Source organism: Phalacrocorax aristotelis, chromosome 1 (genome assembly GCF_949628215.1).
Source record: "Phalacrocorax aristotelis chromosome 1, bGulAri2.1, whole genome shotgun sequence".
Taxonomy (NCBI): domain Eukaryota; kingdom Metazoa; phylum Chordata; class Aves; order Suliformes; family Phalacrocoracidae; genus Phalacrocorax; species Phalacrocorax aristotelis.
The window spans coordinates 47,457,883-47,529,971 of record NC_134276.1 but is presented as its reverse complement, the minus strand read 5'-3'; the positions used below and the strand labels follow the sequence as shown (position 1 = coordinate 47,529,971).

The 72,089-nt window shown below is 39.5% G+C and overlaps 1 protein-coding gene across 5 annotated transcripts; it reads left to right on the top strand.

Annotated features, from left to right (window-relative positions):
• Window positions 1-41,733: 41,733 nt before the first annotated feature.
• EDNRB (endothelin receptor type B) lies at window positions 41,734-71,783 on the top strand. Of its 5 annotated transcripts, none has more exons than XM_075089317.1 (9): window positions 41,734-42,022; window positions 42,188-42,721; window positions 51,310-51,422; window positions 51,585-51,789; window positions 52,131-52,280; window positions 53,223-53,356; window positions 53,943-54,051; window positions 55,422-55,566; window positions 70,318-71,783. In XM_075089317.1, exons 2-8 carry the CDS (start codon window positions 42,242-42,244, stop codon window positions 55,551-55,553), a joined length of 1,323 nt encoding a protein of 440 aa, XP_074945418.1. In that variant the 5' UTR covers window positions 41,734-42,022; window positions 42,188-42,241; the 3' UTR covers window positions 55,554-55,566; window positions 70,318-71,783. The 5 variants fall into 5 exon arrangements, with proteins under 5 accessions (XP_074945418.1, XP_074945401.1, XP_074945410.1 ...); XM_075089300.1 differs by lacking the exon at window positions 70,318-71,783 and adding an exon at window positions 59,728-61,868; XM_075089309.1 differs by lacking the exon at window positions 70,318-71,783 and adding an exon at window positions 57,925-58,923.
• The last annotated feature ends 306 nt before the right edge of the window (window positions 71,784-72,089 follow it).

Below are 72,089 nucleotides of genomic sequence, written 5' to 3'. Positions count from 1 at the left end.
GAAAGAAAAATCACAGAATCACAGAATCCCAGGTTGGAAGGGACCTCAGGGATCATCTAGTCCAACCTTTCTAGGAAGAGCAGAGTCTAAACAAGATGGCCCAGCACCCTGTCCAGACGACTCTTGAAGGTGTCCAACGTGGCCGAGTCAACCACTTCCCTGGGGAGATTATTCCGATGGTTGACTGTCCTCAATGTGAAAAATTTCCCTCTGGTGTCCAATCAGAATCTCCCCAAGAGCAATTTGTGTTCATTCCCCCTTGTCCTCTCCACGTGACTCCGTGTAAAAAGGGAGTCTCCATCTTCTTTGTAGCTACCCCTTAAGTACTGGTACACGGTGATGAGATCCCCTCTGAGCCTCCTTTTCTCAAGGCTGAAAATGAATCCAAAGTTGTCTGCACTTTAACACAGGCACCCCTTTTTTGACCAGATTATAAGTGGGTTAAGTCCCATCTCATACTCAAGTCAAGATATCTGTTATTTATGTCAGTGGAGCTAAGACCCTGAATGCCTAATTTACACGTTCACATAATTTCTGAAATAGACCTGGATTTTCTGTGACTTAAATTTTCTTCTTTTATATTGAATTTGATACAAGGTTTAGGGTCTTCTAATCACCCACATGAACAACTTTATGTAAGAAGTAGAACAGATGTATATTTTGTGGAAATAAAGTTTGGTTTCTATTTGAAAAGATTTTTTTTTCACAGAAAGAAGCTATTTTCAGAAACCAGAAGAAGACACATTTGTCAGAAATTCCCTCTCCCTTTTCTGATATATGACAAATGAATAAATATTTTTAATTGCATTGTCTTTCTGCCTTATAAATGTATTAATTCATGAAGCCTCACAATTTATGCATAGCTTTATGAAATGCTACTGAATATTAAGCATCATTTATTGCATGGTTTAATCTTATAAAAGCATAAAGAATTAACGGCACACTGTTTCATTTTGAATCCAGACCACAAGATATATTTTCTGCTGAAATATAATTTTGAAGAGGACATTTGAAGTGTAATTTCTTATGAAACTCCACCTAAACTAACATTAAGAGAGTAAGACTGAGAGATGTGCCTTTATAAGGAGAGTACCAAAAATCTATATACAAATGAATAAAACTGAAATTAGCAGCTAAAGGAAACCAAAGTTACTGGGCTTCAGTCAAGTGGGTAACTGCTCCTCCAAGAGTGGATTCTGTTCAAGGGGGAGCTGGAGAGTACTCGAGGATTCCCTAAGCAGCTTAAGATTCACGGATAAGTTAAACAATCAAGTCAAAAGCTGATCATGTCACTTGTCAAAGCCTTTATCTGACAAGATAGTGATGCTTTGTTAGTAGTTCATTTTTAGAAGAAGCTTAGACTCCCCCAACTCTTGAACCAGAAAGAGATGGCACAATAAAAGCTCACATTGCCTCAACTGCACTGCCTGTTTAGGTAGTGTAGAATAAGGATTGGTTAGTTCATGTAGCTGGACCATATACCTTTGCATTATAGCCAAGAAAAATCTAGTAGCCTTAAGAACTAAATCAAGACACACTATTAAGACAGGTTTCTCTGGAAGCTATATAATCTGCAGCTGAAAATCCAGGACCGAAACCCTGTCATAACTAAGCAAAGAAACACACGTTCAGATTTGGTCTCCTGAAGAGGATTTTGGTGAAACATTATGCAGACAGTGGCTATAAGGAATATCAGAATTTCAGTGTTGGAATTCTTTCAAATGGCTTAACATTTCCATACTCTTCAGTTTGTCACAGATAAAACTGCATGTGGAATCCATCCTACTCAGTTTCGGTAATATTTAACTGAAATCGCAGGTGCATAGCTTCAGAGAATTATCCAGTTAACCTAACAGGGCTGTCCAAATTTCCTACAAAAATCAATGGAGATTTTGAAGTAAATCTGAAAATCAGCAGAAAGGAAAGCTGTCTTCCCAATAGAAGCATTTCTCTCTCTCCATTGAATACAGATGCCTCCAGATGATGAAATTGCCCTCGCTTCACTTAAACCTCTGCTTCTTTCAAAGAGAGCAGTAATATTCAAGGTAGGTACCTTTCTCATTCTCCTCAGATAACAGCAGCCCACCAGAGGAAAGTAATTTCTGCTTTTTGGCAGTCTGGTGAGTGTGGCTGGAACTCTCCCTGGGGACAGGAGACAGATGAAGATTAAGCCTGTACATTCCCCATGTTCAAAGCCAGTGCCCAAACCACCAAGGAACAAAGAACCATGGATAATTTCCTTTTTATTAAAGAGGACATTTCCTCCTCTTCTTTCAGCATTAAGCTACCAAACAATGAGGCATATTTACCAAGGTGACATAATCCAACTTCTAAAAGGGTCACCTGCTGTACCCTATGGCCTGTTAGTCAGGACATTCTCCACCATTTTAGCCATGATGATTCAATACCCTGATCAGACTAAATCAAGTCAAAGATTATCTAATTCCTTTATTACTGTTCAGATTTCTTATCTATTACACATCATTTCCAAAAACCAGTACTAGTGTTTTAGAACATTTTTAGAATTCAGGTACCTGTGTACCTCATCCTGGCTCCCAGTCCATTTCTTGGCTGGGTTTAGAGGGCATACCTCAAGAATTTTTAAGCAGTCATCATTGACTTCTTAGCTTAATAGGGAGGCACCTAATGAAAGCTGCCATATAAAGAGTTAAGCAGTCTTTGAAACTGTTGACTATAGCTGTGATGGGTATCAGGCTCCTGTGTACTCCAGCTGTACTTAAGCCATTTAGATACCATCTACAGATGTTTTGCATTCAGGTGGCTTTCATACTTTGAGGTATTTCGTCGTTGCTTTTTTTTTTTCCTATGAAACATCTGGCCTTTGAAAAGACGTTATTATCCAATTTTGGAAATAAACTGTTAAAATGCAAGATAACTTTATCCACAGCAAAAATACATGCAAACTAGTAACAAACACTACATATCTGTCAAGTTTGTGTACTGCTATCCCACAGTGTTTTGCTAGCTAGCTAAATCTGGTTATGTAAGTATCCTCTGTGATTCCGGGACCTTCATGAATGGAAGTCTATTAAATTTAACAGGTTCTTAAATATTTAAATTTTAAGTAAATGTTTAAATCCTGGTGGCTCATCAGGATCCATCCTTTCATCTAAGACTTGTCAAAGTCTTAATAATTGACTCCACACTTGTTTATACAGGTTCTTCTTCCTGTGTTCTGACATCATTTAACCCACTACTAAACCTGCTAGTAATTCAGAAAAACATGTCAATTCTCCTGCTGCTTTTTTCTGTTCTGATGTTATCTTGGCATTTCCTTTTCCACAGCCTCTTGCCAGAGCGTTCATTCAGTCTGTACGGCACCCCCTCGGCTCCCCATCCCCCCCTCCTTCATTGAAGTGGTGGCAATGCAAGGACAAGGACAAGCAAGAAGAAGTTTTAAATTCAGATTTTTTTTTAATTAGTGTTGCCTTTGTAGTGCCAAGTGCAGGAGAGAAAAAGGATTTTGAAACACATGTATCTATAGTTCACTTTTTTATCAATTCCTTCAGCCACTAAATAATCTAAGTTCTTATCAGTAACTTGGCAAAAGTACTATCTTGAAACACTCAAAAAATGAAAGAAAAAGTAAAACATTGTACAAGCTTAATTCATCATGTAAAAGAACAAAAAATATCATCAATCATATTTTTGGACCAGGTTTCATTAGTTTCCTCAATTCTGAGGGAATGAAAGCTATAATGAAGTAAATCATTCCAGTCATGAAAAACAGACACTTTAAAAAAAAAAAAAGGAAAAAGTAAAAGATATTCTAAGTTTTGTTAACTTAGAATCATATACATTATTCTGTGTGAATGTGAAAGAATTCACATACATTATTTTACAGCTCGTAGAGTTCTACATACTTTGTACAATACTTGGCACAAAAAGTCCACAATTCAGAGCACCAGATTCTCTTACTAACAAGAATAACAACAATAATAAAAATTCCTGAAGGAGAGCTTTATATCGTGCAAACTCTGACCAAGAAGTGTCAGGACTGAAAAGTCCATGGGGCTATCCCAGCCAGATGATGTGCATGAGATAATAAACCGCAAAGTTCATAGCTTTGGCTAGCCCAGTGAGGGGGGCAATGTCATGCAAACTGCTTCCAGGACCTGGGCTGTCAGGAAGGCCTACCAACACATCCAGATCCAAGGCAGAAATCCCTGTGTAGTTGTCATGTCGTCTAGACACACCTCAAATGGTCAGTAGCACTGAAATTTCCACCTAGATATTTTTTTAATTCAAGACATGTATTGGTTCAAGTTTTTCATGTATTTCATAACAAAGTAGCAGCACACATATTAAGATGTTTGATTGCCAACACTTTCCTTATAAACTAAACACGCATTTCACAGCAAGGTTTTTTCCACTATTTCTTAATGATTGATACTCCCATATATTCCCTGAAGAAAGCTATCAACTTCAAGATGTAATTTCAAATTAAAGTAGGCACATATTTAACAGATTGCCATTAAAATACTCACATATTTTGTGGAAGACTACAACCCAGGCTCATATGCCAGTGTGTTTTTCTTTTCTGCTAAGATACATATTATATTTAATTTTAATATTTCCTCCCTCCTTTTTCCTTATAAGTGGTTCATAGGTTTTCCAGTGATATTCCTACCATTTTTCTGCTGACCTGCAGCTAGCTACTGTTATGTTTCAAACACGGGTGTCTAAATTTAAGGGTATTAGAAGTAATGCACTATGACAATTATGATTTCCACACTGAGATCTTAAGCTGAGTTTAGGAACACAAAGGTATCCTAGGCTGAATAAAGAACCAGCATTTGGTAAAGACTTAGTCTTCCCTTTGTGAGATGAGTGCTTCAGTGAGTCTCGCAACACCCTTCTCACAATAGCCTTAAGGAATCTCCTTTACTAGGGTCTAGATACAATCTAGATTTTCAACTAGATTTACTAAAAACAATCTCTGAAATACTTTGTACAGAATGCAGCACTTCATGATAATATCATACCATAATACACAGCATTATAAGGTAATGTAACATAATTAAAATAGAATTATATAACATAACATAACACATAATAGCTTTTGCTTGTAAATACTGAGATCAGTCTGAAGGTACTACGGTGGTAACTAATCAATATCCTCCATTTCCTAGGTAAGACTGTAGTTCAGCTAGTAGTCTTCAGTGCAGAATGTAAGCTATCCCTTCACAGAATCACAGAATCACAGAATGGCTGAGGTTGGAAAGGACCTCTGGAGGTCATCTGGTCCAACCCCAGCCCTGCTCCAGTTGTATCCTCCTGGATGACAGTAAGCAAAAGTTGTCCTTGCTGAAGAGCGTTTGCATGGAGCTCGTTCGCCTTCACTTCCTAGGGTTGGGCTGACATTTTTGAGAAGTGAATCCATCCCAGAAGATCTGAGAGAACTACCTGCTTCATGTTAACTTCCTTCCAGTCAATGTTTGGTGTGTGCAAACTAAACACCTTTAGGCATGTCTGCACCAGTGTGATGGCTACAAATACATATATGTGCATGTATAAACACACAAACACATATAGAAAAACACATCTGAAGATTGTACATGTGTTTAGATGAATAACATACATATATATAGCATTAATGATTGCTTCCTTCAGGCTAACCATCAGTGATTTCCCAGAAAATGGGCCTAACAAGATCATGAAAGAAGAGGATGATGGGAAAGTTTGCTCTAACCAGCTGTTCCATATGCTGCCTTCATAACATTGTCATTACCATTTTGGTCTTATTATGCTTATACCCTTAAAACATTGATATTTTTTCTTTCACATTTAGAAACCTAGCAGAGGATATTGGAGGAATTTCAAGACATCTCTAATCTCTGCTCTGACAAGTCATATATAATAAAATGTTCCTCTTGGAATCCAAAAAATATAAGCATGCTGGTTAGCAAAAACTTTAGCACTGAACCTTACACATCACAAATCAAATTGAGAAACTAGTTGAAAGTTCAAATGTTTGTGAAGGCCACAAAAAAAAGAAATCCACACATCATTTTTTTTTTTAGCAGGAGTGATATGCATCAGAATTATTATTCTTTAACGGACAATTTGGACAATTAAGCCATTAGTTGGAGGCTCAATATTTACTTGATGAGGGAAATGTAAAGATAACTAGAAGTCTCAAAAGAAGTTAACAGCTCTTTTAAGTTTATGCATTCATAAGTATAAGAAATTATCGCTGTGCTTTGAAGTATAGACTAGAATACAATAATTTAAAATAACTAAGCAATAGTTCTAGCAGAAACAGGAACAAATAAATGAACTGTGATTTGTTGCTCTATTAACCCAAGTGTGAAATCAAAACAGACTAGAAAACTTTCTTTTTAATTTTTCTTTTCGTACTTTATGAAGAGTAACAACTCAGTCAGTCTGCTCAGACAAATGTTTTAAAGGGCCCACAACGGAAAAGAGTGAATATAGCATATTCCCAGCACCTATTATTCCTCCTTTGAAACAATTACAAATCCTAGTTGAATAAATTCACTGTGCTTTAGGGAAAGTCAGTGGCTCAGAAGGGAAAAACACCATGTTGCAGCTCTTAAATTACTGATTTTTGATGTCAAGTAAAAACATTATTTTAATAGTTTATTCCTTCAGTAGTCCCTGTGCAGAATGCTAATACGGCTCTTAAATACACTTCAACAAGGAGATTTCATAACAAAGCAGGGGTTGTTGTGTCTCTGCTTTTAGTCTGGGAAGGTAAGGGAATTATCTGGCTTCTCCTTTACATTCATTTGCTTATATTATTTCACAAGCATAGAAGAGTCTAGGGACACTTACGCCAACTCTGGTTTCTAAGAGACATTTTAATGAAAAGGTCTAATTATCCACGTCAGTGACAATCTGTTAAAAATCACACAGGGCAATGAAGATAATTTTTATTCTTATTTTTAACTCTAGCATTAGTGCATATGTGGTCTGTGTCTGAACTAGACAATTCAAAGAAAATCATACTGGAGCATTGCAATACTAAGTCAGCTGCAGCTGCAACTGATCTAATGGAGACAAGCTCTGGCAGCTTCTGCTGTTCCCACCAGTATGTCCACTAGTCCTTCTTCACATGAAGAAATAAGAAGCACGGTCAGGCTGAGCACCAAACAACTATAATAATCTGTATAAGACCAGAATGGTCTTCATCACAGTAAATTATTGCATAGAAATTGAAAGTTTACTGGTTTTTAACTACATTGGTAGAATGGTCTCGATTGTTTTTTTTAAGTAGTACATTTGAACAGGATCCTTCTCAGCTTACTTTAACTAGGTACAAGGCAGAGGTTAGATATGAAGCAAGCTCCCTCTATCATCAGTAGACAACATCCAAAGGACAATTTTTGCAAGTAATCTTGGACAAATCCTCTGAAAATAACTCTTCCACTGACTACAAAAGAAGCCCAGGTGCCCCACCTTAGACTAAATCCTTAATTTCAGTACAGCTCAAATCAAGCAGTCAAATGGCTTATATAATACATTTATCATTCCAATACATAATATACATATTGCACAATATATAATTATGTGTATATATAGTCTTTGTACATGTCTATATGGAGAAATATGGGTGGATGTGTGTGTGTATGCATATAAACTCAGATTACAGAATCTGTACATCCTTACTGCCTTACAAACTTAAACTAATACAGGTACACTGGAGCACAAATCATCTTATACAATGAATAATCTAAAGCTTTTAGGCTAGGGTTCACCAATGTACTTAAGAATATTTCCTTTCTGATCTCTGTTTTAGATGTGTAAAGTTACACATGTAAATAAGAGAATTTAATAATTCAGGCACTTAATCTCGAGACAAGCTATAGCATGAAATAGGAATAATTTCATACAAGAGTGAGAGAAAGCGTGAGATTTCAATCCAGCAAGAATGAGATAAAGTCTTATTTATGTCTGGTGCCCAGTGAAATATTTTATATTCATAGAACAATTTTCTTTTTGCCTACACATGCTCCCCAATTGATATAATCTGTGTTCTCCAAACCCTTCTTGCTCAACTCAAACCCATAGACCCAGTTTCCTTAGCAATCACTGACCAATAGTCAGTATTTTTTCTGCAGCGATATAAATGAAAGAAACTGCATAAAAAGATGCAAAAGAAAAGCAAAATGAGGAGCCAAAGCTGTCGCCACTGCCGTGACGGAACCAAATTTCTAGACGTGTCATTAAAATGAGGAGCTAATTGCCAAATTCTGGAGCCAGATTTTACACTCAGATACATGTACATAACTCCCACTGGTTTCATTAGGGCCTGTGCTTACGTACCAGAGAAGAGGTTTTGGCTTAAGATTTGTAATCATATCATACTAAAAAAACTTGTTCTTCAGGTGCAACCAGAAGTTCAGAAAGTTAGCGTCATGCAAACCACATTATGTAAATATTTGGACTCATTACTTTTTCTTATATAAAACTTTTCAGAGTGAGCAATAGGTCCTTTTACATTACCTGTCTTATCAGAGACAGCGTTTCTTGCAAATGGTCAAGTCAAAACAGAACAAACAGCAGTGCTAAAGAACCATGTGGCAAAATGCAGGAAATAAAGTATGCTGAGATGAGTCATTGAAAAGGAGGGTGATGAGACATTAAAGGGTTATAATAATTAATTAATCCCCCGTTCTGCTCCACCAGCTAACATCAGAAAGAAGCTAAGAAGTGCTTAGCAATACTGTTACAAACACTATATACAACACAATCTAAGTATCCTTTACCACGAACACCTTGAATAAATCCCAGTAAAGAGATACACAGGAAGCATAATCAATGCTATAGGTTGAAAGAAGAATTACAGTTATTTGGGTAGTTCTCAACATTGTACAACTGATACAAATCTGTGGGTTCAAGCACTTCAAAACAGGTGTGTATCGCAGTGCACCTGTGACCTATGAATCTAATCTCACATTGTAGACATGGTGTTCAGTTCAACTGACTAAACTTAGTTGTATGGTGTCTTCTGTAATATCCAAGGGCAGCTAAGATCCCACAAAAGGCTGACACATAAGACAGGACCTACATGGCATCTGGACCCTTCTGAGTAGCAGAAAAAGGACAAGTAGAATAAGCTGGACAACTGTTTCAAGGCCTTGGCCAAAACACAGTTGTAATACACTTCCATGAACACAAGCACCAAGTGCCATTTGAAATTCCAAGGTTGTGAAAATATCCATATATATCTGATGTGACTCAAGACCAAAGGGAGACCAGTGATTTCCCACTGAAGCAGCTGGAGACCACAAGGGAGACTGTAGGGAGTACGAAAAGGCACAGAAGGCAGATGTTTAAGCAATTGCACCATGCCAAATGTAGTCTGGAGAGCAACTGGATTCATCCTAGAGTAGAAATCCTGGGGGAGATTCATTTGCCTAAAGGTAAGTATAATATTTGAGACTCCTTTGGGTATTTGAGAAACCTTCACAAGTCAGGCAAGTTATGGGGGCACATATGAGAGACTTGTGGTCTTCTGAAGCAGCAGCTGGGTACCTCTCTGAGTCTAAAATTACTCTAACCACCTATCAGCAAGCAACAAGCTGTATATCTACATTAGATGACCTGAAAAGCTTAATTCTGCCTGTATGGACTTCATTGACTATGCTTAGAGCTTGCATTGCATGTGATTTTTATACATACATACATATTTGAGTGACTGAATGTGGAGTTGAAATTAAACTAATTCATTAACTAATATGTCAGATTCCAGTGCATCTGAATTGTTTGTTGATGGCAGACTGGACAGGAACGTCACCACTACAATGCCACATAACCTGGAAGTCAAACTTTATACCAGCCAATACTAATGCTAGAGGACAAACATTAACTCCACCTTACCTCTAAACTGTGATACATAAGCCATACTTTTTAATTTACAAAGACCCTTATTTGAAGCCCACTCTGCTTTATAACCATGGGCAGTGGCACAGTTGCTCCTCAAAGGGATCTAGACAGTCTGGATTGTATGTACTTGTATGAGATTCAACATGGCTAAGTGCCGGGTCCTGCACTTGGGTCACAACAACCCCATGCAACGCTACAGGCTTGGGGAAGAGTGGCTGGGAAGCTGCCCGGCAGAGAACGACCTGAAGGTGCTGGTTGACAGTGAATTAAAGATGAGCCAGCAGTGTGCCCAGGTGGCCAAGAAGGCCAACAGCATCCGGGCTTGCATCAGGAATAGTGTGGCCAGCAGGAGCAGGGCAGTGATCGTCCCCCTGTACTTGGCACTGGTAAGGCTGCACCTCAAATACTGTGTGCAGTTTTGGGCCCTTCACTACAAAAAAGACACTGAGGTGCTGGAGCACGTTCAAAGAAAGGCAACGAAGCTGGTGAAGGGTCTGGAGCACAAGTCTCATGAGGAGCAGCTGAGGGAGCTGCAGTTGTTTAGTTTGGAGAAAAGGAGGCTAAGGGGAGACCGTATCGCTCTCTACAACTACCTGAAAGTAGGTTAGGAGGTTGTAGTGACGTGAGTGTTGATCTGTTCTCCCAAGTAACAAATGACAGGACAAGAAGAAGTGGCCTCAAGTTGTATCAGGGGAGGTTTAGATTGGATGTTAGGAAAAGTTTTTTTACTGAAAGGGTTGTCAAACATCGGAACAGCCTGCCAAGGGAAGTGGTTGAGTCACCATCCCTGGAGGTATTTAAAAGACATGTAGCTGTGGTGCTTTAGGACATGGTTTAGTGGTGGACTTGGCAGTGTTAGGTTAGTGGTTGGACTTGATGATCTTAAAGGTCTTTTCCAACCTAAACGATTCTATGATTCTGTTCTATGATACTATGAAAAAATAGCTTGAAATGGCGTGCAAAATGTGCAGAAACAGCCTTGAGCCCTTGTTGCATTGAGTACAAGTTGCAAGGTGCAAATGTAAAAATTCTTTGGATTTCTTTCACATCGTGAATTGTTTTTACCCCTCATTTATTCCATCTAATATGTTCACTAACCTATGCAGCTTGAAGAAAACAAATTTAAGAGCTGGAAACTGAATAGATAAATTTAACATTCTTAGGTAGGGATTTTCATTCTCTAGTATAATGCAAGAGCACAGATTTGGTCTTACATTTCTACCCTGAAAACCAGACAAATGCTTACATGAGAGACAAATAAATGTTTGGTCTATTGCAAGTAACTAGTCTACACAATTTTTCATACTGTTGTATACTCACATAACACAGCCTAAACCTTGGAAGACTGAACTATTTTACCTCTGTCTTTCTGCCAAATAAAAATAAATGGCTTGATTAACATTTAGGCCTTTAACCAAGAGGATGTGAACGTGGAATCATTTTTCACCTGAAACACAGCTGGCACTGTAAGTGTTTTTATTATTATTTCTTCACTTTTACAAGCTAGAGATTGAAAAATTAAATACCATAAAATTAATCACCAGAAGGTCAGATTTTGCACTCACTTGTGCCAGAATGCATCCAAAAAAGGACTAGTGAAGGCAATATATTTACATTAATGATATATTTGTATCACTGAGAGGTGAATCAATCAAGTATTTAAAATGAGCAGGACACAGACCTAAGAAACATACATTCCCAAAAGGATTACCTTCCAAGTGAGGTTGTCAAGACTAGACAATGAGAACTTACATGATAGTCCAAATAAAAGGATCCTGGTGAAAATTATTCCAAGGTGACTGCAAGCCCTATGTAAATTTAAATCAGTGGACCTCTGTTAGAGGCTCCAGCCAAATCCAGTGCTCAGCCACACAGAGGACCAGATGTTTTCTTGTTAACCACACAAAGGGCCAGATGTTTTCATGTTAACCTGGAAAAGGATTGAGGTTAATAATAGTATAGCAAAAGGGGCTACTTAGGGTCTAATCATTTCACTGGCATGGGACCGGAGTATACAATCAGCAGCTCTCAGTGTGAAATCAGTGGCTAAGCAAAAGAGCAGATAAAAATAAATCACTGTATTTTACAGAGTCCAACTTCAGAAGATCCTGACAATTGCCATCTTTTGCCATTCTTTCATTCCAAGTGCCTGAATTGTAGCCCACCACAATGACCATTTGGTAACAGGGAACTGAGGGTACATGTTACATGTCCTGGAATGCATAAGAGTTTTTCAAGGATTCCTAAACTGGGGGGATTCCTGTGGAATACGTAAGAGCATATAGCGTGGAAGGAGCCAAGCATGGCACCTCCACACAGGGAACAACACCTGAAGCCAAGTGCCTCCCAAACTGCATCTAGGTCTTGCGTGGAGAGATTTAGCTAGTTCACACTAAACAGAAACACTTACACGGTCTTAGGGCCAAGATCCAGGGGTGCCTTGGGAAGTTATGTTTTTGGCAATGTAAACTACCTTATGTCACGTTTAAGACTATGGTAGCTATTTCTTGGAATATATGGACTGCGAAGCATGAAGGTATGCTCTGATGCAGGAATCAAAATGGAAAAGTTACAAACGTGAAGTACGTAATGACAAAAATAAAAGTGTAGAGAGTTTACTTTGCCTGGTGTTCTGTGGTTTTCACCCCAGAAGAAGGATTAAAGCTTATCGTCTCTAGCAGGTGAAGGCTCCACCAGAAAAAAAAATAGTTTGAGTCAACAGATGCCCTTTGAGGATCAGCCAGACCAAATAGAGATGGCTGATAATACACAGTATATGTCATCTACAGATAATGTTCAGTCTGAACATATTATAATGCAAGAACACTGAAATATGATGATTTCTTAGTCTGACTTAATCATCCACTCCTTCAGAAAACCCACAAAATACAGTCAATTCCTGTAAAAGATTTACAGAGAAAAACCTTTTCCTGAGATATACTTTTTGGAGAATAATATGAAATATAAATGTTCTGAACCAGTACGTCCCACAGGTACCATGATACTGGCACACACAGATTATCATGACAATCCTCTGATCGGAATTAATCATTCAGTTTTAAGGTGATTTTGAGGTAAGCAGAAATTCTGCAACCATTTTGCATGGTGGCAATCTGCCCTGGAATACTTTTTTTTTTATCAGCTCTGTGTCTTTCCTATATGCCTTACTGCAGCGCACTCCAGCAGGAATAGGGAATGAGGGATTCTCTTATTAACTTAACTTTTTTGCATTAAATGGAAAGCTTGCTGAAACAAAAAGATATCTGTCTGTTAGATATAATACAATACAGTAGTTCTATGTACTATAAAGGAAAGACTGTGCAAGGAAAGTCCTTCTTTCTGGTGGTTCATATAAAGTTATCCAGCTACAGCCTGCTGGCTCTTCCTTGCCATTTCCTATTGCTAAACAGTGTTACAGGACAGCGAGAAATACACTGAATACTTCCATAGCAGTTGCTGCGGGAATGTGAAAAGAGCTGGTCTGTGTGATGATGAGGGAGGGGAAGCGCAATTCCCCCAGACAATCTCTCCCTCTCTCAGAACACTACAGAGATTCATATTCCAGAGCCATGATAAACTGTGGGAAAACAATGAATAATTGGCAGTCTCCTACAGTTGCTTCAGAACTCAGAGGTACCATGCAGCTAAGTGACCTCTGCTTCTCCTAGGTCATCAAGAGGTAAATAACAGGAGAAAGGCAGTAAATGAAGCATTATTGTGCAGACTCTGCCTGTACTGTATCAGTTCTGTAGAAAAATAAAGGTTTCCTGTGTTCTCTTCCTCCATGGTCTCAATTGTGTGATTAAGCGCAGCACTAGGTTATGTGTGGTGTGAGTTACTTTGCCCCAGGCTCAGCACTGGGAGGTTCAGGGAAACAAAAAAGTTCCAAAAATGGTGTGATTTACTCAATGAGAGCTTGAGTAAACTGCTTTATATCTGTGGCCTGGAACATGTGGACTGACAGAGGGGCAGTCCCATGCCTGTGCCTTACACTGAGAGGCAGGATGAGGGGAATCTGGCCTTGCAGTCTACCCTTTCCTTTCCAAGACTTGTGTGCCCCCCCTATGCTTCTGCCCCACTTTACTCAGGCCATAATTCGCAACAGCATCCCTCCAATATACGAGCACATTTGCTACATATCAGTGACTGTATTTTGATATTAAGACATTACTGGAAGGAGAGAGAAAAAAGGTACAGTAGGCTGGACAGAATGCTATAGGTATATCCTGCTTCCAGCACCTGACCTTGCTTATAAAGAGCTAGTTTATATATGCAAGCCATAGTAGCATGCCTTGTGTTGATATTCTCAAGGAAATGCTTAGCCCTTCTCTAACAAAAAGAAGACTTGAAAACTGTGGAGTTTTGGTTATGCTCTAAGCTCAAAATAAAGCAGGCATATGGAACACAGAATTACAATAATAAAACTTTTTTGGTTTATTTACTCCCATGATTTCTAGTCAGTCTCACAGGTCACAGTTTGCCATTTTTAAATGTCCAATACCCAGCATATCAAGTTAAAATCATTTTGGTCCAGTAGAAAGGTGTTTGGCCTGTCAATCAAAATATGCAGCATGATCAATATCTCTGCTGCCTTGAAACCAGAATTGGGTATGCTCCTAGAAGCCTTTATTCTTGTCAGTAACCCTCATACACATGAAATAATGAGGGTTATTCACTACAGGCGACATAGGTATGACTGACCCCTTACCTTCCATATTCTGAATTTCACTTTAGATTTTCACCTCAAAAAATCATTTATGCATGGCTTGGCTACATTCAGCATTGAACATCTACACTTCTTAATTTAAGTCAATGGCTATTCCAGGTATTCGTGTCAGAATTGCACATTATATTTACACTTCCTTTGAATCTTAAATCTGCTCCACCCAGGTTTGCACAAGCAAAGATTAACTACTTTCATGACCCATTTAGTCACTCTTTCTCCAAGGATCCTGACAGCAATTTATCCTTTAATTTTCTTTTACAAATGAAATATCATATGCTTTATGGGAAGAAGGCAATACTTGATCTCTCAGACTCAGGAGCAGATTTGAAATAGCCATAGCTTTAGGCTGCAGCCCTGTTTTTATTGTAGCTTGCTAGTGTGCAGCATACATGCAAATGACAAGAACTCCAAGTAATGGAATGTATTTCTCATAAAAGCTAACACATGCTACACTTAGAGGCAGAACAATGCTATTTGCTAATGATATAAACTCAGGTAGCTCTTTTGTATTCAGTTGTCCACTAGATATAGTGAAAAAAGTGACGAAGTTGGTATGGTAGCAATTCAGTGAACAGGAAAGGCAAGACTAATGTGTAAGTAATGGAAACTGCATGAAGATGCATGTGTTTACAAGAAAAGAGGGAGGAAGCTGAACAAAGAGCTTGGAAAATGTGTAGAATATGTGCTGAATATCTGAGTTTGAAAATATCTTTCACAACAAGCTTATCTGACACAAGCAGAATTAAAAATTTATTTCATTACATCTGGCTTTCAACAAAGTATCTGAAATCACATCAGCGCAGCGCTGGCTTGGGTGGCCAGGCTGCTTTGGTGGTCATTTACTTTCCCATCAGAGACATTCAAGTTTATCTCAGATTAAAGTTCTACCATAATTAAATTTTATCATCCGCAACAGGAATCCATTCTCATTTAGACTGCTGATATATCACCCTGAACATTCTAAAAAGACAGAGAAAATCTTGGAAAACAGGCCAAAAAATGCTGCGGACTTTTATGTACATCATACCATTCAGCTATTTCACAATGCATCAGCCTGGAGATATTTCTTTTTGTATTTTCATTGGAAATAAAGGCATTTATTTTTCTCTTGAAGAACTGTTGATTAAATAATACTTGTCAATTAAACTTTAAGTTTGCTCAGTTTCCATGAAACAATCTGACAATTAGCTTTTTAAATGTTGAATTAGATTTTCTTGTAAGATGCCAGAAAAACTGGTCTTATTAAGGACAACCGTGCTCAAACAACAGTCTTAGGGTTTGAAATTGGTTTGATTTTAATTATTAGTGGAGACAGCCACCTGAAAAATACACCTTCTCCGCATTTCATCTGGAGGCATCTGATCATGTGAATAGCCCTTACTCAAACAAGGTGTTCAGGAGTAAGAGCTGGGCTCGCCATCCAGCCAGGAATGATCTGACTAGTACCAATGTCAGAAATATATCCTTCTGTCTGCCAGCATACAGACCCAGAGGCAGCTGGGTGACCCAGGTGAATACAGCTGAGCCTGTAGTCACGCCACTTTCTTCCTCCTTGCTTTGACTGTAGTTCTTACACAGCAGGTATTGTTTGTGCTTACACATTTCCTGGGTGCTTATGGCTCCCATAAACCTCACGTTCAGTTTGGCCCCTCACAGAATGACTTTGTCCTCATTTCCAGTTCCTGCTACTTTGAGAAACATTTCAATCTAACACATTCCCGGATGGAAGATTCACTTCATCCAGCTGCCAGAAGAACAGAATATCTGGACAGAGTTCTAGTACTTGATTGCTTCCTAGGGGATGATGCAAGTGTCACACAAAGCCATACTTCAGACTATGAAACTCTCAATACATAAATCTATGATTCTCAGTTAGCAGTAACACTGTCACAAGGAAAACACTCCAAATGCAGTGAAGAAAATTGTTAATTGGGGAATTCTGACAGCATTTATTAATGCATGTGCACTGAAGCTAGCCATGAGAAACTCATTGCCTGGCAAACCTACCAGCACTTTGTTTTCTAAATAATTGTTGCTAGGTGAAATATTTGTGCACACACACTTATCATCATGCCAATTGAACGTCTAAGGCATTCCTCAAGTGAGATGACAAAGGCCCTCCACTGTGCAGTTCACGCTGCTGTGGCTCAGTGAAACCTTTTATGTCATGTCAGACAGTCATACTCGAATGTATCTGCTCTGCGTGACATTGGTGGAATTCCTTCTTGATAGCAATGGGCTTTCATTTAGGCTGGATCATTTAGTTATGTGACCAGGAAGGATATGAAGCCCATATGGAGTGCAGTTTACCATGTGATACATACACCGACTTTGCTTAAAAAAGCTTTCACATATTTCTTCTATCTATGAGTTGCTATTTTACTTCATTGCCATTTTAGTCTCTAAGGGACATTTCTGCTGTCTTAACATCCCTCCATAATTAGCAGGGGAAGACATTTTAATCAATACTAAAATACCATTAATATATGACTATACTGGATTTACAATTTTAATTCATATTGCCAGGAATTCTAGTATAGGCAAGAACAAACACCCTCTCCCTTTATCTCCAGCCCATCACTAAAGAAGAGAACACTCCCTCTGGTATGCTCAAATAGCCCTGTGTCATGTCAGATATGCAAAGCAATCATAAATCCACTTTAGCTTGTTAGTTTACTGCTGTTTTCTATCACCAGACAAGCGCAAAGCAACTGGAATGTGTCAGTGAATCTGGCCCTAAATCACACTTCTTTTTTTCCTTTTCAAGTGGTATTTTTAAGCTGTGCAAAGTAATAACATTCCAAGACACCCAGGGAAGAGAGTTACACCACGTTCACTGACTTTCTAGCATGTAGTTGGCCAGATTCTCTGCGAAGCCCTGGCTGCTTGGCACAGTTTGGGCGAAGCAGTATAAGCCCAGCTCAGCTGACAGTTTACTAGAGTAGTATGTACAAGTATACTATTCCTGAAAGAAGTGACCCAGAATTCAAGAATTCAATTTCCTTTTTGTTTCATAAATATATTCTAGTGAATTAATTAAATCGTAGTTGTAGTGGGGGAAAAGTTTCTCCAAAATTTTCTAGGAGGAATAAGTTTCTTCCCCTTCTTACTTTCCTTTTATTTTGAACTATGCTACATTTATATTTTACTCTTGTTTTAGCAAAACGTAAACCAGAAGTACATAAGAGACAGTCAGGAAGTCAAAGATGCACTATTAATCCGAAGTTAAAAGTCAGATCTGCAGCAGGGTGAAAAAAAAAGGCACATAGAAGATGCAAAGACAGTGGCTGGTGAACCTAGGGAGACAAAATGTCTTTCTTTAGCAAGACATGGAAGCACATGAAAGTCTCTTTAACACAACATCCCTGAGGGACTATGCCTGGTTCCATAGTCAGACTAAATGAAGTGGCAATTGCTCATTGATTACATTTGACAAGGATGCTGCTGTTTATTAAAAAAAATCTTGTTTCTTTCATGAGTCATTCTGTTCCAAAGAAAACCATGAGAGTACACCAATGGTCCATGAGACATCATGATGGTGTAAGTGCTTCTGTGACCAGGGAATGACTTATAAACATACGGCTTTTAAAACTATGAGACTTATATAGCTTTGCTTAATGTGATAAGAAAAAGCACCAATCTAATTCTGTTTCTCCCAAACCATGGATAGCAGTTTTAGTTGCTTTAAATAAATAAGCGGATCAAATTAGCTACATACATAAAGAAGAAAATTCTCAGGAAAGCCAATACAAATACAATATGCCAACCTATAGTCTGCAGCAACTCAAGTCATCTAGAGTAGGAGAGAGAATATTTATACCGGGAGCCAGTTACCACATTTGTCATTTAACCCTCCAGCCCAGCAGGGTTTCAAACACAGCCAGCAATTAAAGCTGGTTAGGCAACCAAACATTACATAGAGACAAATGAGGCCATAAAGGGGCCCTGCTTGTCAAAAATTTTGAGAATTACAGATTTCTTTTGTGTATATTCTTCTGCTCTTCTCCCACAGGAGATGCATTTCATAGGTATTTCACAGTGCTAACTCAGCAGTATATGCTTTCCTAGGGTAGTGTGAAAGTAAAGTGTAAATTAATGATGTAGAGGTTGGTATAATTTACTGGCCTGATTTCACAAAGGCCCAGGGAAGTGGTCATCATTTTCTGTATAAGCCTGTAATTCCCCGACTTCTACAAAGCTAATTAAGTGTTGTTCTAAGAAAAAACTTTGGCGCTGTGGCTGTGGCTATCTGTCTTTGATACAAACATCTTAAAAGCAGCATGGGAATGTGCTTCACTTTCAGAATACTGTACGTTCATATGGCTACCACATGGGTCAAGCGTCCACCTATGCATGCCTGTGCCCTGACCATGCTACCATGCAGTGAATGCTTAGCCCAGAAGCTATATCTATACTAGAACATCATAAATAGCCAGGAAGAGTGCTCAGGTCAAGTGGCACAGTAATTTCCTTTGTCTGTGCTCTTCTGAAGACTTATTGTAGAAGGTGTAATCTGTGATGTGTAAAATGTGTCTGTTTGCAAGTTTGAAAATAAAATGCCTATTGAGAAAAGGGGGAAGGAAGTCCTAGAAATTATATGTGACCCAGTATCTCAGTTTCTGTTTAGAACAATAGTCAAATTCCCAGAGAACAACCTCTCCAGGCAACCTGCTCCAGTGCTTCACTGTACTGTGGGATTTTTTTGTGGTTTTCTTTTTGTTGTGGTTGTTTGGGGTTTTTTTTTGTGGGGCTTTTTTTTTTTCCCTTTGTACCACTTGGTAGCTTTTCTGTTGCAATGTACAACTGTTATCTCTTCTTCTCCTGCCATGTACCTCCTTAAAGAGCCTGGCTCTGTCTCCTGATGACTGCCCTGTTCCAGAGGGCTTCTGCTAAGTCCCCCAAAGCACATCTCTTCTCCAGGATGAACAAGTCCACACGCCCTGGCCTTTACTCAAAGGGCAAATGTGCCTGCCCCCCTGAGCCTCCGGGTGGCCCTCCACTGGACCATTCTCAAGATCTGTATAATTGCATCTTCTGCACATGCGGCTGGGAACAGAATTTGGGTGGTAACGTTCCTTTTTAAAGTTATTTAATTCAGTATGTATTTGCAATACAGTTCTATGAACCAGTATCTAAAAGAGTTCTCACTTAAACCTGACATCACACTGCAGAGCTTTCAGATATTTCTCCTTAGACTTTCACATCACAAATGAGCATGTCTCCTATAGGACTCTATATTGTATTCCCTCACTCCCTTGGGACTTCCACCTCTCTCCTCCTCTCTCCCTCTTTCTCCTTCTCCTTCCTTCCCCCTCTTCACATCCCACCTTCCTTTATATGGAAAAAAATAATCTAAATACCTTTCTTTAATACTTTTGTGAAAGTACTTTCAAACTCACAAGGCTGTAATGTTGCAGCACACTCAAAAAGAAAAGCCACTTAGGTCCAACTTTGTTATCTCTGGTAGGTCTAGGCTTGTTTGGAAGCATAATAATAGTATTAATAGCTGTGGTGCATCTTGAGGCAAGATCTGGCAAACTGTGAGACAGCTTGAAATTAAAAATACAAAACAAAACACAACAAAACAAAACCAAGCAACCACAGTAATATCTGATGGGTACAAAACATTTCTTTTTCTGTAACTATTTTCAAATTGTTATCCCTGCAGTTAGTTAACTTTTAAAAAGAATAATTACCTTAAGTTGACAGGCTAAAACAATTTCAAACATATCTTAAGTTCATTATTACAATTCAGAAGATTTCAAAGCCCTGTTAAAAACAGAAATATTATGTTTCTCATGAAAGTTTTGTTTAAAAATACTCAGTGTTATTACTGTATATACTATTTGGCATCTGGTTGTCCTCTGCTTTGGATAGGGAGTTCTAATTCTGCTTTAGGCAGGGAAAATACATTCTGGAATTGGCATGACAATTTTTTATTTTAGTCCTATTAAAATGAGCTCTAAGCTAGTTAGAAAAGCAGAGAATGAATGAACTTATTGTGCCATTAAATCTCTGTGCATTCAGAATACTGCCCCTCAGAACTGAAATCTTTCCTTCTGCTATCTGGACTCCTACAGGAAAAATTATATATACAAAAATGCTTCTACTATGTGCTGCCAAACCTTTAGGTCAGAAAGGAGAAACTTCCCTACAAGCATGATGGTCCAGCTAAATGGTCAGAAACAGTGTCAGGTGAAGAGGCTAAATTTCTCATTCCTGTTTCCAGTTTACTCAGTGCCTGGATAAAATTAAACACAGCAAAATTCCTGGCAGCTGGTGCCAAAGCCCATTGAGTAGTTGTGTAGAAAGCATCATCATGAAGCCATGGGCTGTCCTTTTAAAGAAAGTGGCAGCAAAACTTGTCAGCATGTATTATACATGCCCAGAATATGATCAGGCCTATCAGGGAAGATAGGCAAAGGAATATTCACTTTCCAGATTACAACTCATTTAGGTTCAGATGCTCAGCTCTGGTAAAAACAGGGTAAACTTGGGTGCAGTTGAAAACACGGAAGTCACAGAGCGAATTTTCTAAGTCATTTGAGTATTTCAAGTTATGTTATGCCTGAGTGTAGTCTGATTTGTATGCATATAATTTCAGCTTCTACTCTCCATTACCTATGTAATTCCTGAGATGTGATCTAGCTCTTACTGTAACCACACCAGGTTTTTTACCTCTTTTTCCTTGCTTTGTTTCTCCTTATGGCAAATACCTACAAAATAAGGATACAAAGGGTCACACAGCACTAGGAAAACAGCTCCTATCTGACCTGGCCTCCCAAAATCAGGAGTTCTTTTCAAAGTAGTCATTTCAAAGGAGCAAGATAACCGTAGATGAGCTGACTTTGTTTAAATATATTGGACAAAACAGAATCACTCATGCTGCGTGCCAAAACCCATGCCAAAAGTGGTTCAATCTTACGTTTGTGAAATCTTTTCTTATGAAACCTTACTCTCACTGAGCACATTTCTGCAAAGACTTTTGGTTTCAGCTATAGTTTTTTAGTAAAAATCACTTTTCTGAGAAATACCTAATTGCTTCCACCCACAAGCAGGACATGAGTCTCTTTAGAGTTAGATCATGACATACCGGTTGGCCATACCTTCTTGAGAAACACAGCAGAGAGAAAAGCAATTCAGAATGGGTTTCACCAAGCCCCCAAATTTGTCTGTTTTGTACTGTTTTATGAGGGGTCAATAGCCAGTAAACTTTGCTCCTTCAGTGCAATAACAAAAGCAATGTGCATGACAGGCTAAAGCATAAAAAACTTATGCAGTTTTCCTCAGGATTGTCTTGACAAATTCCTATCAGTTCTTCTTTAAAGGCTTGAAAGAAAGTTGGATAAAAACATCTTTGTTTTGTTCTCCAGTCATGATGTGGTCTTGACTCTCTTTAGACAAATAAGCCCTTACAGAAGTCTAGTCCTCTCTTAGTGGTCCCTTGGAATTGAGACTAACATGGACAGAAAAAAGAAAGCATTATACTTTAGCATCTTAAAAGGAATTATATTAAGAGAAACAAATCAAAACAACTCAAGTTTAGAATGATTTATTGTTATATTGTCCTGGATCAAATTACAGCTGATCACGAAAAATTGCTCCAAATGCTGCTGTGGTCTGGTTTTAGATTGTTGCTGTCTTTTGGGGCTTGCTTATTCAAAACAGTAAGTGTTATATAATTAAAAATACTAGGGCACTCAGTATTTTACACTGATGAGGGACATTTTGGATCAGATTACAAGCTGTTCATTTGTTCTTTTGCTTGTCTTGTTGTTCTTTGGCTAAGACAGCATCACTTGTTTATATGCCTTGAAATGAGCTCATCAGTATAGCGTAACAGAGGACTTAGCCCTGCACAATATCTTTAGTCAAGGGCAGTTCAGACAGGAATCTACTGGAGTATTTGCTTGACTGTTTTACTGGGTCAGGAAAAGAGTGATCAGCATATTGGCTTGGTACTTTGATGGGAGAAAAAACTTGTATGAATTGTAACAAGCAAACATTCAGGATTTGTTATGGGAAGATAAAGGCAGTATTTTCTCTCCTGTATTACTGGAGAGAGAAGAAAAAATCATAAAGGTTAATTATAGGGAAAGAAAAATTGTCTGAGATCCCAAAGAACCCAAGTCACTTTTGAAGGATGAAAATGGAGAGCATGGCATCTCCAGCACTTTATTAAGAACATGTTCTAGCATGCCCTTCTTGCCTCAGAAATTATCAATATCTAATTATTTTGAGCTCATAATTCTTTTGCTGCTTTTTGCATTTCAGCCACAGCCAAGGCAAAAAAAACCCAAAAACAACCACCAACCAACCAAACAAAAAAACCCAAAAAAACTTAGTACAAAAAGAATGCACAATTGAATCAGATATGTTTATAGGTTTAGAAGTGGAAACAGAAAGAAGCAAGCTGACACATAGTCTTGAACAATAAATGAAATTATAAAATTGTATACTTAAAAGACCATCAGTAACACAGAGGATAGACAATCAAGTCCCCTAGACTTATTTAGGCAGGTATTTTTCATTTTTAACACAATTTTAACAGTGAAAAGGTAAGGGAATGCTGGCATTATTGCTGGTGGCAGAAAAGGTTTCCATGAATGTGTTAGGTAAAAAGCAGTGTGATCTCAGTGGGCATAGAAAAGGTCTATCAAATCTTCCAAACTTACCACTTGTCACTCTAACTTTTCCTCTGACAGCAAATTGATTACTGCTGCACAGACCCTGCACCATGTGTCAAAAAGGACCTATTAAGGTCTTACCTCTGCAGTGATGGCATAAATATATTTTACCAGGATCAGTATGATTTCCACCTATTCCACTCTTTCCACACATCTGCTTATATCTTAATATAAGTGACATATATAGGAGATAATATATGAGTCTGAATTCTAGTTCAGAGAGTAATTTCATACTGCTGAATTGCCTAAAATAACCTTTCATTTTCTACCCTCTCTGTAGAATAGGAATCTTTTATTGAAGCCTTAGTCTCAGAGCACAGGAAAACCGCACAACCATTTATGATGAGATTGCATCACGTCATTTAGGCTCCTCCTTAACTGCCTCCAAACATTCTAAGCATGAACTCCAGACCATTATCTGCACCTCCACCTTTTCCATCTGAACATCAGGAAACACCTTTTTACTGTGAGGGTGACTGGGCACAGGAACAGGTTGCTCAGGGAATTGTGGTGGAGTATCCATCCTTGGAGATATTCAAAAGCTGTCTGGACATGGCCCTACTTATCAGGGGGGTGGACAAGATGACCTCCAGAGGTCCCTTCCAACTTAGCCTTTCTCTGATTTTGCAATTGTGTGATATCCAATGCCAAAAAAATGAAGCCTTATGAGGTAAGACTTTCAAAGGTAGGGTGATAAGGAACTGAGTAAGTATAAAAAAGGTTGGGACAGAATAGGGAATTAGTGCAAGTTCAAATATTTAGCATGAAAAGATATTTGAAGCTACATCTTATTGCAGCTCTTCAGTTTATCCTATTCACCATACATTTTGAGACATGAGCCTGCTAAAATTCAGTTCTTTGCATTTGCTGTTTCTGATGATTGTGAGTGAGGGAAGGCACAGCAGAACACAGACCACTTGGACTCCTGCATGATAATCCAGAACAAAACTCACATAAAACATGAAATACCTCCCACATTTACGTTACACTTCTATCTTTGTGATTTGGTCTGTATCAAACAGCTTGGAAACCTTACCAGAGCCACTAAGAGTGTCCACACAAAGATATCTGAAAAGTGGCCACTCCAGGTCCCTGTAGCAGTGAGATTTACCTATGAATGTCAGATGCAGCAGCTGTTTCAGATTCCCTCATCTCCTTAATAACTTCATTGTCAGGTAGAGCCAAGTTCTTCTTCTTTCTGGGTTGATTTTCACTTCAGGTGAAAAAGTAAAATCCAAAGAAATCTTATAGCATATAATACTTTTTGGTCCACAGCTCTCAAGAAGCTCTTTTATTAAGGTATTTCTTTGACTGCCTTTCAGGCAGGATTTTCCTGTATTCTGTCCTGGATATCTGTGGGGATGTCAAAGTCTCTATCTGCATAATCTAAAATACCTTAGACAGTTTTTTTCAACTTCCTAGTTATTTCTTAAGAACTTGTCTTCTGATACCACTCAAAGAAATCTTCCAATCTTTCATTCACACATCAGTTCAGGGGTCAGCCATATTTTGTTATACTGGCACGCGTTTATCTCACTGGAGTTCACAGGATCCCTCTGAGATGGAAACAGAAGAATTCCTTTTTTTTCAGCAGTCTTGTAAAGGAAATATCTTGCTTCATCTGCAAAACACTTGAAAAGCAAAACCTTGTTCTGCTACTTTCCCAAATAACAGTTTAGCAGATTAGCAGCTGAATCACACAATTTGCTATGAATTCACTTAATGTTACTTTGGTAGGATACTTAAAACCACATATCAAAAAGATTTGATATGTTTCTGTCAGGTTGCATTCACTTCAGACTTGGGAACTAGCTAAGTACTTAATGCAGTGTTTTCATACAGAAAATCATGGGCAAACTTTGGAAAGCTTGGATAAACCAACAGATGTCCAAATGATTATTTAAAGGTCATTTGAACTTAATCAAGTTGTGTTTTGTGACAACCTCATGGTATGAGTTTCTCTCAAATACTTCCTAGCTTTGACTGTGCCAAAAATACATTAAAATAGTAATTTCTTAAAATATGCTGACAAACACATATCTGTTCCAGCAGTAAATAATGCCCTGTAACCATTTAAAAACAAAGTTAACCAGATTTGATTGGTTTGATTCTGGAAAGGGTTTTAGTTCAATTCAGTTGGTGTGCTGAATGATGGGTCTAACTGTGTTTCCTATAGTCTTACTTCTTTTTTAGAAAGTAAGTTATTTTGTAAAAGTATCAGGAATTATAACGAGCAATTGGCAATCAATGGTACTAAGTAAGACACTATAACATGTTTACAAAAGATTTTATGGTAACCGTATGCCCTCTCTGCATTACAGTTGAACACAGCAAGAAGAATGGTAGAAGAAAGAAATTAAGAGAAAGGAACAAGAAAAGAATAAAGATGGAAAGAGGAAGAAGATCCACATAAATTAAAAAGAAGGTAATATGGAAGGGCATGATTAAAATGTCTGGAATTATGTTAGGGATCAGGAGCTGAATTGTTGCATGAACAGCAAACTCACATCGCGGCTTTGTTGAAGTCACTAACACCTTTGCACCAGTTTTTCCATCTTTAATAAGAGTATTTATCAGCACAAAGGTAATGGTGAAAGTTAGATTATTTTTTGTGAGATGAAAATTAACGCCTGGAATCTTACACCTTCAAAAGTCTGTCCAATTAGTAACTAGCTTATCTAATCAAAGGGTTTTAAAGCATAAAACATCGTGACAAGATTCTTTTAATAGATCACAAACAGCCAATAAAAATGCTTTTTCCTCACATGTGTAGAAATAAATCATTTGTATAAAATAGAAATTGCCTGCTGTGCTTTTTGTGAAAATAACAGTAGCACTTCAGACAATGAAGCCGAGGGTGGGACTACTAACAGTTATAAATACAACAATAACAACGTCATTGTATTTCCCTTGACTTCCACACTTGTATCTCTGGGGAAATAAAGGCCCTGTTACTTACTAACTTGAATTCCTGTCATTGTACTTTGGGAATCAGTTGCTTGAGATGAAAACCTACAACGTATGCCTAAGGTTATCATATCTGGGGTCATTCACAAGCACTGAAGTACAGTTGAAAAAAAATATTTTTTTTGAGAAAAGCACAGAGAGAGAGAGAGAGACATAATAAATCAAGGTAAAAAACAAACTATGTGATTGTAGAAATTGTAGTGGAAAAGTGAAAAATGTCCCACAGCTTTTTTTTATTAAAAAAATAACCACACTGTACTGTGACAATCACAATAATTTTTAAAGTTTTCAGCCAGTCCAAAGTAGTAATGTGTCAAGCTTTGCAAAAATACCCATTCATCATTTCCTTCCCAGTATCTTTCCTTCACTCCTGCCACTACACAGTTAGAGTGAACTGATGACAGCAAAACCTTAAGGAAAATGTTTATCCCCTATTCTAGCTAATATGAGTAGGTAATTATCTCTCAGCATTCACTAAAAATCTACCCTGGGTCAGACAGAGCTGCTGCTAAATTTCTTCCATCAAGCTATAGCATTCCTTTCCCTCTGAAAACATCTGGTTTTGTTTAGAAAGGACTGCATTAATGTCATTACATGTTAAATCACATTATACACACATAGACCCTTCTTTGGTTGGTGTGGAATCCTGTTGCTCATGCAAATGGGTGACTGATAGCCCTGGTGGAGTCAAGCATGGTGTGGGTAAGGAAGGGATGGACCAATCGGTTTGTGAAAATAATGTCACAAAAAGTCAGCCAGGCTTCCAAGGTCCTGCAATCCCAATGTCATCTCAAACATGGTCTGGTTCACCCTCAAGACTGTCATTCAAAAGAAATTCTTGGAAACATAAATGAAGAAACAGTCACACAGGGACAGAAAGGCACAAGGGCAATGATCCCAGGCTGCTCTGTGATGCTTCTCCACAACCTGTCTGTGCTCATAGTTAATATATATATTCTATTTCAAGAAACTTTGAAGTCCTGAAGAGAAATAAGGCAGCACAGTATCAGCAGTTATTTATTTTCAGTTTAAATGTTACATATCTTCATGTCCAATTCTTTGATATTTCCATTTAGTCAAAAACTTTATAGCTGTTCATTTAAAGAGCAGTGGCCAAATGCCGGTGTCCGTTAGATGGTGGAATGGCAGCAGCAGTTTCTTGTTGCAATTTTACTTAATCTGTATAGTTAAGAAAAGTCAAGGAATGGTCTTTTCAGTTTTAGTCCCTGGACTGAGGCCACATCTATAACAGTGAAATAAGTAGGCTTGAGCTATTCCCTGGCACCAAGGCTGAATGGTATGGGACAGCCAACATCCATACAGTTAAACTCTCAGTTTTCAAGGCAAAGCAGCTATAAACTAACTGCTTCTTGGGAATAGTTCTTGCCTCTGCTTACTCCAGAAGCATGCCTAGGTATTGTTTGGGAGGGTGATAGCCAGCCACTAGAGCTGTATGACTACAGCATACTTCAACAGCGTGGACCTCCAGATTCCTCTACCTGGGATGTTCCCTGGGAATATCTAGTTTACTTTTACAGGTGTAGCCAGATGTTCTCGGGATGGTAAGAAGTGTTAACTCTGTACCACATCTGGAATCTCTGCAGTGAGAATGTAGAAACAAAAAATACTGAAGTCTTTTATTTCCTTTCTTCTACCCTTCCTCACTCATGTGCTGCAGAAAAAAAGAGTAGATTGCAATCAGCTTCCTTTTTTTCTCCACACTGATATAGCAAGAGCATCTTAGAAATAACCTTGTTTTCTCAGAACTATCCTCAGGATAGAACAGTTGGGCATGTTTCCCCTCATCTTCCTCTGTCTAGGACTGGAAGGATGTGTAAGCCTTCTGTTTTCTGAGTTTTCCTTAGTCTAAGGAGCTGCTTCAGGACTGTGCTGAGCAGCCTAGAAGACACAAGAAGCTGCACCTGTGGGTATGCATGTGAACAGATCTCACTTCGTAGTTTCTCTAGGTGTCACTTTTTCAACATTGTAAGGAGTATCTATTTAGGGTTTCAATATTTTCCTTTGCCCAGCTGCAGAACAGACTACTGTGTATGTCTTCTTTATGCATGGCCCAGAAAAGAGGCTCTTGTTATGACTTGGGGCCGTTGTTTCTCAGATCTGGCTGGACACCCATCTTTCCTAGACATTTCAGACTCAGATGCAAAACAAGGATTACAGATGCATGCCTGTGCAGATGAGTATGCCCGTGGTCAGACTGTGTTGGTAAGTCCAGAACTATGGATTCATTCTGGAAAATATATAGGAGTTAATGACTATAAAAAGTGCACATCTATGGCTACAGATGAGTGAGAGTGAATGAGGTTACCCTGTTTCAAAGAGAAAATAAAAATATTGGGTGGAGCAGCAAAGGTAGGAACATTTTAGAATGAGTAGTAAGGTTTATGAAGACCTCAGAAAAGAGCTGGTTTGTGAAACAAGCCAAACCTAGGCCCAAATGTGCCACCTTGTATGGAACATTGTGAAGCCCTGTTGTGGCCCTGAATATTCCAATCCACCCAAGACCAGGACATTTTGGAAATGTAACAATTTCATCCACTGAAACTTGCAGCATCCGTTGTGCAGCATCAGGAGAGGCTGAGCAATTACCCAAACCAAACCTTTGGAATTTACCGTGTTTGTCCATCATTGTAAGAAAAGCTTTTTCAACACATGCCTTTTAATGCCCTGTTGTTTTACGTTGTACTTCCAAACCCATTGCCCATTGTGTCAAATGCAGACAAACAGTGATGTGAATTTATTATATTGAAAAAGATCCAGTGGTCACTATCTGCGAGCCAACAACGTATTTCACTTGGAACCAAGTCCAGGTTTCAGGCCAGTTTTCTGGAGGCTGAACCCATTTTACCAGACAGCACTTCAAGCACTGACTCTGTTGTCATCAGCTGTCTCTATTTTTCAAACTGGGCACCTAAGTTGATGCTAGGGACAAGGGACAAAAATGGGCTGGAACAATAAACATTGCAAACTCCTAGCATATAGTCAACCTACAGAATTTGGAGAACTCAGTCCTAAGAAATCCTGTCTGAAATGCTTTAATGAATACCAGGGAAGGGAAGGGAAGGGATAAATCTTTTGCCTCAGACAAATTCTACCCATTTAACTTCACTGGTAAGGCCTGCATGTCCGAATAAAAGGCTTGGGCCTGCTCTTCAGCTCTGTGGCTAACTGGCCTAGCTAAAGTCTCTACAGATAAATGTTTTCACCTTCCAAAGAAGGGTGGCATCAGAGTATCTCTTGGGAACAGACCCTTAATGTACCCTCAAATGCTCTGACATCATATAGTCAAAGCATGTCAAGAATTACTCTAACTTAAAAATACTGACAGCTGCAGAATAATGCATGAGCTCACGCTTTCGTACTGCTTAGTTTTCCAACAACATCTGATGAAAGAGACATCTAAATTAAGAGCATTGTTGCTCTAAGTTTCCTTTCTTGCCAATAGGAGAGATAGGTCCTTCAGATTTCATACGGCCCAATCTCACTCTGCATATTTTGACCTTTTCCCATTGAATCTAGGGGTTATGGGAAAACTAAACTCTAAATACAAATGACTCTGTTAAGTTCATACATTAGTTGGAACTAAACCAGTCCAAATTTTGCACTCATAGTTATCAAACTACTTACATGATAATTTAAAGGTCTCAGGTTAAAACCTTCAGCGTTATTTGTGCATACCAGACAAAGGCAACCTAGGCCATCAAATCCATTCAACTTAATTTTTGTAGAGTAATTATTTTTAGATTTTTAGATATTCTGAATACTTTTAATAATTTTCATGTTCCATATAGAAAATATCCATTTATCAGAGAACTTTGCCTTTTATTTTTAAGTACAAAAAATTTTAGACTGTCAAAATGTTTTCGATAGTGTAGGGTATCCTGTGTCCTTTATTTATGACATATTTATTAAACCTGGATTTTGTCCAGAAAAATATGCCACTGGCACTAATTTATTTCTTTGGGTATCACTGTTTTTAACTTTAAGATAATTGAATTCACCAAAAATATTTATTATGAAGGACCCTGTCCTGTCCCTCCAGAAGCCCAATGGGAGTGCTATTACTGATTTCCAGAAGAGTAGGATTAGATCCAAATTATCTGAATCAATGCCAAGAAAAAGTTTGTTTTGGTCTGAGCTTTTGGCTAGTTCCTTACGCCAAAAATAGAGATAAAGGAAATGTTTCCTCTTGATCATGAATATTAACCCGTTTGAATCAAACCCATTTTAGAAACGGAAACAGTACGGAACATGCAACAAGCCATTGTCTAGAAAAAGTGATCTGAACTTATTGGTGGCTTAAATGGTGACTAGTTACACATGGATAATTAGCTAGTTAGGAAACAGATGTTAAGAAAAGGAATAAATGATAACAGAGGCATTATGACATCATCTGCCTTTTAGTGGATGTAAAATTTGTGTGACAAGACACAAGGAAAGATGAGGAATCTCAAGAAATGAAACAAAGAGATGTAGGAAAAAGCTTCCTTTTTTAACTTATTTTTCCTATCCTAAACTTTCATCCAGCTAACATTCAGACACTGGGCTTCATCTCATTTAGTTTTAAACACCTAGAAGCTTGAAAAATAAATCTGAGCTAGTCACAGACTCAAGGGAGAGAGAATAGTTGATTACCTAGAAGACAAATCATCTGAGCAATCTTACACCCTAATGTCTGGATGCAATTAATCACTTTCAGAGAAAACTGATTTAATTCATGCAAAGAAATCTTATAAAAGCTACTTAAGGCTTAGCATCTCTCATGCAGATGCCTAGCTCAGAAATTACTCTCATGCAGAGTACAGCCTCCAGCGCATGTTTTGTGGGTAAACAAGGAGATCAGGAAAAACAGAGCCCCATTTAGCCAGAGTCCATCCACCACTGAGTAGTCATTGCTGAAGGTCTCATTTGCACCATACTCATTGAGACACAACACAGCGCTCCACAGACATCCTGTGGCCAACCTGCAGAGACTCATTAAACTATTTAGATAGCTCTCCACACAGCTTTAAAAAGGGATGGGTTTTTTTCTTCCCTGTTCCACAGCTGCCAATTCCCTTACAGTTCAGACTGAAATGATCCATTGTTTTGCCAGACGACCCTTTTCCACCAGCTCCTCATCTTCTCCACTATCTGCATTACAAGTGGATCCAGCTCTGACTCTGTGAGAGCTCTGTCTCCTTACATTTGAGGTGTCTCACTAACTGCATGTCTTTCCTCCCTGTGCAGAAGGCAGCTCCAAGGTCCATCATAACTCTGTCGTCAAGGCTTCCCTAGAATTTCCAGGAGGTCTGTATTGGAAAATAGGATTAGCCAGTGGCCAGAGGATCAGTGGTATGGCACAACTTACTTATACACATCCAAACCCTATTCCCCCACCCCATACACACCACTTTATCCAGATTTCTTACCAGAACAGTCTCTATCATGCATTATCTGCATAACACACCCAGGCATTATCTAGGCCAGCGCTAGCCGGCACAGACGTAACCATGCTGCTGTGTGGGGGTTCTCTGAAGAGTGGTGAATTTAACTCATCTGTCAATTAGTAAGAAATACATGGAACTACTCTTTCCTCTTTGCCAGAGCCTGCTCTTGCACAATAATGTTTAGATCCATAACTCTTCATGGGGCTTAACAGACTGGCATGCTCTTGAAGCAAATCACCTGCTATGGAGGAGGCAGTAAGTGAGACATGAAGCCCTCAGAAATAATGGTTGACTCACATTCTTAAAAACATATTCATGATTCAGCTGCTGATATGTGGTAGGAACCACTGATTACACATTTGCAGCTAACATGAAAAAATTAGGGAAGGAATCTCTTTCTCTAGCTGTTCTCTTCCTTTTTATTCCAGATGCAAGAAATATATGTACCTGTTTCATGTTTCACTTATTGAGCCTGTTGGGGTTTAAAATGTTAAAAGGGGCAAATGGGTCACTTAAAATAACAGCTGCAAAAGGAACGACTGTATCTTTAACAGTGAGGGCAAGCACAGAGGTACATGGGCAGGCTCATTGCTGAAGTGTTAACTAACCCCAAGTGCCTTATATCATCAATAAGCTGCAATAAATCCACCCTGATGCACTTAGCAGTCCATAAAAGGGGTTTAAATTTAGTAGGAGTTAATTATAACATGGTTACATTTGAACCGACAAGATACTTTTGGCAAATTGAATGTTACTACACAAACTATCATACAGCCGAGAAAATCACAATTGCATTCTTAAATGTTATGGCATCTTATCTTCCTTGCCCTAATTCTCATGGCTTTTTGCTCTTTGCATCTGGACTTCTGGCATAACACAACTATGAAAGAAATGTGCATTTCAGTGAAGTGATTCAAAGGAAGGGCTGCATCAATCTAAATGCACAGGAATCATGTCTGAGGGATGTAACTTGTATTTAACCAGGAAATTCCCACTAAAATAGTGTGTCTTGTTTGCAACGGCATTCTGTGTCTAAAATAGAGGAAGGAGTGATCTTCACTCACGTCATTAGGGTAGGCAGGCAAGGCATCTGTAGTGAGGACATGGGCTAATGGGTTATCATTCTCTTATATTTAAACCAAAAATACAACTTTTGTACTTTATTTTTAGCATAACAGGAGCTAGTTCATTCTGCTGACAATGAAGAGAAATATGAGAAATGGCTCAGATATAATGAAACCCACTTTGACATTTAACCCAAATTAGAATGACCCTTTTGGAAGCTGCAATATTTACACTTGCTTTTCTTCATTGTCATTTAATTTTCTTCCTCCAATTCTAACCAGACATATAAGTGATAAGGAACCAAGTGAAGGATAGTTATTGCACAATTTCAATCCTGACTAGAAGCAAAAAAATGTAGAAATGTAGAGACTGAGTTTTCAGCGGGTTAAAGCTGCCTCCAAAAATTACTCAAAGCTGCATTTTCTAACCCAAACCGAACACACACTCCAGCTAACATGAGGTAACACTGTGAATTTCCATTCAGTTACTTTGCACATTTTACATGGTCCCATTCTAAAAGACAATTGCATATGAATGGCAAACGCACCAGAAAAGAGGAACATGGAGCAACAGGTGTAAATTCATGACCCGTTCGATCTGCTGTGCAGATTGAAGAACACAGGACAAAGGTATGTTAGAGCTGGGTTTGTAGGCCACCAGGAGACTGGCATGGTCATGGTGGAGAATGAGAAATGACTGATACAAACTGGGAATGGAGAGAATGATGCAAGGCAGAAGAATCTTGAAAACCACAGCACCTACTTGTTGTTTTCAAAGATGCTGAATATTTATGAATTTTAAGGACATTCTCAGTATCTGCAGGTGAAAAACCCTGGAGAATTCATTCCCTGCTTACAAAGAGTCTTTAGAAAGATAGACTCATGCGGACCGCAGCTAAGTTTGGAACAAGATTTCTAAGACTTTCTCACCTGTTTGTACAGTCTTTCTGGAACCTAAAGCTAAAATTTCAGCACAGAATTAAAGACACTATATTCTGCCCACTTACTACAGATTCACAGCCCTTACTCAATTATAGTGAAAGGACTATAAATATGTCCATAAGAAGATACTGGCTTTATGAAGGACTCAGAGGAAGTATAAGCCTCTGCAAACAGAAAAGGAGCAAGATCAAGTTTCCAGAGGTAAAAAAAGAAACAGTAGAAGAAAGGTCAGCAAATTTTAACCTATGAATGGGAGGTGAGAGGACAGCAGCAATGTTTGAATATAATTTTTGTCAGAACAGATACCTGGCTCATGCTGTTAGCCCGCGAATCTGTGAATATGGAGGTCTGTCTGGGCCTTGTAATACATTCATGTCATATTCAGAAGCTTTGAAGCAGGATAGTTGGAGAAGAAACCAGAGGTTTCTCTGACAAGAAACAATATACTGCGGCTGTGGCTTCCAGTAAAGTTCAAGTTCTTCTATGGAAAGATTTCAATAGTTGAGGTCAAGGGCACAGAAAGTACATGAGATATTACAAAAAGAGATATGACAGAAGCAGGATTTCTGGCTGCTGATTTCTGGATGAAAAAGCCAAAAAGATCAAGGAAAAGTGAAGCAAGTATCTTTAGAGAAGAGTTAACAAAGGAAAGGAGATAGAGTAGAACCTAGAAGATTACATTTGTACCCCATGCAAACTAGGGAAGAATGAAGTTTGCACTGAGATAGTGCCAGAATAGGGAACCTTATTTGGGAAAAATGAATGCCAGTAGCAGAAAGTCTCCAGCTTAAAAAAGTGTTGAGAAGAGTTGTAAGGAGTTCATTTCTGACTGATGTTGGGGAGAATATGATTTTGCTGGCCCAGAAACTTAAGAGAAAGAGATATAGATACTCTTCTCCAGCAAAGCAGAGAAAGAAGGAAGGGCCATGAATGGGAGGTCGCAGAAAAAATGATACCTAAAGGTCAAGGATGGGGAGAGAGCTAAAAACAAGTTAAGGAGAACTTTTCCCCGGATAAATCAAAATGTAATTTTGAGCAGGAAGTAGCTTTGGAGAGTTCCTCTTGAAACATGAATACTCCATTTCCTGGAGATAAAAAATAGATTGCTGTTAGAAGCAAAGAGGGCCACTTCAGAGAATGGTGGCTTGATCTGAGAACAAATATGTGACCAGGCTACTAGAGCATCTACAGAGGCTTATTGTAGATCATAGATTCATAGAATGAATGGTTTAGGTTGGAAGGGACCTTTAAAGGTCTGTAGACCTGTAGATCTGTAGACTCAGAAACGAGCAAGGTGATGTTCTGTAAATGGCTGCATGTGGAATGGGTGTCAGGGAGCACAGGTCTGTGCAAGCTTGGTGCAAGAGTTCTGGGCTCCTCAGTACAAAAGAGATACAGAGCTACTGGAGGGATTTCAGCAAAGGGCCACAAAGATGATTAAGGGATAGAAACACCTCTCCTATGAGGAAAGGTTGAGAGATCTGGGACTGTTTATCCTAGCAAAGAGAAGGCTCAGGGGAGATCTTATTAATGTATATAAATACATGAAGGGAGGATGCAAAGAAGATGGAGCCAGGCTCTTTTCAGTGATGCCCAGTAACAGGACAAGAGGCAATGGGCACAAACTGAAACACAGGAGGTGCTGGCTGAACATCAGGAAATACTTTCTTACTGTGAGGGTAACCGAGCACTGTCACAGGTTGCCCACAAAGGTTGTGGAGTCTCCATCTTTGGAGATGTCCAAAAGCTGTCTGGACACAGTTCTGGGCAGCCATGTGTAGGTGGCCCCACTTGACCAGAAAGGGTTGGACTGGATGACCTCCAGAAGTCCCTTCCAACATCAATCATTATGTGATTCAACAAAGAATAGTGATGACAGTACCTGTGGCTACCAAACCTACCCAACTGAAGGACCAGAGACAGCAGATGATGTCACACAAAATCACAGCATTTAGAAATCAAAATGGATTCCAGAAAACAAATGAACAACAACAACAAAAAACAAAACCCAAAAACCCTCAACTCCAGCGCACTTGGGAGAAGAAACGACAGCAAAGTAAAGCAGAGTCCATTGTGTAGCGACAGAGTGGCCTGTCTTTTATGGAACACTTGGAAGTCGCATGTCAATACCTGTATGGGTTATGTTAAAGGATTATTTTAATAGTGGCCGTGCACCTGAGTAAAAGAATCCACTTTAGCCTTTAAGCCCAGATTCTCCGTTGTGTTAAAGTAATGTAAAACATGTTTGGAATGGAAGGAAAGATTTTGAAGCCATAATCATCTTGGTAATGTCAGTAACAAAGCCAGATTTCAAGGCTTCTTGCAGAGGCCACCTTCTATAGACGAAACATCTGAAGACAGAATTTCTGTTTTCCCTCAGCTAACAGCATATAATCCTCTAACACTAAATATAGATGTATATAAAACTGACATTCACAGTTTGAGCCGTTACCATATAAAGGGAGAAGTCATGTTACTTCATAATGGCATTTTTTTAATCGTGGAGGCTAGATTTTGCTGCAAAATGTACAAGATAACAATAACACATGTCTGTCTTCAATATATTAAGGACTGTATTTGATGAGGTCCTGTGACGACACGCATCCATAGTAACTCCAGAATGCATGTGCAGAATACAAATCCTTCAGGAGTACCTTGAAAAAGGTAAAGTAGCCATCTCAGCAAGCAGCTGTGCTGATTCGAAAAAGTGTAGGTTCAGTTCATTAGATCTGGGCGTCCCAAATACCTCCTACTAAAAAAGTGGTGGTGGCCAGTAGGACTAGTAGTGTTAGGAGCTTCCTAAAAGGTATCAACCAGCTTCAGTCTTTGCTGACCTGCAGAAGAGAGTGCTCTGACCTTCTCCGCACCGAGAGCTGGTGACATACCCAGCCATTTCCATGGCCAACATTCAAAACTGAGAAAATGGCCAAGCACTGTTTTTCATCCACAATCCAACATCTGTTTGAAGTGAAGAGCTTCTTCAAAGGTCTGATCAGTGAAGACCTATTTGCACATATAAGATCTTCCTGTGTCTTATAAGATAAAAACTTAGAGCCCAAGGACATGATGTAGATCTGTAGAAAACCTTTTCTAGGTCTCTATGAACACTTGAATAGCTTCCAGTCATCCACATGAACAGTACTCCTACCCCTTGGGGTGTATGGTATGTAAACACTATCTCTTGGTTATTTCCCTGGGTAAATAATTACTGCATTCTGTCAGTGCAGTCTGGTGAAAATCACAGAATCCCAGAATCACTTAGGTTGGAAAAGACCCTTAGGATCACCGAGTCCCCTCAAGGGAACAACTCTCACCTTAGATACGGAAGTGTCTCCCTCAGAGGAGAGGATCCCAGGGACTATTTTAGTTGTTAGGAAGTGCAGCCACATTACTGCGCAGAAGGAGCCCCGGTGCCTCATGGCAAGAACCAGCTTTCATCACCACTAGTTAAGGTTGCCCCCACAGTAATAGATTTGATCTGGAGCTAGTTGGAACCATCATGAACAGAGCCAAGCATGAAGCAAACAAGGAGCCTGTGGACAGCCAGCAGTCTAGCACCTGAGATCTATTCTGGACCCTCTTTTATTTCACAGCATAGATTTCTTTATTCTAGCAAATTTTAACTGAATGGTTTCATTGGCATACAACTTATCACTACAATTTACAGTCAGTATGTGGCAGTGGGTTCATTCTGTCGAGATGAATGCTGTGTTTGTATTACATGGCCACACTTGCAGGAAAGCATGGATGAGTGAATCACTGCACCTCTTGTTGAGGTCAGACATTTTGTCTGGAAAGAAATTTAATCCAGACTTGAAAGGCTTGCCTGGAGTGATTTCTGTGCAACAACATAAACAACGTATAGTTAGTTATCACCTCCTCTGTACAAATGCATACATTTTCCAGCAGCTGAAAAATGTACTTTTTTTTTAACAACTCTGTTTTTTAACAACTGGTTTAATAACAACTAGGTTTCCTTGGAGATTCTGATCCAAACTCCTACTACAACTGGAATTTAAAAGTAAACTTGGTAACCTTTATTCTACTGAACTAGCATGAAAAAAAAAAAAATCTTCATTCATTTCCATAAAACTCAGAAATGCTGCTCTTTCAAACCTGCAGCTACATTCCCAAACCCATGTCGTTAGCTTTTCCCTTAATAGACAGCAATTCACTGTATTTTATACCTCAAGTTAATTACATGCTGCTATATTAGTTTCAGAACTTTAATCTACCTTGTGATTTCCTTTGTTGATTCTGAATAGCAAGGATGAGGGGAGTAAGTTTTACTAAGTGGCATATTAAATTTAATCTTAGAGTGAGATGGGAAAATATAATTTCAGTTAGCAACCAGTCTGACTTAGAGGCTTGAACTTTATTCCATATAAAAATCCTTGAACTCATATAAATAAGGACTATAAGAGATTAAAATCTTCTTCTTAGTACAAATTTGGTTTGTTTTCAAATTGTTTTCAAATCAAATCTGATCTTTCATTGTTTTGTATCTTGCTGTTTTATGATAAAATATGGAATAATTTACAATGTATTCTACATTAAAACAGGTATCTGCATGCAAACTTCATGCTTCACCTGTGATATCTACTGTTATTGTTTTATTATAACCTCTTATGACAAACTAAATACTGTTCCACTGTTTCAAGAATTAGGTATAATGTCAATACACTGCAGTTGACAGTCAACCCTACATACAATTTATAGAAGTTGCTTAACTTGGTAGAAGAGTCAAAGGATAGCTACACATCACACTAAAAAAATTCATATTTTTGCATAAGTTTAGGCTAAGGGGAAGAAAAAAAGAGACAGATAATATCATTCTTCTATAACATCTGTCCAGTATATAAACATGTGCAATTACAAAACTGCGATATCCTAGTTTCTCAATTTCTCAAAGTACATTTATTCCTTTAAAATTGCCTTTTATAATGTTTCTGTGGCAACTTCTATAACACAGAATACTCTTTTCTGACTTTAATTCACCTCATGCATCTAATACATGGCTCACACTGGGATGGCTAGTCTTTCTATTCATCCCAGACTTGCCCCAGTCGTAGGCAAATTTCCACCGGACTCAATAAAAAGGCCTGATGGGGCAGATCTCCAAGGCTACTGAGTAACTGGACAAGGTAAACAGAAAATTAATGAGATTTGCAAAAGTACCTGCAAGCTCATGACAAAATTCCCATTGATTCAATGAGTATAACATGAATTAAAATATACAATCCTGTGGTGTGTATCATGAGCTTGTTAATGAAAGGGTTTTCTGATGCCGGAATCGTGACCATTTACACTGCATATAACAGAATAATCTTTAAAGTCTTTCTGTTGCTAAAAATCATTCTGGTGGTGATTACCAGTTATGCAGTCTATTTAGTTTCTGTATGACACTCCAAAGAAAAAAAAATTCAGAGCATTATCAGTCGTTGGTGAAAACTTTACATCTGACATAAATAAAATAGCCACTGGCTATCGTTCATAGAACTGTTAATAGCCGAGGGGATGAAACACAGTGGAAGTGCAGAACATCATCATAAAATGACTGACAGTCTGGAGGATCTTTCAGGTGGTGGTCCAACTTTCTCTGCTTTCCCTGTGTTGTACAAAAGTGAACTTTCCATAGAACAAGGACTATTTCTGCTTTCTAGAAAAAAAAAAAAAAAAAGAGCAGATGCACTAGCAGCAGTTCACATAATCTTATATAATGAATTCCAATCAGTTCAGTAAGGAATCTATTTCACAGCTTAATTAGCAAAGGCCACTTAAGGGACACCGGTCTATTATATTTACAGATGGTTTTCTCTTGTTGCAATCTAGATTAATCTTGTTAGTTGCGTCTTCATTTAAGCTACTGTTATTTTGCCAAGATATCCACTATGCTGTCAGCGTTTAATACAGTATTACCTTAATCCTCACATAAATTTCTGTGAAACTGTGTTTTCCTTGACTGTTTCAGTAATTAAAGATTTGCACCACAGCATACGCTCTTTTTAATTTCTCAGATATTCTAACCTCTGAAAAGACAGAATAGAAACAAAAAATGTGGTAAACTTAGCTGGTTTTATTTCCTTGACTATTCCATGATTTCTGATGAACAGTCAATTTTTTCATTATTGATTGTTCATCATAACCACCAGTAATTATGAAAAGAGCCGGTCCAGACAAACTGCTGGCAGCCAGAAACAATTCAGATGCTTTGTCACACAGACCCATTTTGAGCAATACTAAAGAATAATTCTGCTTCAGGTATCAGCAGCTGCCCAGAATTCTGTATATACTAATCTTATTGCTAAAATCTTCTGAAACTAAATTGCTATTACTAAAACTTCTGAAGCTGAAATAAGTGGCAGCAATGGTGCTGCTACCAAACAGTAACAAACGTATCTTGTGGGTTGCGCTAACAAAAATGTTAGCAAATATAACCCGGTGTAGTCTCACTCTACTTCTTGATGACCAGGGTCAGCTTAGAGGCCTTTGAGATTTAGCAAAAACCTTGCAAGTAAAAAGCATTTCAAGATAAAAGTCAATGCTATGTTAACTGGCAAGAGTTTCTGACAAAAATCAGTATGGCGCTTAGCAAAACATTGCTGACTTACAGATCGCCAAATTGGAAACGGAGAAAACACAGAAGTGAAAACTGAAAGACTTCAAGTCCCCAGGACTCAGAATATTATAGGATTAATTCAATGTTCACACTTTTGTCATTGGTAGGAATCGGCTGGTGCTGCAAAGGACAAACTGAAAAAGCCTGAACCTGAAAAGATCGGTCTTACAGCTGGAGTGCAATCAACCTCCAGCTACCCTCATACAGCTTAGAAGTGACTCGAGTGCCTTTATTTCACAAATACTGCAATATAAAATAGGGAAGAAAATGAGCGTGCCAGCTAAATTAGGAAATGGATCAAGAGTGATTAAATGGGAAAGGTGTTTGATACAGCAGACTTTTTTTTAAACAAAGATGGAGATGTGAAAAGGAAGCTAAACGAGGTTGGGAAAAGGCAGTCTGCTACAGTGGCTCAAGAGATGTTGGCAGGAGATGCTGGAAAGAGGAGATAGATCAGACCAGCCATTTTAGGGAAAGGTTTGAAAGAAACATTTGGTTTTCAGTGTTTTCTCCTATGGGTATGTCAATAATGTAGGTGAGCAGGTCACTTTGGTAACGAAATGTTTATACGTTGGCAGGTGTACGTGGAGATGCTGGAAAAGAGCTTGAAGGTCAACTCTGTTCAGTTAGATACGTGATTGTTTCCAGCCTTCAGAGGCTGTTCTTTAGTTTCTGCAAAATCCCGTACAAATCTCTTTGCTCCTTTCCTTACGCTTCACTGAAGGGCAAAACGACCGCAACGAGCTCGCTGAGCTCGGTTGCATTGCTGAGGCCGCCCAAAGCGGCACCCAGATCACCAAGCTCCATCACTGCGACTTCAGAACAGCCAAAACTCGTATTTCTGATACAAGAAGAGTACACAAAGCTCCCCAGTTTGTGAAACGCTTTAAAACGTGGCACTAATCTTGCAGGCGTTACACAAGCAGCTTCTCCAGCATTTTTGCCGCTCTGGATGTATGAGGAGTCTGTCTGCAAAGGGGAATAAAATGCGGAGGGAGAACTCCCTGCCCATCTACTGGGGAGGGGTGTCGGGGAGGTCAGCGGGGAAAAGCCCTCTTCCTCCCCGCAGGAGTCCTCTGACAACGCCAAAGCCTCTCGTAACAACCCTTCTGCCCTGCAAAACTGTTTCAAAACCCGCCAAATTACTACTTCAGGCTGCCACACAACCTGGTGCAAGGCGAGGCGGGCGGACCGCGAAAGGGGGCAGGTCGCGGGGCAGATCGCCCGGTAGGCACCGAGGTACGGAGCACTTCGGGGGGGAGGGGACGGGGACGGATGGGGGGACACACGGCTCCCGAGAGCGGCTGGAGGGAGGCACCGGGCGGAGGGGCCGGGCTCCGCGGCGGGGGGGTGGGTGGGGGAGGGGAGGGCGGAGGAGGACGCGGGTGGGGTCTGGCCGTGAGTGATGGGCCAGATGCGGTTGAACGTTTTAGAAAAGCGGGGGGCTCTGCCCCGCTGGCGCGGCTTTAGCCACGGGGTTTGGTGCGCGGCTGACAGCCGCCGGCTCCTGCCACAAGTCCCCGTCCCTCCTCCCGCCCTCGCGGCCCGGGGCGCCCCGTCGCCGGCAGCCGGTCCCGGGAGGGGGCAGCGAGCAGGGGCGCGGAGCGCTGCACCCCGCGGAGCGCCTTTCCCCCGCTCGGCAGGCAAAGCCCCGCAGGCGGCGGGCGGGGAGGATCGGCTCGGACTCGCTCGGCGAGGTGAGGGGAAGAGGAGCGGGGGGCAGAGCGGGTCCGGCCGGACGGGGACTCCTCGGCCCGTCCCCGTCCGGCGGCAGACAGCGCCCCGGCTCCGTCCCCCGGTGGCGGCCACCGGCGGGGTGCCGTGTCCCGGCGCCTGACGCCCCGTCCCCTCTCTCCGCGCAGGTCGGCGCTGACGGCGGCGGCCGCCCGGCGGGGGATCTGCCGTGCCGCGGCGCCATGCCCGCCACCCGACCGTGGCGGCTGCCCGCCTTCCTCCTCCTCCTCTTCCTCAGCTGCCGCGCCGCCGCCGAGGGCGACGGCTCCCTGCGGCAGCCGAGCCCGGGCAGGCAGAGCCCGCCGCCGGCGGCCGACGCCGTCCCCCCGACGGCCGGGAGCCCCGGGGTGCGGGGCGCCGAGCCCAACGCCTCCCGGCCGGCCGCGCTGCCCAAGAGCGGCGGGGGGGTGGCCGGCGGGCGGCCGCGCTCGGGTTCGCCCCCCATGTGCACGGGGCAAACGGAGATCAAGGAGACTTTCAAGTACATCAACACGGTGGTGTCCTGCCTCGTCTTCGTCCTGGGCATCATCGGCAACTCCACGCTGCTGCGGATCATCTACAAGAACAAGTGCATGAGGAACGGCCCCAACATCCTCATCGCCAGCCTGGCCCTGGGCGACCTGCTCCACATCATCATCGACATCCCCATCAACGTCTACAAGGTGAGGGGGAGCCGGGGATGGGTCCGGGAGCTCCTGTGGTGGGGCTCCCCGCCGGTCCCCGGCAGACACCCGGCACCGCCGTGGCTGCTGGGGAGCCCCGTTTCTGGCTGGGAGACACCCGGGGGCTCGACCTCACGCCAAAAACCTGCCGGAAGGTGGTATTCCGGTCAGATGTTGTCCTTGTTGCCCCGCATGGCACCCCCCGGTGCGTGCCCCCGTCCCACCCTTACAGCGGCCCGGGCTGGGAGCGGGGCAGGAGTATGCGGCGGGAGGCGGCCGGGCTCCGAAAGTCACCGCGAAAGAGCTGCTGTCCTCGGGATAAATGAAATAATGGCGATAGATAAACGAGCAGTGGGTTGGTGGTTTCCCTCCTTTCCCCCGAGGAACAGGGGGGAGGCACAGAACACCCTCTCCCGTGGGGTGGGCACCACTCGCTCCCTGCCGCGCAGCCGGGGCGGGCTTAGTCACACACTTCCCGTGGGTCCGTACAGTCGCTGGTGGCACGGGAACTTTTCCAGGAGGAACCAAGCTCATTCCGACTGAGCGATTTGTATTAGTTTTGCGCGTCCAGCGGTTGTGAGGCATGATGCTCTCCCGAGCTGTGAAGCCTTTAACCCCTTTGGCCAGTGTCGCAGCATGGGCAGCCAGCCGAGAGGGAGTGAGACACACCTGCTGCTCTTGCGCCTTCTTTCCTCTGCCCCTTGATTTGCCACGGAAGGAGTACCAATCTCCGTCTGTCTACCCAACTTGCGCAGTCCGTTTGTCCTTAGGAGTGCGTTGGGCACTTGAATCCAGCCCCTAGTCACGGTCAGCACCCCTGGGAGGGATGCTGGAAATAACAAGGCATCTTCTTCCTTGAGAGTTTACAGTCTGGGTCCCTGAGGACCCATCAGTTTCTTTATAAAGTGAACATAAGGGTCTCTACCTATTCCTTCTCCTCACTTCATATGCATGGTTGTAAACTCTGGGGTTTGTTATTTTTAGCTTTGGGGTTTGAATTTAGTCTCCTGTATCCATAGCAATTACTTCAGAAGCTGCTGAAATGGGAGAATCCTGCATCTTTATCCTTTTAAAGTATTGGAGTATTAGAACATCATAACTGATAAATTCATGAGCTGGATAATTTGGATTACACGGGAGTTCTGCGATTTGGGGTTTCAGTATTTTCCACACTATCCACTTAGCGTCGTTCTCGTGAGAGGTGCGTAGTCTTCTGAGTGACAGTGGAATTTATGAAACAAAATACTTTAAGCTGTTTTGAAAAAACTATTTTGTAAGAAAAGATATCGAACACAGATTTTTTTTTAACCTGTTCTCGGAAAAATAAAAAAGATTAAATCAGTAACAGCTGCTAAGTACAAGACTTTGCAATCTCAGTGACACTATTTCAAAATTAAATTAATGATACATGCAACAATATACCGCAGTCCTTATCTTGATTGAATGTCATCGAGTATATCATTACTAGCTTGGAACGGGAGGAATAAAAGGTCAGATTGCAAACTGATAAATATTATACCAGGTGCAAGTCTGGGATTTTTACTGTGGTATTGATAATGCCAGGAGCTAAGCAATAGCTCTCAGGTGCTGAATCTCCCACACTGCTACTCATCTTAATGAAAAGGCCATAATAAATATATATTGTCCCTTAAAATAATGAGTGAAATATTTGCTGCTTTAAAACAGGACTTTTGAATAAACGTGAGTTAAAAAAACCAAACCAGACCTTAGACATTGTGTTTGTTTAATCAGAATTCAGAGTCTGAGTGAGGTTTGAGTTGATGATGGCTTTTCATCAACTTTTCATCAACTCCACGTCCCATTTAATTCCACCCACAGAGCAATGTTTTGAGGGACAACACGGTAATGCAATCAAAAGCTGGCTATAATCACCCAGCAGTACGGGAAAAACAAAGGCTAGCAAAGACTTGGTTTCTAAACTGAGTACACTTAACAGTTGTAATTTGCTGTTTGAAACGATTTTCAACTGGATGAAACAGATCTTCAGAACTGCTACCAGATCCTCTGTTAGACAGCTGTGTGAAAAAAGAATGTGAGAGAATTTCTCATGTTAATAAAATGCCAGTCGTTTACTCAACACGGCTTGTAATAGAAAGTGTGAACGTGTCCGTGAATGCTTTCCGGGCAGACCCATAAGACAGAACTCAGAATTCACACTAGGAGCAGCGTTTTATTAGGTATTAGAAGTGATAACTGCAAAAGATGTCCCTTCTGACTATCCAAGTGAATACGTAAGTAGCTGAAAAAATACCCAAATGAAAATTTATGTTTCTTAAATTGAGGGTATCTAAAGAAAAGCAGGTGCTATCTAGACTGTGAGGCAAATGCAGTCCAATGTGTAAAATGCGAATTAGTCCATCGCACGTGTTAAATTTGTACATCAATCAATACCTTCAGTAGAAAATGCAAAGTACTGGAATCTGCCACACAGTCAGGAAACTTGAGTATGAAGTGAGGGCTGGAGGGGTGTTCAGTTCCAGCATGCAGAACCTGGAAGACCTTTTTGGCGTTCAGAATCCTGGTAAACAATCTGGCTTTGGCCGTACCCCCAGAGCTGCAGCATGGGGAGCAGAGAAAAGCCTGAGTGAGACAATCATCCTGCAGTATGTAATGTTGTGGCAGTCTAGGTACTTTGCAAAATTACTACTAATTGGATGTGAAGGTGGTCCTATGTCTGGTCAACTGCTTCACTAAACTACGTAAGACAAAGTATTTTTGTTCATTTGAGGCCTCAGACAGCAGTTAAAGGTGTGAACACAAGGAGCAGAAGGATGGAGCAGGTGACCAGTGAGCTTTTTATGTCTCTTCTCTGCACTTAAACTTTGGAAGACAAGGCAGTGGCAGCTTTGTACACTTGACAATACAGGTCTGCAGCTCTGGAAGGCTTATGCTCAGTTTCCCAAATCGATAAAGTTGGTAACTCCCATGTGTAAGACACCAAAACAACATCAGGACTGGAAATTCCAAACTTATGTTAGCTCTGCCTCTCACGCGTATATGTGTAATGAGATAGGAACATAGACTTTAAAAAGCTGTAATCAAATAATATAATAATATGCTTTCTCTTCTGATATATAGGCAACACCTCTCTCATTTTGTAATATTTATTCTCTTATATTAAATCAAATTTCTTGTAATGTTCCAATCGATTTTTAACGGGGAACAACGTACGCTCGTGTGGCTTTCTGAACTCTTATCAATTTTCTATGACACAAATGACTGAGGAAGAATATCTACCTGGAAATATTGTCAGAGGTTCCTTTATCTCAGAGGACAATGGAAGAGAGGAGAAAAAAAATTCCAGGGAAGGAATAAAAACTGGTCTTTATCCAAGCCAGTGATCAAAGGCCACAGTAAGCTTTGTAGGCAATGATTTTTTTTCCAGTAATGCATTTTAGGGATTACACCAAAAATATAGTTAACATTAGATAGCAGCATCAAGTACTGGAAGTATAAGAAAGACTAAATTAGGGACTGCATATCCCATGCAGATGCAAATGGCTCCCTTTGTTAATCCACCTGCTCTAAAAAAGTCAGGATTTCCATGGAAATGGCTTTGTGATGACCTTACTAATAACTCTTGTAATGCAAGTACCTATAGGGCATGCATTTCAAAAAAAGTCAAGGTGCTTGTCTTTAGAAAACATTGTTCCTTTTCCATATTACAACTCTTGGCCACTGGTCCTTCTGGTGTTAAAGATAACAGCCATTTTATTGGGAGAAATGCATTATTTCCTTTCTTTCAACATCTGAACAACTTACTTGAGGTCTTGCAAAGTCCGTCTCAGAATTTCTTACACAAAGTTTATCAGTCTCTGACCATATTAAGGTAGAAGTCTGTTTTGCTTAGGAACCCTTTATGGTCAACAAATGCAGCTTATAGCAGTTAAGAAACATATGAACTGTCCAGTGAAGGAACCCGTCTGGACTCTACAGGCAATGGTGGGGCGGAGGCGGGGGGTAACTTTGTTCTATAGTTAGATGGGAACCATCTACTCTGAAGTCCAATATAGAGGGTAGTGGAAAAGTGTATATTGTTGAAAATACACATACATAATTTTCATGGAGGATCTCCAAACTGAAATACATTAGATGATGTCAGTATAGATTTATAAACTAGGAGTATCTTTTTCATTATGTATACATTTGTTATGTATACATTCACTTAAAAGATGCATGTGACAAATTTCAAAACAAGCTTTCACCTTACTTGGTTATTTTTGCTTCTACGCTGTGTTTATGCTTCCTAATCTGTCAGTAGCACAGCTTTCTTAATGGTGACTTTTGATGCAGTCCTTTCACTGGGATTGTGAAATCGCAGATTTTTTTTACTTTGAAAACACATTATGAGGTTTCTGGCATTGTCAAGATGTCTGTATGATATTCCTTGGTCTTAAGTATTTTTTTTTAAAACAATGAAGTTTCTAAGCAACAGTTAAAGACACAGGGAAAGAAACTAATTGCATTCCTCATATTAAGATTTACACTGTTTATTGGATAAATCAGTGAAACATTGTTAGCTTAACTAGGAAGCGGAAAATACACTTTCTTGTCTAGAGGGAAAATCCCCACCCTGACATCATAATTATTGTTAAATATTACTAAGTTTTGTAATGTTGTCTGAGTTATCCCTGACCATAAGCTTAATTTCCTGGGCAAATCTCCTTTTTCAAAAAATGCTTGCTCCTATGAAATACTGAAAATTACTTTATCTGCGTGACCTTCCCATCTCAAAAGCATCAGGTGAAAGTCTGGCAGTCATTTCACAGCTACATTGAAAAAATGTTGCTTGTGAATTGGATGTACAGTTGAATGTCTGATTTTCCGTGTAACTCTGCAATTCATTATAATGAAAATTGAGACCTATTGTCCTGTAAACTAGACTTGCCTTCCTGCTCTGCCTTTCCGTGTCTATTAGTTGCTTGGGACTATGGCACTAATGTAAATAAGTGCATGCTTTGCTGCTTCTTCGTCCTGGACTGCAGAAAGTCATCAATAGTGGGTTGGAGCTGTGGCATCAGCCTTCTAGCTGGCGGCCACAGCACCTGAGCCATTGAGAGCAGCATATGGTGCTCACATGCTGGTGTATTCCACCAGCAGATTACGAACATCTTTCTGTTCCGACACAACCGAGCAGAAGCAGGGCAGGAATTGTAATTCACAGGTGTGTCTGAGTCACATCATCTCTTGGGGCTACTTCCGTAGCTGTGCAGCTTTCACATCAGTTCTGGCTCAGATCTGTGCCTGGTCTGAAAAAGTGTTTGCTAGGAGTGCATCAGCTGTATTAGTTCTTTTAAGTATGATTTCACATCACTCTCCAATGTGTTCCCTTTCCTTTCATTCTATTTCATTTCATCTTCAACACATTTCTGTGGCTTAGCAGTTAAAACTTTGTCCACATAAAATAAGTGACTAAAAAGTGTTGGAAAAGGTCACTCGGAATACAGCCAGTGGTAGACTTCTCTTGGCATTTTACTGCTGAAAACCCAACATTATTTTTCTCTTTGCTGCCGTTTGGCAGTATCTCATGACTCTAAGTCATTTACTATTTGTAAAATGGCACTCTTTGTGCAGATACCCTATTATGAATCATAAGAAAATCACTTTACCCATACAGAATTGCGTTTGACTGCATCTATACTTCACTAAGAATAGTCATTGCTCTTGTCCACGAATACGATCCTCTTGAATACTTCACTGGATTTTCGCTATACCATAAGGCAGTGTTTTGAGGATGTGACAATACAGAGGACAAACAGAAACAAGGAGGAAGCATAGTTCAGCAATTAAAATATTCTACTTTTTTCCTTCTACTTAATGTTTTCAAGCGTTTGCTGCAAAGCATGTCATTAACCACTTGCAATACCATGATAAACTTATGACTCATGCGTTAAAATGCTCAAATTTCACAATACATCAGCTGCAAGAAGTAAAGGGCATGTTTTTCCAATCCCATGCAGACAGCTGTGTGTCCATTCTGCCCCCGATTTAAGCTTGCTGAATGCAAGTAATATTCTGACGTTATGCTAAAGCCAAGCTAATGCGCCCTTTCTCTCAGCAGACCACGTTCACTCATGTGCAGCCCCATTACAGTCCAGCCATACGGCTCTGCTCCCAAACTGGAGTTGGCTCAAATCCAGGTAGCTTGGAGCACAGGTGTGACTGTCTGCACCTGAGAGATAAGCATTAGTTCAGTGAAATCTCTGATGTGTGGCTGAACGGTTGTGATTTTAGGGAAGAGAGACAGGGAGTGTCTTCCACATACACCACCTAGTTGCAGCTAAAAGTCTTCAACAGAATATTCCAACAGAAATTTGAGCAAAGTTCTGAATTTGAGTTCAACAAAGAACAAAGTATTTTAATTTTGAAGTGCTTTTTAGATGAGTCATCTCTGGTTTAATATATACACACATACAATATACAGTATAGATACCATAAACAAGTATACAATGTACTTGCTGCCCAGTCCTTGATTCCTATAGCAACTAGGTGTGGTAGGCTGGAGGTTCACTGCCTGATTGATATAAATTAATTCATCCAGGAGTCACTGGATTCTGTGGAGTATACGTTTAGAACACCTGTAATTATTCACATTGCAATTTTAATAGTAGTTTGTTACTATCAACCCCTTACAGCAATTCAAAAGAAGTCTCAGGGAGAGGCTTTACTGAAAATACTTTAATTACAGACCTAGTTATTTTCCCACATCACATAAGTAAAAGTTACTGTATGGTTATTACAGCCTCATCCCTGCTTCCTCTGCTTTATTACTTTCCATAAAATTCTCAGGAAACATAAATCCCTAGAATTTATTTATCTGCTTAATTTCTTCAGAAGCATTATACTCTCTGTCTTACTTAGGTAGATCATCTAAGAACTAGGTCAAAGCTGGGCTATGTTACAGTTTTCCTGCTGCTCTTCTTTCAAAGATCACATTTCAGCACAGGATTAAAGCAGGTTTCTGAAGGTGTTCTGGTACCTGAAAATACTGGTGAGCACTTCATAGGTATTTCCAAAAACAGATGGTCATGAAATGTACTTAACTTCCTTTATGTTAAAATAAAAGGATACTTAAATTATATCAGGACTTTTCAAAAACTGTCTTGGGCCTTGTAACTGTTTATCCTTATATGAACATGTATGCGTGATTAAGGACTTTGATGAACCAAACCAATGTGAGCAGGCAACTCTGTGGCTATTTTCAACCATTTTGGTCCCCAGCAGAATCTATACAGTATCACGATCTATTTCTTCTTCTCTTAAGAATGAGATGCCTGTGCCTGTTTAAAGAGATGCCTGAGGAGACCTGAGCCAGGGGAAAGATTTTGCCATCTCTTTTGGGTAGTTATTGTTCTTTCCTCTCCTTCTCCATTTTTTAGCCCTCAACCTGCAACAGAGCCAAAAGGCCTCATTTGAAGAAAGTAATGAAAAACAGAGATGGGCTTAGATAATGTAACTAATTACAGAAACTCAGAAAGTTTACTTTTGTATATAATGGTTGCGACTATTTCTTGGCGTAATGTTTGTTCTGGAGAGTCTTGTTTTTATGAGGAACTGGAAGATTTGGCTGCTGCTGTGGTGTATTTGAGCCATTAGAGCAGCCCACAGCGTAGTATGAAGATTAAATGTTTCTAAACTGAAGCTACGGACAAAGAGTTCATAGCATCAGCTGTGAGGAGGGTGCTTTCTGTGTCCAGTAAGTCTTGTCCCCTAAATCAGCTAAAGTGTACGGCTAGGGATGTGATGGAAGATTTCCATTAAAGTGTATGACCCACAGTGCAATTGAACCAACGTAGAATTCATTGTGCTGTTTCCTTTATTCCACAGCACTTATAGGTATGCTGAATGTGCAGATAGTTCTGTCAGTATTGTAATATAGAATCATTGGAAAACTGGTCAGTGAAGGTCTTCAGCACGGGATTCACCTGTTCTGTCTTTACCTGCTGCAAAACAGGTCAAAGTAGCTGTTTAGGCTCCCTGAGTGTCCAGTGCATCCCTTCTTTTGTTATCAGATGGTCAGCTAAAAACTATGGGATACATTGCTCGCCGGTGTTGCCTGACTTATCAGCTGAGGGAGCCTAGAGACCCAGCTTCAAATAAACCCCACCCCCAGATGTGCAGTTGTTGGTTTTGTCCCTGTTCTGATGAGCCTCAAGGAATTTTCTGTATTTCTAGTAAAAAGAGAGATACTTGAAACATATAAGAAAAGCAAAGAACAGTCAAGACAGATAAAGCAATAGAAAGATGAGGAAAATCCTCACCTGCTCAGTCATTTTTTTGCCATAAACACTGGGGAGGTGAAATTGGAAGCAGAATGAGTGGAGTTTGCAGGGCTTAAGAAGTCAGCACTACGCATTTATGAATATCCTTGCCCGGCCAGGGAATGACTGGGATGGTACAGCCTAGTTTTTAGGACACACAACTTGGAGACTCCCTTGTGAAAAGGTTCTTCTTGATTGTTTTACACGGTAGAAAAGAAAAACAAGCAAGAGAAAAGTCCATGTTGCAGCTTTGGGCATTATTTTTTTAAAATGGTTCATTTCTAATTGTTTTTTTCTTTTTCACAGCTACTTGCAGAGGACTGGCCCTTCGGTGTTGAAATGTGCAAATTAGTACCCTTCATTCAGAAGGCTTCAGTGGGTATCACAGTGTTGAGTTTGTGTGCCCTCAGTATAGACAGGTGAGACCCATTTTTTCAGTAAACTCACTTATAGTTCCTTTTCAGTACAGGCACTGGCTCAGATTTGCCTTTCCACTCAGCCGATATATTACGAACAAGCTGAGTTTAAGGCAGGTGGGTTTTCTTATATTTTTAATTTGAAAATGTGTGCCATTGCTTCAGGTACCGAGCAGTTGCTTCTTGGAGTCGTATTAAAGGAATTGGAGTGCCAAAGTGGACTGCTGTTGAAATTGTACTGATCTGGGTGATATCGGTGATATTGGCTGTTCCAGAAGCTATTGCATTTGACATGATTACGATGGAGTACAGAGGAAAGGATCTTAGAATCTGCCTGCTTCACCCCACGCAGAAATCGACCTTTATGATGGTAAGAATGACATTTATAAAATCTCCAAAACAGTTCCTTGGATCTTCTCGGTATTGTGTGGATTGTAATGTGCACAACTGTATGTGAAATGTAGGTGAATGTAAGGTTCAAATGAAATACTGACAGATTTCTGAAGTATATTGGCTGAAAGAAGAGCATTCGTAAACTTTTGTCTTTTTGTGGGCTTTGGGCATATTACTGTCTTGTGCCATTTTCTCATCTGTAGTGTACACCTTATAGAGCTCCTTTTCAGGACAGACTGACCAATTGTTTACATCATAGTTTCCAAAATGCTCAATATTCAACTCCTAAAAATGTTTTTGCTTTTGTTTTCCTTCTAGTTTTACAAGCAAGCTAAAGACTGGTGGCTGTTTAGCTTTTACTTCTGTTTGCCACTGGCTATCACAGCATTTTTCTATACTCTCATGACCTGTGAGATGTTACGAAAGAAAAGTGGGATGCAGATTGCTTTAAATGACCACTTAAAACAGGTAAATATTTATCCCTGACAACTCTGCTGACCGTAGGGAGGATGACAGGAATACCTTTACTGACTGTACTGCCACATCATTTTTCTGTTCTTGTATAACAACTTCAAGATTACTATGGAGAATTTTCCTAACAGTGGTGCTGCTGAACTCATACGTTAAATATATAAATATATATATATAGCAGATCCCTCAGAAACATAAGATTTTCAATGCCAATCACAAAACTGTTATTTTTTTCTTGTTTGGTGTTAATCCTTCAAGTTTTATAGTTTCTACTTTTTCCTTATAATAAGGAGAGCTGGATATTTTGCAAGGAAAACTGAGGTCGTGCTGTAATGTAGAAGCTGGTGCTGTAAATTTGTTAGATTATTTTGAATCAGTTCCATGCTGAACTATAGTGAGGTTAGCAGAATATGTCATCAGAACAAAACACATTCCATAATATATTCCAAGTTAGCAATACACCAGAGAAACACCCTACGTCACTAGAATTAAACTACATTCATACTATAAATTACATTTGTGCTCCTTTCCTCTTCCCTTGATAAAGCTGTAACTGAAATCTCTTGGGGCATTTCAAATAAGACCTGAGATCAAAGCACAAGAAAATACAATTGAAAACAAGCTGGTATTTGAAAGTGACTGGGGAGACAAATATGTTCTTAATTTTAATTTAAATGACCGCTTTTATGTCCTTGATTTTTTTCTTTTTATTACTCATACTTTTAAAAATTTGAGGTACGGAGAATCAGTGCAAGACATCTAAAACAATAGAAAAGATTAAGTACATATTCCAAGAAAATAAAGTATTCTGATGCTCTCCTAACTCCTCTTTTGATAAGGATTTCATTTTGTTTATTGAACATTTGGATGTTAGAAGTCAACAACAATCAAGAGACAGACAGAAACTATAACATTGTTCTGTCCAATTTTCTTTTTCAGAGACGTGAGGTGGCCAAAACTGTGTTCTGTCTGGTACTTGTTTTTGCCTTGTGTTGGCTCCCACTTCATTTAAGCAGAATATTGAAGCTCACTATTTATGATCAGAAGGACCCCAACAGATGTGAACTTTTAAGGTAAGACTGTAAAAAAAAAAAGGCCTGCGCGCTGCTGACATTCTCCATAAGCATAGCAGGATTTGTTAATGAACTAGTTTACTCTGTGTGTCTGAAGTTCTCCCTGCTTCTTCAACCAGGGCACTCTGGTTTCACTACAGTAGCAGAGTCAGGAAATTATGAGGAATCCCATGAGCACAGGGCTTCTGTCCTGTTTGCTTGTCTTCTCCTGATCCCTTTTGGGACTGCCCTACTGTCTTGTGGCATTACGAGGGCCAAGGGAGAATTTCTGTCCCTGTTTTCCCTTTCAGCAGAACAGCTAGGATTAAATCCTTGAAAAAAACCTCACGAATGTTTCCTTCCACAAGTTAAGGTGGTTGGATGTTCTGAAACTACTTTCATGAGAATAGTCTACTGATTCAAATTTTTTTACTGAGCACAATTGTTACCTCTATGACTTAAATTTTTGATATAAGCCCGCTTACCATTACATTTAATAGTTAGTCTTGGCTGAGTGAAGCTGAGTTCATTTTTCATAGTTGTAAACCTCTGCTAAGCCTTTTCAGGGAAAATGAGGTGTGTCTCACTTACTTTCATTTCCACACAGCTTTTTTCTTGTGATGGACTACATTGGCATTAACATGGCTTCACTGAATTCCTGCATCAATCCGATAGCTCTGTATTTGGTGAGCAAAAGATTCCAAAACTGCTTTAAGGTAAGAGGCTGCTGGGAGCTGCTCCTCTGGTTAAAAGATGATGTCAGCAGTGTACTATAAACCATGCTAATCAGTGCTACATCACTTCCTGACTGGAGCTGGCACCCCGCCACTTCAACAGCACTGACAAAGCAGACTCGGACCGTGCTGCAGAGATACACGTAGCCATATCCTCTGCAACCCAACAGGGAGGGCCCTGACCCCGGGTTCCCCCCATCCTGACAGAGCGCTTAAATCACTAGGCAGTTACGTAAGGCAGAGGGTGCAAATAAGCACTCGTCCCTTTCCAACACCAACATTTCATGAGACAGACCGGTTTATAGTTTTGCCTTGGTTTGAGTGAATAGTCCTGGGCATTAATTCTCCATGCAGAATTTGAGACTCTGGATAGCAAGTGGTGGGGTGTGGGTGGCAGCCCATCGGTCCTTCAGCCTTCATGGCTGCTCAGAAGATGTCCAGACTTGGGCTTTTTTGTGGCCCTCCAGTGTCCGTCTTCAGACACTGTATCAGGGTTCTTGCATTACCCACCACAAATTCTTAGATTTTTTGTTTTCTTTGCCAAGCATTTAACCACTGGCCACTGCTAGGCCTATTGCCTGGCTGTGTAATTTCCTTACTGGCTGTATCTTTCCATCAGAAGCTAGTCAGTTCTACATCCAGTAACGTTAGGGTATTTCCTACAACAATTGTGACAGCACATGTTGCAGAGGCTTTAGTGTCGGTCTTGCCTTTCCTGTCTACATTGCCGGCTCCCTGAAAGAGTCACAGGAACTGAGAGCGCATAAGAGGTCTCTAGCATCCTGACCATGGAAACAAGTGGGTGTGTGGGATCCCAGATGGACTTCCAGCACCCAAAGCCAGTCAGTAGCATCAGCAAAAGATTTGCAGTACGTCCAGTAAATGTATGAACTCTATGTAAGTTTTCACCGTTGTCCTACTTAGTTCTTTTTTCCCCCCCACAAAAAAATATAGCAACATCTTGCTTATGAAGTATAGATTACAATGCAAACATTTTTTCCAAGAAAGTTGATCTGAGAAAGGACAAGGAATTGTAATTTTACTTTCAGATGCATTTAGAATTGCACACCACACTCAAAGCGGTATGTGTGTGGCCATTATTATCTATAACTCAATATAACCCTTCCTGCCCTCCAGCGGTCAGGTTGCTGTTGGGGCATCCCAGAAGTTACTGATCATTTGAGCAAGGCAAAGCTTAAGCTTATTTCTTTGCTTACCCTGTAATCCCAAAATGGCAGCTCGCACACTTGCCATTTCCTACTGTACTGGTGAAGAAGGGCAGCATTTCAGTGTGTTTGGCCACAAGTGCAAAACAAAATGATGTAAGGTGTTTATTCCTTTTATTTTAACAGTCGTGCTTGTGTTGCTGGTGCCAATCCAAAGATCTGTTGTCCCTGGAGGAAAGGCAGTCCTGTTTAAAGTTCAAAGCGAATGATCACGGTTATGATAATTTCCGCTCCAGTAACAAGTACAGCTCTTCATAGAACAGTGTAAAAGGTATATTCTCTTACATTAATACTGGTGCCTTTTTAAGTAAAAGTGGCAATTACTTTTAACGAGATGGTAACATTTAGAAAAATCTAGTTTTGTGTTTGCACAAAAAAGGTTATTAAAAAAAATTGCCACAAAACTGTGTCACATTCAAAATCATGGACGTTTATAAAGTCATCATTTATGGAACACGAAGAAAAGTGTAGAAAGAACAAGTCATTGTTAGCACTTGAATACTTCTGAATCAGCACTTCCAAAAGATACCCACTTCCTGTACATTAAACGATCATTTGTATTCACTATAACAGTTGTAGGAACTGAAGTCACAGCAATTACTAAGCAGTTTAACATAACGTTAATTGGATCAAAGCCATTATTATATATAACTCAATGTATTATCTTTTATGAAGCAGATTAACCACCATCACTATTGTGTGGGTTTTTTTTAATAAAACATTAAATACTTTGTAATAGAAGTTTAAATGTAAAAAAGTAGAATTTTTATCAGGGATATTATAGAGGTAGCTAATGAAAATATTGAAGGATGCAGTCAAGTCAAAAGTGCATTTCACTCTGATGATTGTTTTTACTTACTGTTTGTTACAAGGAACCTCCCATGGCCTCTATAAATGCCATTTTGTAACCATTTTGTGTGTTCAATGCATTTGGCAGCACTTTGGCTATGGTCCGTTTCACTGTTTCCATGTTATCTGTGTTTAATGACAGTGGAGGAGAGAAAAACACACCAAAAGCAAAAACTAATACTACTAGAACAGTACAAATGATGGCTAGTATTGGAAACCAGCTATTTTTAATTAAAAACAAATTGATTGTATCCCGTGTGAATAGTGGGCATTTAAGAGCCTGATGATGGTTCCTTACTCGAGATACTTTTGTGACAATTTACAACTGTTTTTGCAACCCAAATACTGTCTTGGGGCAAAATCCTCTAGAAATAGCAGGTGGAAAGAATGCAACCAAGGAAAACAGAGGGAGAATTTGAACTTCTGTTTTCATTTAGATTTAAATCTTCATAAAGAAAATAATTCATGAACTGTACTTCTAGAGAGCAGTACTATTGTAGCACCCTTGTCTTCATACTGTTTTAAAATATGTTCTACTTCTGTAGTTCCATATTTATGGGCTTAAGAAGACGTGTGATTAGTTTCTGCTTCTGTAAATAGTTTTGTGAAGCATAATTAATTATAAAGTATTAAAATATGGGCAGGACCCTGTGAGAAAACAGAAAGATAAAGATGCCTGCAGTAAACATCATGTGTGTTGCCAGGAGCAATGCATGTTTTGTACATACATGACAGGTTATCCTTTGGCTTTTCATTTCCTATTAATTTGTTACAGATATCCCCAAAGATTTATTAACATATTTCATGCACTAAGGCATGATTATTTCAAGAAAAAATGTCATAAAACATGTTTTTATAAAAGACATGTTCTCAATAAGCGTGGTATTTTATTATAATAAAAATATTTATCAAAACTCAGGATATTTTTTTTATTTCCAAATTTCACATGTAAGGGGTTTTACCTTTTTTTTTCCAGTCTTGATTAACTTCAGATTTTTTAATTAACAGCCTTAACTATGCTGAGGATGAAAACAGTTTTCATTCAAATGTTCAGCTGATGTTGCCTTATATGGGTTTCATCTCACCTGACTTTAGGCAGCGACAGCTACCTTGCAGACAGCTAAACACGGAGAGGTGAACCCCATTCCTGGTATTGCCCCATCAAAACCTAGTTAGTGTATGCTTGTATAATCAAGCTGAGGACCTATGCACATGCATTTGAGCATGGGCACGCACGTGTGTGTTTGTGTGTGTGAGTATGTGTGCAAGTGTATATGTTGTCTACCACTAGGTTGCTGTTACCATCTTTCTGCAGCACATGCACCTAGCTGCTATAATGCTGAACTTTTATAAATATAAATCTAAATCTATTTAAAGTTTTGTTCTTCACATTTTTACCTTAACTTTCATGGTAACTTTCTCATGGAAGCCATGAATATCATTTGACTTCACCCTGCCTGCATCTATTTCTGTGAAATGCGTTTCATCTGTTAAGGATGGATAATCAGTTAAATCCTGTTTGATACTGATCAGTGTTATTTTCATCAAATGATATCATTACAATATTGTACATGTATATTATTGTTATTTTTATTTAAAATATAGCTGTTGTATTGGCAAATGTGTAACATATTTTTCATTTTTCCCTTGACTAATTCTTTGTTAAGATGAGTCCTGCTAAGTCAGACATTTAGGTTATGCAAATAAAGACCGTATATATACTGCCCACTTTTTGGAGTTAATATATATGTATTAGTACACTTTTTGTCTTTTTTTGCAGTGTTTTTGGAAGCAATATTTTTACTGAAGCTCTCATTTCCTGTAATAAAAATTTTTCCAAACTTTTGCTCTCATACAGTTAAAAGAATACACAGGAGACCTCCAGTGCATCTATGTTCTAGGTAAAATTACATCTCTTAATACTGAAGACAGGCATTTTCTAAAGTCCTCAGTACAGGTCTATTCCTCCATCCACTGAGATCAATCAATGTTTACCCGTTCAATCCAGTCGGAGCAGAATTAGGGCACAGCATTAGCTCTTTAAAAAAAATAGCTGACATTTGCTACCTTGAATAAAAAAGGCTGAATACTCTTTTCTTTTTGACAAAAAGTTGTTTAGAAAAGTTAGGAAAAGAGGGTAAAATCAGCTCATGGGGTAAAACAGACTATCTAAGACTCTAAGCCTCAAACAGGGCATCACAGGTAGCAGAATAACTGCAGAGAGGCACTTGCACCTTTATAGGACTTCGATGTGCTTGTCCAGAGTGGTGTGGCAGAGTAAGAGTCATGTGTCCCAATGGCCTGAAGAATTGACACAGAATGGCTTGAGATGAAAAAAATAAACTCATAAGAAACTACATCACATCTTTGTATTTTGGCCTTCAGGGAGTAGCTAGATTTTATTTCCCCAGCTGCTCTGAATTCTACCTGCACACAACTCTCTTGGAGCCAAGAGAGGGCATTTCAGACTGGGTGGACTGAACTGATACACTGGTACTACACCTGAGAGAATCAAATGCAAAATTTGATGGTTATGGAACATCTGCTGTGACATTTCACTGTCCAAAACAGCTCTTAATCAACACACAGTTGCCTTAGCAAGTGGATGTTGTATGTACTGAAATAATGTTAAAAGATTTTTATTGTTCTGTATAGCTGTGTAAAATAATTCCATATTTCATTTTCTGTGGTCACTTAAAATATCAACTTCTGTGGTTCAGACAGTGTAAACATACTAAATTACCAATAAAATATTTGTAATTTTGATTCATTACAAAAAGACATCTGACCTTTTTTCTCCTAGGGGGTCCCGTTTAATTGTTAAACAAAGAAGCAATTCAGAACTAAAAATCAAAGCTTTTGAGTGGGATAGTTTTATATAGCTGAAAACTGGAGAGAGTTCAGACTTGCATACGCATTGCAAAATTGTCTGATGTTTGTTGGAACATGCCTATCTTTGCTCTGTTTGTTTTTGCTCAAAATATCAGTTGCAATCTCTTCTCTACACATCCATATATAGTCACAAATTTCCCTGCGTTAGGGACATCACAAATAAAAGACATGAAACACTTTTTAGTTCATTAATTTAGATGTTCATCTGCTCGATGCGGGAATATACCCGATGAAAACTGTCATCCCTTTGTATGCTGACTTTAAAATTTTGCGCATATTTCAATTTACTTTTCTTAAAGCAGTGGAAAACAATATCAGACTAAATACGCTGTAGCTGGTCAAATATACATATAACTTTATATGCCTTCAGTATCTGTACCTGCCAAAATGTGCTTGCTGTTACCGCTGTTTTGATACAAATAGTAAGATTTCCTTCTGTTTAATTGGTGGCCTGCTGCATCCATATAGATTTGTCTTTTTTTCGTGGTCCCAGGACCTTCAGCACATAGTTTTAAGTTTCCTGCGCCCAGAACAGAAGCACCTATAGAGATGAGGTCCCTTGTAAGCAAATGTTCTACTTAATATCTCTCATGGCCTCTTCACTTCCTTTTCTGTCATCTTATGCTATGGTCCAAAGTCTTCACCAACTACTCATTACAAAGAAGCATTTTTTGTGTATGTCTTTTCATAGAATCATAGAATGTCCTGAGTTGGAAGGGACCCACAAGGATCATCAAGCCCAACTCCTGTCCCTGCACAGGACAACCCCAAATTTACACCATACATCTGAGGGCGTTGACCAAGTGCTTCTTGAATAGCATCGGGCTTGGCACCGTGACTGCCTCCCTGGGGAGCCTGTTCCAGTGCTCCACCACCCTCCGGGTGAAGAACCTTTTCCTACTATCCAACCTAAACCTCCCCTGGCACATCTTCCTGCCATCCCCTCAGGTCCTGTTGTTGGTCACCAGAGAGAAGAGATCAGCACCAGCCACTCCTCCTCCCCTGGTGAGGAAGCTGCGGACCGCGATGAGGCCTCCCCTCAGTCTCCTCTTCTCCAGGCTGAACATACCAAGTGACTCAAGTTCACTCCTCGTATGGTTTCTCCTCGAAACCCTTCACCAACTTCATGGCCCTCCTCTGGACTCTCTCTAGTAGCTTTCTATCCTTAAGGTACTGTGGCACCCAAAACTGCACACAGCACTCGAGGTGAGGCTGCATCAGCGCAGAGCAGAGCGGGACAATCCCCTCCCTCGACCAGCTGCAATGCAGTGTTTGATGCACCCCAGGGCATGGTTGGCCCTCTTGGCTGCCAGGGCACACTGTTGGCTCATGTCCAACTTGCTGGTGACCAGAACCCCCAGGTCCCTCTCTGCAGGGCTGCTCATAGCAACATGAATATACATGTAGTTTATGTTCTTCAAACACTCGACTCTAACCACTCTTGAGAAGGGTAGATTTGGCACTCTGGTGTTGGTGGAGGGGGATGGTCCAGCTGGGAACCTGTGGCTGGGTCTGGTCTGTACCTTCCTACAGCCTGCTGCTCAGATCATCATGTTCTTGTAGTCTGCTCATGAAGGCCCAAGAGTTTTCCATGTACATGCTGTGCACTTATGTTCAAATCTTTAATCCAAGTTGCTAAACGGGTGCCCACATCAGGAGATCAAGAGAGACAAAAAGTCTCAAAAGTAGTCTTCTGTTTCCTGCTGGTCACCTTTCTTCTCAGTCAGCAGTGGTAAGATTACTGGATTACATAGCACCAGCAGTCAGATGGTTTATTGGCTTGCAATTGCTAGTTTAAAAGTACCATAATTAAAAACCCGGCATCCATTTGGTCTTGTCAGTCTTTCTAAGTACACTCATTTAGCTGTGAAGGAGGTTCCAAGCTCACCCTCACCACTGAAAAATCACACCCCCCTCAGTCTTCTTTCCTCTTCTTGAACAAGAAAACTATCCCTTAGAAAGAAAATTCTGCTCTAATTAAAAGTAAAACATTCCAAAATTTATATTTAACCTTGGTAATCAGCATCTTAAACCTCTGTGAAATCTCTGTGACAAGCCAAAGATATCCTGATTGTAGGAGGTAGGATCTGGGAGGAATTCTACTGTAGTGATGTGGTAATTAGTTAGATCATACAGTTCAGCAGAGAGCTATGTATGTTATAGGATGTGAGGCTGCATCAAAAAAATTTAAACAATAGCATGGAAAATAACACATTAGTACCTAGGTGATGCCTCTCAGTGGATATCTACAGTTATAACTTTAAGTGTTGCCGTGAAACTTCCTGTTCCCTGTAGCCATCCTAGAAGAGTGCCCTGGAAAAAGTGGGAGTCAAAACCTGAAATCAAGTAAAACCTGAAAGGAAACACTCAAGGAATTAGGGCGACCATACCTTCTTCACAAACCACATTTTCCAAAACTTGCTTCTACTTGGGTTTTTGGTTTTGTTTTTTTTTTGCTGTTGTGGGAGAGGATGAGGGGGAGTTTTTGTTGCCTTTTTACCTTTTCATGACCTTCATTTTCCAAGGTTGCATTAGTGGCTCACAAGTCTGGTTACCCTGAAGAAACATATCAATGGTGAAATTGAGGGAGTCAGGCAATGGCTCTCCTTTGAAGGTACCAGGAAAAAGAATAATGACAAATCCCCAGGATGCTCACATCCTCACAAGAACCAGCCAATGCATGTTCAGCCTGTGCAGGGGCAGGAGAGAAACATGCCAAGCTAATAAAAAGAAAACTGTTGGATTTGGTAAGTGTTAGTTGAAGCTGCGAGATGGCAAAATTCATGCAAACTAGATTTTTTTTTTTTTTCTGATGAAACGAAACTGGAAAAAGCATTATAATTGCTAATGGGTGTTTGCAGGACCAGAGTGGAGCTTGACAAAGGTATAGGAAACTTTTCCCTGAAATGCACCTGCAGCAGGTAGCGCATCCTACAGATTTGGCCCTATTGGTCTTCTTAACTTGCTAGCATAGATGTATTGCGAGAGGTTCGCTTCTGCTGTATTTCAATACCTGACAGCTGCAGTAATCACATCCATTCAGTTTTAATACATATTTATATGCATCCATACATGCATACACACATATATGTATTTAGATATTTATACCACTATGTATACAAATAAAATATGTAATAAAATATGTAATATGAATTGTGTGATATATAGGATATTTTTCACTAGTTTTGTCTGAAAAAGTTATTTCAATAAAATCAAGCATTTTTGCAAAACCATATTGACAAAATAAAACATGTAATATGCTCTATCACTTCAATCTCATATTTTACATTTTTAAGGGTTTTTGAAATATATTTTGAAACAATTATACATTCATTCATTCATTCCATAATATGAGGAATATAAACTATGTATGACGTGCATCTGTGACATACACACACGTAAGCTATGAATGCCTGCCTAACTATTGGACTAGTCTACTGCATTTTAAAATTTTATGTTCAAAGACATTAATAGTAAAAGCCACTGAGCCCTGACAGAAATGTTTCTGTTCTTTTCTGACTTGGATATCTGTCATAATAATAAAGTTTTGAAATACTGACAAGTCATGCACTACTCAGTGAAAATGTTATGAAAGGTAATTAAAATATGTATCAGCATTTATTAAGGTGGTATTCATTATGAAACCCTTTAGTTCCAAAGAGAAATTGCTATGAAATAATTTTATAATTTAGTTAATTTTTAAATTGTTAATTTAAATATTTCATATTTTAATTTTGTAAATTTTATGATCATTTTATGATAACAGAAAAGCGCTTTTTTTCCAAAGTTTTAGAACTTTATATTTTTATAGAAGATGGAAACAGATTGTAAAATGTGAAATGAACCATGAAACTGATACTCTTGTTTCAACTACCTTCATAGGTTATGAAGATACTTCCTATAGGACTAACTGCTAAAATTCTTTTGTTAAATTTGTTTACCCAAATTTCATATTGAAGAACAAACAGGCAAAGAATATGGCAAAGTCCTTAATATTTGCAGTTCACTTAGTTCACATTTGATCTTTATGTACAAGCGTTCATATTTAAGCTGAGGTATTTCACTTACTTACAAATGTCTTCACAGGAAAAACAGTATGTCACAAATAGGTGATGTCATTTGGCATTTGTTTACACATGCAATTTATGCAAGAAAATTTTCAAATTGCTATTTAGTTAACTAAAAAAGAACAAATTTGTATTGTAGTACTTAATGTACAAGTCAAAAACATTTAAAATACTCTATTTATTAACACAACTATGCATATATGTGTTTTTATTCATGTGTGTACATACATAGGCCAAAATGTTGGTAACAGTAAAAGAAGCAAAGCAAAGAAGTAAAAGAAGGTATAGTTGGGAGTAAAAATAACAGAATTTCTTAGCAAGGGTGATTTGCTGAGATTTCCACTATGCTTTTGCTTACTCAAGAGCTTACAGCTTTTGTAGATATAACCAAGTTTTCCAACTATTCAAGGTCTGACCACATTTGCTCCAATCTTTCCAATGAGTTGTAAAACCTGGAGTACAATCACTTTTCACAGCACTCTTACAAAATAGCAGGATTGCCAACTATGGGCTTTTGGCCAAATTCCAATTTAAATAATTACAATCTGCTTCCTCTGTTTCTCTCTTTTCCTATCAACCGCAGCATGACTTAGAAGAGCACACTGCCCTGTTCTGCAGTTTCACACTTTGCACAGAGACATCTGCTCTGTCTCACACTGAAGGTGACTGAATTTCAATGCTAGAAAATGAGAGCCTTCCAAAACTTTTGTCAGTTTGTAGAGTATAAGGGGGTATTTCAGAATGAAATAAAAATTTCAGTGTAAAATCAGTATCTTAACACTCTTCCAGTATATGTCAACTCAGTGGTAAGTGGACCTAATCACTCCTCTTTTTTTACTGACTCTGTTAAAGAGTTTTATAAACATATGTTTTAAAAGGCTTTTAAATTTTAGTGTATCTTTTATTTGTAGAGTTAGAAAGAATTGTTATGATCTGGTATCCATTACATAGTACTCAAATTCTTTGAATAGGCATTAGGCATGTCTACAAGGTTGAGTGCAGACAGCCAGGAGCTGCAGAGTTCAGTGTACACCAAGCTCAGGCTAAGGTAGTTGAATTGCTTCCAGAGCAGACCAGGCTAACTTCTATTCAACTCAAATCTTGCATAGAGTGAGCTAGTGTCAGTCTGCTTCTATCCATGCAGGTGGATCCTAAGTGCCTGCTTACTAAGGCAAGACTAAATGTTTGAACCATTAGATTGTACAAGTATAACAAGACTAGGCCATCACTGTTGATTGGCTTTATTAAAAAAAAAAAAAAGGTTTGTTGTTTGCTTATATTCAGTAATTTCAATATTCCCAATGGAAAACAAAGTATTTTCAAACCAGTGATGTTTGTGAAGCAAAAGATGGCTTGGAAATGAACTGAATTTGATTGTATTTGTTTGCAAGAATCAGCGAAGGACTGGCAATATTGGTTTTAAGGTATTTCATTACTTAAATGCATTTTGGGAGCACCTGGCAGGTAAGGAGAGGTTGAGAGAGCTGGGACTGCTTATCCTGGAGAATCACAGAATCACAGGTTAGACGCTCAAGGAGGATCTCATCGATGTGTATAAATACTAGATGGGGAGAAGTAAAGAAAACAGAGCCAGGTGCCCAGTGAACAGACAAGAGGCAGTGGGCACAAATTGAAACAGAGGGCATTTCATTTATAAGAAAATTATTCTTTAGTGGAAAACTCCAACAGGTTGCCCAGAGAGGCTGGGGAGCCTCCATCCTTGGAGGTAACTAAAACTTGACGGGGCACAGCCCTGAGCACCCTGCTGTAGGTGACCCTGCTTGGAGCAGGGGGTTGGAGTAGATGATGGGCATATGATCAGACAGACAAGTTACTGCATTAGAAAAAATTGGAGATCCCATTTTTGCCCTTACATGTTCCTATTTCAGTGCTGGTCAAGTCTTTTCATTAGTCACTTTTCTTTGAAAAAATACCAAGAGATTATAGATGAAGAACTGATGTTTTAATATGTAGCACTGAGTAAGAACAGACGTACTTATGACAACAAAAGTCAGCAGACATTTTGGAAAGCTTGTCTTACAATGCACTGAACCTGTCTTCCTTGTGGGATAGCTGGACAGCTGAAGTCAATGGAAGTTTGCCAGGCAAAGACGTCTTGATGTGTAAGAGAACGGACAGGACTTTCTTAGAAAAGGTCCTTCAGGGCTGCAATTTTTTTTAAGGGTACCATGAGAGAGCTGTGTTGTAGCTGACATGTTATTGTGAGAGATGAACAAGTTGAATTCCTTTGAGTGAATTATTTTATTATTTTATTTTATTTTATTTTATTTTATTTTATTTTATTTTATTTTATTTTATTTTATTGTGGCCAAATACATGTCAGGTATAGTGCTAATAATACTAGGTAGGTGTGTTTACTTTTTAGTTTAAAATAAATATTCAAAATCTGCATGTCTTCTTTCTGTAGACTCTAGCATATCTGTGGTTTGTCTACCCTTTTATATCCTTCAACAAGGATTAAGTTATGATTGTGTCTCATTGCATTAACTCATTGTGTAATAAATATGAAGCCATGATCTCTCTTTTTCTGAATAATATTTTTCTATAACCTGATTAAATAAGATAAACCTATTACATCTTTTGGAGGGTAAGAAGCAAAAGAATACCCTATTTGTAAGGTGACAGTAATGATAATGTATACACTTTCCTCCATTTTGTCCCGTTAACAATTGTATGCATTTAGAGTGACCTTGAGGTAGTAATTCTGTAGTACAGAAAACTTTGATTTTGCTGGGCTTCTTGAAAAGCAGGAAGGAAGTTGTGAAATGCACATCATATATATACAAATGTCAAGTACAGTTAATGAAGATAAGCAGATGCATTCCTTAAGAGTAATTAAACAAGAGGAGGGAACACATTGTCCACTTCAATTAAGAACTTTCTCTTCAAGGCTCCCTACCTGACAAGGCATGTCAGTTCCTTCACTCGTTTATACCTATACGTTTTTTAAATTATTCCTTAAAATATACACCACATTAAACAACACCAGACTTCTATGAAATTCAGGATTATAGATTTGTAGCTGCAACTGCAATGTAAGTACTTAAGATTGTGAGTTATTTTGCTGCAACAGGCAACAGACACTGACAAACTACTACACAATATTTGAAAGATATTAAAATCAAAGTTATCTCACAGAATCACAGAATGGTAGGGGTTGGAAGGGACCTCTGGAGATCATCTTGCCCAACCCCCCTGCTTGAGCAGGGACACCTAGAGCAGGGGGCACAGGACCACATCCAGGTGGGTTCTGAATGTCTCCAGGGAAGGAGACTCCACAGCCTCTCTGGGCAGCCTGTTCCACTGCTCTGGCACCCTCACAGTGAAGAAGATTTTCCCTCATATTCAGGTGGAACTTCCTCCGTTCCAACTTGAGCCTATTGCCCCTTGGCCTGTCATTGGGCACCACTGAAAAGAGTCCAGTTCTATCATCCTGACACCCACCCTTTAGATATTTATAAGTATTGACAAGATCCCCCCTCGGTCTTCTCTTCTCCAGGCTGAACAAACCCAGGTCTCTCAGCCTTTCCTCATAAGGGAGATGCTCCAGTCCCCTGATTATCTTGGTATCTCTCCGCTGGACTTCCTCAAGCAGTTCCCTGTCCTTAAACTGGGGGGCCGAAAACTGGACACAGTACTCGAGATGTGGTCTCACTAGGGCAGAGTAGAGGGGGAGGATAACCTCTCTGGATCTGTTCTCTGGTTCATCAAGACAGTTTTGAATTCTATCTTCCAGTGTGCTTCAATATTCCATTTCATATGCAATTCTCTAAGCGTACACTATTTATAATCCATTCAAGTCAACCATAAAAGTACTGAACAGAACCATGCTCATAGATGCAAGGTTTTACCAACCTGACAGCCATAGTTTCTATTAAAGGTGGTTTTAAAACCATGTGAGTTTAGAACAACCTCACAGTGATTACTTTTTAGATAAATATTCTTCAGGGTGTTCATGAGGATATCATGTGAGACAAAGTCAAAAGTCTCATAAAAATCAAAGTCTAACCTCTAAGCTAGTCAGTCTTTTTTTCTGTCTCATGTAAATCAAACACATCATTGCCCCAGCCACCACTGCATATACAAGGTCTCTTGCACAGAGCCTTCTTTCTGTTCCTGTTCATGGTGTTTCTGGGTGATACTGTGGTGCTTTTTGCCAAAACTACCTTCCCGCTCTGAGTTTGGACAGCATGGGCTGTGAGACATAATAGGGGAGGAATGGAAACTTAATCCTATGGCTGCCATGGCTAACTCAGCAGGAGATGTCTTTTAAAGAGCTGTCCTCTGGGATCTCCCTTTCTATGAAGCAGAAGACAAGCAGAACTGAATTCCTTGACATGGCTACTGCTTTGAGCACGGTCGACTGGAGGTTATGGGCCTGAGGAATTAGCTTCTTGTTTGTGTGCAAGGGACAGGAACCACAGTGATGAACTGAATAGCATTCAAAGGAGCTGTGTTCAGGGAGGGGAAGGGTCACATAATGAGGTTTTAGTATAAAAACCTTGGAAATCTATTCTCAGGCCTGCCACATCAGCAGCTCACTCAGTTGCTGAAATGACAGCAGAAAGGCTATTGAACAAAAAGGAGAGAGAACCATTTCTGATGCAGCTAGTTGCTATGTAGATTATATGCTGCAGCTCATCGTCCTCAGGCTTTAAAAGGCACAGCAGCCCTTGCGGTCGTGGCACAGAGCCCTTAATATAGCACAAGAACTGCTTTGGGGTGCCACAGCATTTATCAGTTTCATTTCACTGCTATATGTATGTTAGCTATGTATTGGACGCTATGTGATGGTGTGGACTCCATAGGTTCACACACTAATACCCCCATCACATGTTGGAGGACACTTCAAATGGAGATGGATGTAGTTTCTTCCAAAACTAATCTACTTTGAAACCATTGAAATTGGTCTAAGAACCAAACCGAATCCCAGCAAGTGAAGAAAATAATCAAAGGGTTTACTTCAAAACCCATCCTACTGCTCTGAACCAAACTGCTGTAGACAGAGACAGAAGCACTTTAGGAAGACTGGTTCATAAGGTGCCTAAAATTTAGATACAGATTATTCCCTTAGGCCACCTTGATTTAATCTACATATGCTTTCACTGGTTTTATACCCATCCTCATCTTTCTCTCCCCTCTAATTTTTGTGCAATTCCTTTTTAGTTTTCACATCATTGAAGTGTTTCTGTGCTTGCATTTAGCAAGGGAGCTGTCATTTTAATTTTGTGTTTTCATTGCATATGTATGTATTGGGGTTGTTTATTTGGCGAAAGCTTTTTAGAAAGGTCGTGTTAAGTTCCAAGTGACTATAATATCTAGGAAACCCTTGTTTAAGGCAGAATATATAATACATGCCCTAGTCCACACAGGTATCATAGCATCAGAGAATGTGCCTGGAACATTCCAGGGATGAGATCCAGTAATGCAAATAATTACTTACGTGTTGCAAATATTTACTACAAGTAAATAAAGAGTGAGAGAGCTTTTGGTTCAATGACTCACCTACTGACTGCGATGGTAAACTATGAACCACTGTAAAAAGGTTTCCATTAGATTTTTGTTATTTCACAGTTTTTCACAGAAGTTATCCATTTTCTTGTCATCTATTTCCTCTTCTCAGTATAAATAACATTGCAATAAACCCTCTGTTCAATGTTTCTCATTAAATGATACAAGTAAGAACATCACACACATCAGAGCCAAAAAACAGCTAAGAAAACCAGGAATAGTGTGTCATAGTGTGGCTAGTATGTTAAGGTAACCAGACACCCTCTAATGTCTCAGCTATCACTGTTGTCCGGATACATAAAACAGTTTAAAATACCACAATGCAACTTACAGTAATGACTTTACCTTCATCAAAAAGAGAAGCATTTTTCCTGCAATTGTATTTTTAGTACGTGAAAACGTACTTGCTTAGGGTCCATATTGAACTGTAGAAACATCAAACAGCTGCACAACCCTGGTTTTTGTAGAGCCAGCTCCACAAAGGGAAGCAGCATAGTTACGTTACCACGCATGATTGACTGGCCCTTGTGCATGACATGGTTAATTAGCCTGAGCTCATCACCAGAACAACACTGCTGTACTGCTTATCAGATCTAAGGTAGCATCATTCCCATGTTATGTCCTATAGAAACAGATACCAGCTCTCGCAGAGCACAGTGAAGAAAGGACATATCCACACAGTCATAGATAAAGGGCAGAAGGGCTCAAATATCCTTATCCAGTCTGATCCCATCAGTGACAGAGTCCACAAAGTTTCACAGGGTTGTTTCTGCTTCAGAATAAGTAGTCCCCTTGAAAATTAAAACCCGTCTTTACAGAAATCCAGTCTAGATTTAAAAAATGCCAGTGATGCCACACTTCAGTGAGTGAATTTAGCCATTAATTTCATGGATTGTTAAGAAAAAGAAAGTGCTTTATTTTTTGTTTGAATTTTTAGCTTCACCTTTTGACAGAGGAGCTTGTCAGACCTCTGACTGCTGGCCTGAACAGCCCTTTGCTATTTGTCCCGCTTTTGTGTACCGTGACCAGTTATCCTTGAGTCATCACGTCGATAAACTAAGTAGATTGAACTCCTGGAGACTTTCCAGGTCTTTAATATTCCCATGGCTTTTCTTTGACCCTTCTCCAAATTATTCACATCCATCATGAATTCTGAACACTAGAACTGGACATGCTATTCCAGTAGCAATTTCTTCTTTGCCAAATGCAGCAATGACTTAACCTTCCACTCCTGTCCAATATATACACCTAAGGATAGCATTTGCCTTTTTTTGTCCATGTGGTCTCAATAAAGGGTTATAGCATGCCCTCTTCAGAATCATTACTTCACATGAAAGTCCTCTCTCCCATTTTTATGGCTTACATTTTTGTTCCTAGGTGTTAGACCTTCTATTTGTTTGTACGGAAATGTAATTTGTTTGTCTACTCTTGCTTACTCTTTAATCCTCACCCATCTCTTCTGAATTTTTCACTCCTGTTGTCTTTGTGTAATCAACAAATTTTGTCCCTAGTCATTGGTAAAAACGCTTAATGACATAGAGCCAAAAATAGTCCCTTTGGCATCTCATGGAAAACACAGTTAATTGAACAAGACAGAGATACACTGTTATTTACAATTACATATGGAGATAAACAGTTTTTCATCAATGTAATGTGTGCTGTGTTGACCTGTTTTTCTGCAGTGAGTTAATGAAGATGTCATGCAGTGCCAAGTCAAACCTCTACCAGAAGTTTCTCAGTTCTTCAGCCAAAGTTGGATCTTCATTCAAAGTATTCAGTAACTATGCAAAGATTTATTTCTCTTGATTTCATTGATTGAAATTAATGATACTAACCTTTCTTAATTATTAATCAGTGTGTGTAAATTCATCCATTGTTTGGCCTAATGTTGTGCTCTGGCTGCCAGGCCTACATTATCCAGGTGTGGTTTTTTATCCATTTTCTGTTTTAAAATAATGTCACGGTGTTAGCTTCTCTCCAGTCCCCTGGAAATTACAGGGCTTCTTGAAAATTAACACCAGAGGCTTTTGATACTAATCCCAATAGTCTTAACAAGGGTTTGGTTGCAAGATTATTGGAACTGTTCACTCAAAATCATGTGGTGTCTTGCACCTGCTAGCTATCCTTAGTACCACTGGAGGATACTAAATCTTCATCACCCAACAGGAAGACAACATTTTTCTCCCCAGTCCATAATACAGAACTGAAACACTTATGGAATGCTTCTGCCTTTTCTGTGTCAGCCATTGCAATTCTGTCAGGGCCATCTAGCCTTTATTAGTAGTAGTATTGTTTTCATTCGGATCTACTCAGAAAATACTTTATCTTCAATCCAGATAGTTCCAGTCTTCCTCTTCCATTCCTTAATCTTCTTTCATTAATTTTCTTTATGTGCTGGCTTCTGTGCTGTTCACTGATATCACTCATAAATACGTCTTCTTTTTTATTATTTGTTCTGCCCTGACCTCTCTTACATCCAGACTGCTTCTTTTCTTATAAATAACCCTCTGTCTTCTTTGTATCTTTTCAACAGCTATTAAAATATTTCTAAGCACATCGTAGTTATAATTCATATTTCTTTTAATATTATTTCTTCTAACTGTATATGCATATCATATTGAATGATAAAATACAGTAATGTGCATTCAACTAAGAGATGCAAACTGAATGGCAAAAGCTGCCACTCTCAGATGATTCAGGCATCCTGCTACTTCAACCATCTGGCAATGGACCAGCACATGTTTAATGGGAGCGAAGAAACTCAAAAGGATCTACTTACCATTGCTTTGTACAGAAAGCAGTGAAGTCATCCTCATCACCACACTACAGTACACCATGATGTAAGCAAAGACATATAGGAATATAGTGCTAAGACTGAGGAATTAAACTCACAAATCCATGACATTCAACAGCTACATCTTCATAACAATGTACACAAGACCTGTTTCAGACACAAAAACAGTTTTTATTCCTATTAAAAGGTAGTTGCAGTCCTTGGTAGTCTTTTTAATAAAATATACTGTTTGTACATGCTTAAAACGTGTTTCCACCTCTGTAAGAAAAAAAATGGCAACTTTGTTATTTAGATTTATTGCCTTCTTTGAGGCAATGAAAGAAAGCAACAAAAAAGAAAGAGAAGTCTTTCATACAGTATTGGTTTTTTTTTATTCTGGTTGTGGTAAAAAGGTGCTTTTAGTGTGCATGTTTGGACACATATCTGAAGGCTACAACTTACCTTGCTGTCTTTTCCCAGGAAAGGGTTCAGTATCATTCTGATCTTTTTCTTGGCTCCACATAGTTAGGCTGCCAGCACATACATTTCCTGTAGCACTTCTGCAAACATAATTTCAAGGGTTTCAAATCTCAGTTGTCCTTTTGATATGTGACACTAACGTTCTTCCAGTTAGTCTTTCATGCCAACTTGTTTTCTCAGCACTGGATTCATGGCAGACCA

Excerpts from the sequence above, each read along its gene's own strand:
- EDNRB (XM_075089317.1), top strand. The coding sequence starts at position 42,242 with ATGCCCGCCACCCGACCGTGGCGGCTGCCCGCCTTCCTCCTCCTCCTC. Across the intron at positions 52,281-53,222 it reads TAAATGACCACTTAAAACAG|AGACGTGAGGTGGCCAAAAC; the intron begins GTAAATATTTAT and ends TTTCTTTTTCAG. Across the intron at positions 53,357-53,942 it reads AACAGATGTGAACTTTTAAG|CTTTTTTCTTGTGATGGACT; the intron begins GTAAGACTGTAA and ends ATTTCCACACAG.